General features: G+C 37.3%; 2 protein-coding genes and 1 long non-coding RNA gene across 11 annotated transcripts; 1 reads left to right on the top strand and 2 right to left on the bottom strand.

Annotated features, from left to right (window-relative positions):
- Positions 1-29073: 29073 nt before the first annotated feature.
- On the bottom strand, positions 29074-31564 carry LOC120087942. Of its 7 annotated transcripts, none has more exons than XR_005484730.1 (4): positions 30921-31378; positions 30568-30608; positions 30436-30463; positions 29074-30181 (listed from the first exon to the last, which is right to left on the bottom strand). It is a non-coding gene; the product is annotated as an uncharacterized LOC120087942 (long non-coding RNA). The 7 variants fall into 7 exon arrangements; XR_005484731.1 differs by having other exon boundaries at positions 30568-30605; XR_005484729.1 differs by adding an exon at positions 31440-31564 and having other exon boundaries at positions 29074-30608; positions 30921-31324.
- Positions 31565-33867: 2303 nt separating this feature from the next.
- On the top strand, positions 33868-34730 carry LOC120089303. The gene is made up of 3 exons (XM_039046739.1): positions 33868-34083; positions 34175-34244; positions 34361-34730. The coding sequence occupies exons 1-3, from the start codon at positions 33933-33935 to the stop codon at positions 34503-34505; spliced, it is 366 nt and encodes a 121-aa protein (XP_038902667.1). The 5' UTR covers positions 33868-33932; the 3' UTR covers positions 34506-34730.
- Positions 34731-35106: 376 nt separating this feature from the next.
- On the bottom strand, positions 35107-38610 carry LOC120089302 (SNF1-related protein kinase regulatory subunit beta-2-like). Of its 3 annotated transcripts, none has more exons than XM_039046736.1 (5): positions 38368-38610; positions 37939-38097; positions 37294-37463; positions 37048-37210; positions 35107-35892 (listed from the first exon to the last, which is right to left on the bottom strand). In XM_039046736.1, exons 2-5 carry the CDS (start codon positions 38065-38067, stop codon positions 35566-35568), a joined length of 789 nt encoding a protein of 262 aa, XP_038902664.1. In that variant the 5' UTR covers positions 38068-38097; positions 38368-38610; the 3' UTR covers positions 35107-35565. The 3 variants fall into 3 exon arrangements, with proteins under 3 accessions (XP_038902664.1, XP_038902663.1, XP_038902665.1); XM_039046735.1 differs by having other exon boundaries at positions 38299-38607; XM_039046737.1 differs by lacking the exon at positions 38368-38610 and having other exon boundaries at positions 37294-37431; positions 37939-38077.
- Between the last annotated feature and the right edge of the window lie 29362 nt (positions 38611-67972).

The following is a 67972-nucleotide window of genomic DNA, read 5'->3' as shown; positions in this document are numbered from 1 at the left end:
TTCAAGAAGTTATATCATCTCTTGATGCACCTTATTGGAAAGAAGCTATCAATAGTGAGTTAGAATCCATTTTACATAACAATATATGAGTATTGGTTGATTTACCTCCTGGAAGTAAACCAATTGAGAGTAAATAAATTTTTAAGAGAAAGCTAAAGGCTGATGACACTATTGATAAGTACAAAGCCCGCTTAGTAGCTAAAGGCTTTAGCCAAAAAGAAAGGGTAGATCTTTTTTATTTTATACCTATCCTCTAGTGACAAGGATTGCATCTATAAGGATGTTAATTGTAGGAGCAACTTTACAAAATTTGGAAATACACCAAATGGATGTAAAAATTTTATTTTTAAATGGAGATTTAGATGAAGAAATTTTTATGAAACAATCTGAAGGGTTTGTTGTTAAAGGGCTTGAGGACAAAGTTTGTAAACTTGTCAAGTCTCTTTATGGGTTAAAACAAGCGCCTAAACAATAGCATGAAAAGTTTGGTCACACTATATTATTGAATAGATTTAAGATAAATGAGCGTGATAAATGTGTCTATGTTAAAATCGCAGATGAAGAGTATGCCATTGTTTGTTTTTTATATGGATGATATGTCAATTATGGACACAAATAGAAGTGTCATTGATTCCACTAAAAGGATGTTGAAATCCAACTTTGATATGAAAGACCTTGATCTTGTTGATGTTATCCTTGGAATTCAAATAATAAGAAATCCAAATGGATACATACTTTATCAATCTCACTATATAGAAAAAGTGCTAAGAAAATTTGATCATTTTGAGACTAAGCTAGTTATTACTTCATTTGGTCCAAATTGTAAGATGGAGAAAAACAATGATGAAGTTGTGTCTCTTCTAGAATATTCTAGAGTTATTGGTAACTTAATGTATATAATGAATTGTACAAGACTTAATATTACCTATTTAGTTGGAAGGTTAGCAAGATACACCAACAGTCCTAAGCATGATCATTGGAATGCGTTAGTTAGAGTTCTAAGGTACTTGCAGTACAATCTAGACTATGGATTGCATTATAAGAGGCATCCACATGTACTGAAAGGATTTAGTGATGCTAATTAGATTTCTGATAACATGGAGATTGAATCAACCAGTTGGTATATTTTTACCTTAGGTAGAGCAGTTGTATCATGGAAATCTTCAAAACAGGCGTGTATAGCACGTTCTACTTGAAGGATCTCGATTTTAAAGAAATTCTTGAGCGGAAACGGATCGTCCAAATTTCAATTTGATTGAAAACCAAATTTATAGCAAACATACAAGATATGCATTCTTAAATAAATTACAGCATGCTTTTTAAAAGAAAAAGAGTTCAAAAGATAATACCTTTTAAGAACGTTTATTCGCATAAACCCCTCGAACTATCACGAACCTCAAACTTAGCAACCTTGAAGACTTTCTTCAAGAACTTCACGAACCAAAACGAGACACAACCACTAGCAACCTTCGGTATACTTAGGGTGAGAGTCCAGGAGTTGTGGGCTCTAACTATTTTGGTAAGGAGTGAATTTGAGTTTGGAGGAGGAAGGAGATTGAGGAAGGTCACATAACGATTCTGTTCCCACTATCGTATAGTAAAATGCCTCAATCGTGTAGTCAATGTACCGTGTAGAAGAAAAGAAAAACTATTTTTCATTTATTCCAAATTGCCACAAAAACTAATTAACCACCCACTAAGGTGGTTGAAGAGAAATTAGGAAAAATAGTTATCATATGTTATATTAAACTATATGTTATATCACATATAACACATAATCTATAGTTTTAATATTGTATCATATACAATATAAACCATAGTTCCTTTTCTCTAATTTATGGAATTTAATATAAATCATATTTATATTAAATTTAACAACTATTTGAATCTCATTCAAATATTTTTTTTCTCTAATTAAACATTAATGTATCAAATACATTATTAACAATTATATCATATATAATTGAATCAATTTAATTATATCATATATAATTAAATTCCCTCTTATTAATTTGAACAATTCAAAGTAACCCAAAAACTGATTCTCAACTAAATCCTTTTGAGCTACCAAGGGGACCTTATGGACCTGTAGCTTGAAACTCCAACAGTACATGAATAATTAATTAAACTCTTTAATTACATTATCTACCATCTGTTAACTGTCAGACACTCCACTAAAGACCAACAATTGCACTCTTTGCACTACAGATATATTTCTGTGTCCATTGGATATAACCAATCAATAGTACAATGACCCTTCATAAATTGCTTGTAAGTACAGCTAGGCGATATTACTGTTTTGCCCCTGTAGTTACATCTAACTCCTTAAGTACCACTGATCCATCTAATGAACAATAGATCATAGTCCTACTATGAATAAACCCCTCTTGGGCCAGAAGAGAGTGTGGCACCACATTGTTTTAAGACCCGGAATCAGCCATTAAGAGAGTAGTTTATCTACTTATCCTAGCTTCGGGAAATGAGTGAATTTCATCTTGTGTAGTTGTGTTCCCAGCTCCCCAATCAGACGAATCCCAAAAATGGTAGACTTGTTGAGTCGGCAATTTGACCACTCTCACTCATACAAATCAAAGGACCGCCCTCATAGGTAGGAGTTCACAACTCACTTAAGATTAAGGTCATGTTACCTATGGTCATCCTGGTGAAATGAAAGTCTCTATTATTAACGGTGTTATATAATGAGACTAAATATTTCGTGGTCTGGTCTTATATAAACCCCTTTGTATAGAATATCCTCACTTGCATGTCTAATGCATGAATGATCAGGATCAGATCCATTGTAACAATTTACAACATTTGTAATACCTACAACGTGGGCCATACTCGTAGTGTTAGTAGGATAAGGTACCCAACCTTATCCATATACTACAAACCATTTAGGTTATCACTTAAACATGATCCACCTGTATGTCTCCATATACATGTTTAAGTTACAATGATAACCTTGGATGTTAGATTATTGGTTTGTGGTTAATGCAACTAAAATATCACATATTTCATGGACAAAGTGAATAAAAATATCATATATTATTAATCACATAAGAGTTTGTGCGTATAAGGTTTACAAACTATAGGACCCTACGAGATTTAGGGCATCAACCCCAATAATCTCCCATTTATCCTAAAGCTATTGGGGTGTACAAGATAATAAAAATACATGTACACAAAACAATCAACTAGGGCATAACATGCCCAGTACAAGATCTCCCACTTGCCCTAGTCCAGCCGTGGTCTGTCCTATAGACCCATACTCTGTAGGTGACCCTCAAACACTGTAGCTGTGAGGGACTTCATAAACGGACCAACAACGTTGTGCTCCAAAGCTATCTTCGTGACAATCACGTCTCCTCAAGGCACAATCTCTTGAGATGATACTTCCGCTCTATGTGTTTGTCGCACTTATAACTCCTATACTCTCGGGAATTAGCCATAACACCATTATTATCACAATAAAGTGTGATGGGCTTTGACATGTCTGGAACAACTTCCAGATAAGTCAGAAATTTCCTGAGCCAAACGGCCTCCTTAGCAACTTTACAAGCCGCTACATACTCAACCTCTATGATGGAGTCCGCAATGCACCCTTGGTTGGTGCTTCGCCATACTATTACCCTTTGTTAAGAATGAACACTAATCCTGAAGTGGATTTACAAGAATCCCTATCAGTTTGAAAATCAGAGTCTGTGTATCATGTAAGGATCAAATCCTTAGAACCATACACAAGCATGTAGTCCCACATTCTCCCTATATACCTGAGGATGTTCTTAATGGTTGTCCAGTGATCTAATCCTAGATTAGATTGATATCTACTGACTATCCCCACTGCATAGCAGATGTTAGGTCTAGTACATAACATTGCATATATCAAACTGCCCACGGCATATGCATAGGAGACCCATATCATATCTCCAACCTCTTGAGGTGTCTTAGGACATTGTTTCTTAGACAAAGTAACTCTGTGCCTAAAAGGCAATAGTCCCCTTTTGGAGTTCAGCATTGAATACTTGACAAGCATCTTGTCAATATACGACGCTTGAGACATCCCTAGCATTTTGTTCTTTTGATCTCGAAAGATCTGAATACTAAGAACAAACTGAGCCTCTCCCAAACCTTTCGTTTGGAATTGGGTCGCTAGCCAGTTCTTAACTGTAGTCAGTAAGGCTACATCATTCCCAATGAGTAGGATATCATCTGCATACAACATTAGGAAAAACTACTGAACTGTTGATGATCTTCTTGTAGACACAAGGCTCATCAATATTCTGATCAAAGCCATAAGATTTGATCGCAGTATCAAACCTTATATTCCAAGATCGAGATGCCTGTTTGGACATATATGGACCGATTAAGCTTGCAAACCTTTTGCTCTTGACCTTGGACTATGAATGGTCTCCTCAAGATTGCTATTTAGAAAAGCAGTATTGACATCCATTTACCTTATCTCATAGTTATAATATGATGCAATGGATAGAAGGATGCGGATAGACTTCAGCATGGCAACAAGCGAGAAAGTCTCTTTATAGTTAACTCCCTCTACCTAGGTATAACCCTTTGCCACCAGTCTAGCCTTGAAGGTTTACACCTTCTCATTAGCACCCCATTTCCTCTTGTAGATCCATTTACAACCTATAGGTTTAACCCCATCAGGTTGATTTGATCTACTAGATGAACTTACTTCAACAACTCTTGTTGAGGTATCAGGCTCTTCAACAACTCTTGTTGAAGATTCAGTAGTTTCTTTAGAAAGCTCATTCAACACGATTTTACTTCTTGGTCTGTGCTCCCTTATGTGTTCCTCCTCAAGAAAAGTAGCATTTGTCGATACAAATACTTTGTTTTCTTTAGGATCATAGAAATAACTGATAACGGGCAGAAATGCAAGTTATTACATTGCTAAGTTATTAAAAAATGCAGGTTTGCCTTAATAAAATTTATAAGTTTGCATCCAAAAAGCATTAAGTTTGTAATATTGTAGTCGCATGCGTTCATCACATAAAAACAGTTAACTTTTGTATTTTTGTGCAGAATATGCGTTGACGCAAAGCGTAAAATGTGATCATAAGAAAGCAACGGTCGAGCGCAGTGTTACCATAAGGCTTTGTGGTGATTTGTGCTCGCAAATATTTGCTCAAGAAGGATTGCCGCATAGAGTCGCCGCAACTTGGTGGGCGCATCTGAGTGAAAAGCATAATAAATCACGATGGGACGAAAAGTTGATGATGGTCGAGTCCGAATTAAGTTGACAAGCCGCTAACGAACTACTGTAGCAAGTACACTCAACTTTTCGGTGACAAATATTTGGCGCATCAGACAAAGAATTAATGCCATCCCATCAATGCAATCATAAGAGAGAAGATGCATTTCACCCCGAAGCTCTATAAATACCGAAGGCAACCTTCAGTAAAGGAGTTCAGATAGTTAGAGAATTTTTCCTTAGATAGAATAGCCTTGTTTATAGTTTTCATTTTTTACTTAGAAGGCGGAGCGAGAGAAGGGAAGAGACGCCGGAAGATTTCTCTGGTCAGCTCGAGAGAGAAACCTGAGGCGTGTAAAGCAGAGAGAGGGCCGACTCTCGCAAGAGCGAGACTATCTTTTGAACATAATAGAAAAGACAGTGTAAAAGTCTTGGGAAGCAAGAGAATACTACTAGGCTCTTTATTCTCATCTTGCATTGTTATTTTGTATTTCAACTCTATATCTATAAAATGGAACTTGCTTATCTACATCTGTTCACTCTCTTAAAAGTACACATGAGCAGTTAAATTTATCGAATGGGTTGAGAAGAACTAAGCTAACATGACTTAGGATCTTCATTGCATGCGATTATCTTGTTTTATGTTATGCCCAACATCCTTTTAGAACTACTCGAGAGAGAGTCTAAAGAAAGAACCTATGACTTGAGAGAGCTAGGATAGAATCTAGACTCGAGAGAGCGAGATTAGATCTTTATAAGCGAGAGATAGAGACTTAGAGATAAGCTCTATTTGCCAACATGCATCACATGCACCCTAGAGATATGTTATGATATTATGTGGTTGCCTTATTTGTGTGTGTGTGTCATGTTGTCATCGCATAAATAAAAATAGAGACTTATGTGTAGGTCCTATAGACTCATCACATATATCGCATGCGTTCTAGTACTAGAAGCTGTAGCATTTGCGTTGAGAGATGATTTGCTATTGTATGTATGTTGCATGATCGCATAACATGAACGCATCTTAGGAAGTCCGTTCCCCACATATTCATCGCATCTTCCGTATTATCAACTCTTTTCGTAACTCCACCGCGTACATTTATTTTATACCGCAAATAACAACCCAAAACAACTATTTAATTTATTGATTACCGCAAAGTCTTCTTGAAAATTATCACCGCATACCATTTTCCTTAGTCCCTGAGTTCAACCTTGGACTTGCCAGGAAACCCAGTAGGATTTACACTTGGATTCTGTTGAGAAAACTTGTTGCTCAACGCATTTCCATCACTGCATTTCATTCCATTACTTCATCACATAGAATAATGCACCAATAACCAACTCTCATTCCCTTGGAGTAGCCTACAAATAAGCATAACCTTGAACGTGGTTCCAATTTCTTAGGGTTGGCCTCAAGCACATGTGTTGGGTAGCCCCAGATTCTGAAATGATGTAAACTAGCTTTACAACCATTCTATAACTTCAAAGGTGTTTTGGTAACACTTTTAGAGGGATCGCAGTTCAGGATATAAGCTGTAGTCTCACTGCATAACCCCAAAATGAGTCAGGTAAGGAAGTGTAACTCATCATAGACCGAACCATGTCTAACAGGGTTCGATTTCTCCTTTCTGATACACCATTCGTCTGAGGTGTTCTAAGTGCTGAGAGTTGGTATACTATTCCATGTTCTATCAAATAGTTTTGGAAAGTTGAATCCAAAAACTCTCCACCTTGATCAGATCGAAATGTTTTAATCGTTATATTTAATACATTTTCAACTTCAGCCTTGAAATTCTTTGAACTTTTCAAAAGACTCAGACTTCTGTTGCAATAAATAAACGTACACATATCTAGAATAATCATCAGTAAAAGTGATGAAATATTCATAACCTCCCTTAGCTCTTACATTTATCGGACCACAAGGGTCTAAATACACTAGCTTTAGAGGTTCTTTGGCCCTATGACCTTTTCCTGTAAAAGGCCTTTTAGTCATTTTGACTTTAAGGCATGACTCACACACATGTCTTTCACCAACCTCTTAATCCTATTGAGATTACTGTGTCCTAATCTTAGGTGCCAAAGATGGGAATTTTCCTTAGGAGAAATTCTAAGTCATTTATTTAGAGTTACGATAATTTTAAACATCTCTATGTTATGGAGGGCATTTGTTGCTAATGGCCTTAGCACATACAAGTTATTTTCCAGTTGAGTAGAACATATATCAACACCATTCTTAGTAATAAGCACTTTATTATAAGAAAAATGAAGTTGATAATTACATTCTAAAAGACACTTTACAGACACTAAGTTCTTTTTTAAATAAAAAAAAACCAAATACATCATTCAAAATGAGAAATTTGTTTGTAAAGTTAACTGGAGACCTCCCACTGCCACACTTGAGACAACGTCTCAGTTTCAACTCACATCGTCATCTCACCAGCATCAAGTTGCCACCAAGAACTAATTCCCTGAAATGAAAAAACAAATATGTTAGTGGCCCCAGAGTCAATAATTCAGGTAGAATCATCATTCTCCACTAAACAAGTCTCCAAACAAGCAAATCATATTTTCCTTGTTTGGTCTTCTTATTCTCTACCAAATATCTGGGCAGTTCCTTTTCTAGTGCTCATCTTGGTTGCAATGGAAACATTTTTCCTTCTCAACTCTCACTGGTTGTCTACCCCTTGAAGCAGCAGATTGTGAGATAGCATCTGCCTTCCCTATACCACCCTTCTTCTTTTTCCACTTTCTAATGCCGGAGGAAAAAGGTGCAAACTTAATTCCAAAGAATGAACCTTTGTGGAAATTTTTAGCTGGTGAAACAATATTTGCTTCATCCTTCTTTTCCTTGCTTTTCAACAAGGATTGAAATTGTTAGGATTAGTATCCTAATTCTCCCGGAGTTTTGTTGTTTGTAATGAATAAAATAACTGTTATTTCATTCTGGCATTTACTCATATCCAATAAACAAAGCTCCATGGTTATCTTATGTAAACTTAAGCATGTATATGTGATATACAAGTGGATCGTGCCTTAAGTGATAACCTAAATAGGTATGTAGTATAAGGATTAAGGTATTACCTGATCCTAGTGACACTACGGATACGACCCGCTTTGTAGAGGTTTGCAAGTGTTGTAAACTACTACAGATGGTAGATCCCGACCATTCATGTGGAGACATGCGAGCAGGGGTGTCCTATATAAAGAGTTTGTATAAGACTGGACCATGAGATGACTAGAATCTGTATATAACGCCATTGATACCAGAGACTTACATTTCACCTAAACGACCATAGGTGACACGACCTCAATCTTGAGTATTTTGGGAACTTCTGCCTTTGAGGGCGGTCCTTTGACTAGTATGGGTGAGAGTGGCCAGATTGCAACCTCAACATGCCTACCTTTTCGGGGACTTGTCTGCTCTGGGAGCTGGGAACTCACTTACACAAGATGGAATTCACTCATTTCCCGAAGCAAGGTTAAGTAGAGAGATTGCTCCCATAAAGGCTAATTTTGGGGCTTGAACATAGTGGCCACAACTTCTCTTTGGAAGAGAGGACTCAGTCATAGTAGAACTATGACTTATGTTCATTAAAGGGATCAGTGGTACTTAAGGAGTTAGATGTAACTACAGGGGCATAACGGTTATTGGCCAAGTTGTACTTACGAGCGATCTGTGAAGAGTTGTCGTACTGCTGATTGGTTAAGATGGACACATAATATATCTATGGTAATGAGAGTTCAATTGTCAGTCTTTAGTGAAGTGCCTGGTAGTTAACGGATGATGGATCCCGTGACTAAAAAGTTTAGTCGGTTATTCACGTACCGTTGGAGCTTCGAGCTACAAGTCCATAAGGTCTTCTTGGTAACTCAATGGATTTAGTGAGGATCAGTTCTTGGTGTTGATTTGAAATGTTCAAATTGACAAGAGGTAATTCGATTATATGTGATATGATTGGTATGATGTATGAGATACATCTAGTAGAGGATTAATGTAAATGAGATTTATATTAAGTTCCATGGAATAGAAAAAGAGCTATGGTTTATATGTTTCATGAGATGAAATATTAAAACTATAGGTTATAAATATAACATGATAAGTTAATTATCATTTATATTTATAATAACATTAATTATTGGATAATTAACTCTTTTTCTCTATTAACCAATTGAGTGGGAGGTTATTGGTTGTTTCATTGTAACCGTGAGATAAAAAGAAAAATGTTTCTTAATTTTAATAATGTTGAATTTTGTGATTTTGAGATTTACTCTCTCGGAAATATTCTCACGAAAGTTGTCAAGTAAATTGGATTTACGAAGCGACAACTTAGATAAGGTAAACGATCGTGGAGGGTTTGTAGGCGACAAACACGAAGCTAAGCGATGAGCTAAACGATCGCATAGCTTTTACTAGATGATCGCTTAGCTTTTCCTAAACGATTGGGCATTGACCTATACGGTAGGTTCTGCCATCTCCCTCTTGCTCAATTGTTTACACGATTTTTGTTTCCTCCATCTTCTACCTCAAACTAAGTCCACACAGAGCCCACCTTCTGGATTCTCACACTGAGAATACCAAGGTAGCCTTCTTGGTTGTGTCATACTGAACTCGACATTGTCGAGGCTCTGTGGAGGCCGTTCGTGTTGTTAGGGTGTTTATGACCTAAGCGATCGCTGAGTTCGAGTGTGCGGTGTTCGTGCAATGTAGTAGTCGTGTTGGACAAGTGTTAGTGTGTTGCTGTATAGCTGTGAGCGAGCGTTCATGATCAAGGAGCTTTATGATGAATCTACAAACGTGTGTAGCTTTTGTCTTTGAGCTTTTGCATTATCATGTTGTAATTTCTTTAATTAATGCATAACCGTATGTTTCTATTTATGACTGTAATTGTAAAGTTCATAACGATTGTAATTTGGAATGATCTTTCCGCTGCTCATGGAAATCTTCGTGTTCGATTTTCTTCAATTGGTATCAGAGCCAGTTTGTTCTAATATTCCAAATTACAAGTCTGTTTTGAACTTCTTTTTACAGTTTTTGTGGGTTTTCTGCATTTGTATTTAATTGTTAAGTGCATTTGTGGATGGAGTTGATGAATGTTTTCGGGTTAATTGCCTTTAGTTAAAGTTTTCTTCGATTATAAAGTGTTAATTTATAAGGGCCCCTGTATTTTTTGGGCGTATTAACTTGCTATCGAGTCTGTAATTCAAAGAGTTTGAGCTTATCGAGTCATTCGTGATGAAGTTTGAAGCATGTGTTGAGTTTTATGTCCTAAAACTCGTAGTTTTGTAAACATTAGAACTTATTCTGAAATTTCAATAAAGTTGTTGAATATATATTTTTTAGAAATCCAATAAACCTAAGTCCCTTGATTATTATATGAGTACTTGAACTTTATATGGAGATATACAAGTGGATAAGGTTTGCGTAAATAGTCAAAATGATCTATAGTATATGAATAAGATTGGGTACCTTATTCTGGTAACACTATTGGATGCGGCCTACTCTGTAGTTGTTACAAATAGTTGTAAAGTGCTACATATGAAGTGATCCTAATTCGTGCATGTTGAGACATGAGGAGTGGGTGTGTCTTGTGCAAATGAGTTTTGTGCAAGATCGGACCACGAAACCTGTCATTTTTATTTTATAACGTTGTTTATTGTTTAAGACTGACTATTTCAAAGCGATGACCTAGGTAACTTAACCTTATTCCTGAGCTAAATATGAACTCCTGTTTATTTGGGATTATCCTTTGATCAGCAAACGGTGAGAGTAGACCAATTTCTTCTGGTCAATAAGCTTACCATTTTGGGGATAAGACCGGATGAATAACTGGGAACATAGGGTGCAAGAGAGAATTCACTCCTACCCGATTAGGGTTAGTAGATAGGTTGTTCCCTTCAAGTGTTGATTCTAGGTCTTGAACAAGAGGCCTCACCCTCTCATTGGCCTAAGAGGGATTCGATTTGTTGATTGGATCACAAATAAATTGTTTATTAGGGGATCAGTGGAACTTAAGGAATAAGAGGTAATTTCGAGAGTAAAATAGAGATTTGACTCAACCGTTATTACGAGCAACCTGCGAAGGGTTAACTTACTAATCATGGTTATATCGAGTGGACATAATATATCTACAGTGAGGAGAGTTCAGCTATGGGCTTTAGTGGAATCATTCAATAGTTAACGAATAGGGGTTAGATCGGTCTAATGAGTTTAGCCGATTAATCTCAGATCGTTGGAGCCCATGATTTATAGATCCGCGAGGTCCTCCTACTAACTCGTAAATGGATAAGCTCTAGAATAGCGTGATAAGTTAATTTGAAGTATTCAAATTCTGTCTCTTATACACATCTAGATGTGTATAAGAGACAGCACTTTAACTCTTCATTAACTCCAAGCATGAGGTGCATCTCATGCAACAAACTTCTTTGCATGAATGTCTGCAATATATAGAAGATTTTGGAAGAGAGCAACCGAACAAAATTTTGAGAAAAATTGGAGAGAAGTGTGTTCTTCTCCATGGTTGCTGCTGTGAGCTTCTCCAAATTCCCTTAATTCCAGCTTATTTTGAGTCCCACTACTCAATCTTGAGCTCCAAGAGGATAGTAGGGAAGATCTTGGGTTGGTATACAACAGGAGATTTGCAGCTGAATCGAAGCTTAGAGGAAGTTCTTTAAAGATATGTCATGAAACCCATTTTTTCCTGTTGAAGCATGTTTTTGTTTCTACCAAAATTAATGAATTAGAGTGCTTATGAATCCTGGTTTCTTCCGCTACACATTGGTACCTTCCAAAAACATGGAGATCTGGTTCTCAACGAGGAGGAATGATAAGCGCCCGCAATGCTTGTCGAATGCAAAACTAGAGGTCCTTCTAGGATCCTTGCAAATACTCACAAAGAAAGCTACTTAGATCGAACTTAGAATCTATGATGGTCACTCTTAGATCCTAAGACAACTCACTCTAGAATTAGCTTGATCAAGACTAATCCAATGAATTGATTTAAATATCAAATCTAAAATCAAGATTTGAAAGAAAAAGACAACACCAAAGGGTTGAATAAGCACAAGTTTTTTACTATCAATAATCTGAGTTTTGAAGAACATTACAAGCCATTTTATAGGCCAAATGGTTGTGGATGCAAGAAACTCAAAAGTCATTTAAATACAATTAATTGCAAATTATATAAAATAACACTTAGAAACTTGAAACTTAATTGCATACTAAATCACATTTCCCCATGTAGTGCACACTTGACAACATTTTCTTCACAAAAATCTGCACACGTTATATTGACCACCATGTCATCTTCCAAATTATAGGACTTTTCCCGTGCCATCTTCATGCCATTCTATTCTTGACTCATTGAACTAACATTATATAAAATTTTGGTCTCAAAATTATTTATCGGTTCTTGTGAATTTGCTAGTTTTTGAAGATGTAGTGTGAATGCCTCTCTAATCTTCTTTGCCTTGCTTCTTGTAATTGGTCCTTTAGGTACATGCAATGGTTCAATGGTTGAATCATATCATCCCTCCTTTCTTTAAAAGGATTTGTCCTCAAATCAAGGTCTTCATTCCCTACATCAAAAGGAGTCAAATCAGCCACATTGAAAGTAGAACTTACGTTGTACTCACCTCGAGGATCCAATTTGTAGGCATTATCATTGATCCGCTCTATCGCTTGAAATGGACCATCTCCTCTTGGTTGAATTTTAGACATCCTTTGATCTGGAAACCTTTCCCTTAGTAGATGTACCCGAACCCAATCACCGGGTTTAAAAATCATTTTCTTTCTCCTTTGGTTCTTGCTTTTGACAAGCTTTTGATTCTTCTTTTCAATCTTTCTTTGACTTCTTTATGCAAATTTTTGATGTATTCTGCTCTTGAAACAATTGCATCACTAGTAAACATATTAGATGGCAAGGGTGACAAATCTAACAGAGTTAATGGATTAAAGCCATACACAACCTCAAAAGGTGAACAATGAGTGGTGCTATGTATTACTCTATTGTAAGAAAACTCTACAAAAGGTAGGGTATCCTCCCAAGACTTGAGATTTTTAGACATTAATGACCTAAGCAAAGTTCCCAATGTTCTATTAACCACCTCAGTTTGCCTAAATGATAAGCGCCTGTGATGGTTGTTGGATGCAAAGCTAGAGCTTATTTTGAGTCACATTACTCAATCTTGAGCTCCAAGAGGATAGTAGGGAAGATCTTGGGGTGGTCTACAATAAGATCCTGTGGAGATTTGCAGGTGAATCGAAGCTTAAAGGAAGTTCTTCAAAGATATGTCATGAAACCCATTTTTTCCTGTTGAAGCATGTTTTCTTTTCTACCAAAATTAATGAATTAGAGTGCTTATGGATCCTGGTTTCTTCCGCTGCACATTGGTACCTTCCAACAACATGGAGATGTGGTTCTCAACGAGGAAGAAGACCAAGCATTGGTCGTATCATGTAGCCTAAGTAAACGATCGTTGGGATTTATCTAAGTGATCGTGTAGATTTTTCTATACGATCGTGTAGTATTTACTAAACGATCGTTTAGCTAATGCCAAGCGATGGGGTAAATCGTTTACTCTATCATAGTGTTGATTGCTCGATCATGTAGGTGCTGGAGGTAGACGATCTTTGGGGAGCATGTGATGCTCATCGTTTAGTAAAAGGCGTGCGCTACACGATCGTGTAGTTAGCAAGCCTCATCGCTTAGTTACTACCTACACGATCGCATGGTATACGATACAGAGATGCTAGCTAAGCGATCGTTTAGGACATGGTACTTTGCCGCATCGTAGTCGTTTAGACGATCGTGTAAGGCATGTGTTGTGCGGAGCATGCTAAGCGATTGCGTACCTCGGGCTTCACCACTTAGTAAAAGGTACACGATCGTGTAGTATTTGCTAAACGATCGTTTAGCTCTAGGAGCGTTGTTAAGCAATAGAGTAAAGTTTTTGTTTTATCGTGTAGACGATCGTGGGGAGTTTGGTACACAATGGTTGGAGACGTGTTGCTTCACACGAGCGGTTCAAGACCCGGTTCGCCTGTTTGAATCGGAGACTCCTTATTTTTGTAATAGTTAGCTTTATTTTTGTGTTTCTTAAGGCAATTCTACCCGGTTCATCAACATTTATTTATTATACATGTGATGTATGGTGCTTATATGGCAAAGTGTTTGACATATAGTTTAAAACCCACCTTAGGTTGTGCATTAATGCATTATGTATTATAAATGTTATAATCTAGCATGAAGAAATTATTTGAAAGCATGCACATGCATCATGAAATATAAGAGTTATGTTTTGCATGCAGTGAGCATTATCATGCATCATCCTTTTATTATAAGTGTTATAGTCTAAGGGTGAATGGAAGCATGTTTTGCTTGTTTCATTGTTGTTTTGTATAAGTATTATATATAAGAAGTAGCAATGAATGAACAATTCATTGAGCATGACACTTAGGTTGTTTATAATCGTTATGAATGTCTTGCATGTGTTAACTTAGCATTGTGGTTTTGTGTTTCTGTTTATAAGAACTAAAATCAATAAGCAAGAGTTGCATGCGGACTTAGGGTGAACTCAAGTTTTTTAAAAGGGTTTTAAAATTGGATTGAGATAGACTTAAGTTGAAGTGGTTCTGAAGAGTTTAGTAACCTAGATTAATATTTTAAAATCGGTTTAATAGGATTCAATTGGTTGGCATAAAAGATTAAATTTGTTTTAAATCTATCTATAAGGGACCTTTTGTCTAAGGCACGTTCTGGCTAGGCTGAGGTTCTTAAGTTGACGGAAACATAACACCCCTACCTGGGAACCTACCCGTAAAGGTGAATTAAATAGTTTTTCAACAAGCATGCGAGAATTTGGTCAGAGACTCCGTTAAAGAGTTTAATGGATGATGATCAAAAGTTGTTTAACTATCCAAGGTAAAAGTTACTTTTGGGCAAACCTAAAAGGAACTTAGTTAAAATCCTTAGCCATGTTTTTTCAAAGTAAACTAAACCCTAGGTTATAAAATACTAAGTGGGAGGAAGACATGTATCTGATATGTCTACGATTCCACTCACGTTTCTCCCTGTATGTTCACACCGTGAGATTCATGCTTGGCCTCGTGGTGTCCTGGGAGCATCCCCCTTCAGATGGTATTTGTATGAGTCAATATCAAGGTAGACGGAAAGAGTGTTTATAGTAAGTAGGTGAAGGGTTTATGTCAACACGTCCTATGGTCTCTGCCATTGGTCCACACCGTGAGATCATTTTGTACTCCCTCGTGGCGCCTTGGCGCGTCCCCTTTCGGATGGGTTTTGTACAGTTGGTCAAGATCAAGGTAAACTCCAAAAATGGATAGGATCGCTTTAGGTTTTGCCCCAATTGGATTTTTTCCCTTCAGATTGGCTTTTTGGAGCGGATCTCTCGGGCCTAAAATGACGGGTCACACTTACGGAAGATTGTTAAGTAAGTTAATGATTTCTTGGCCAAATCCATGATGGCTAGTCATTATAGTAGCAAAAGTTGTTCTAGTATTAATGACTGGTTGAGAACTTCTCAATTTAGAGGAGGGATAATTGACCTTCTTTCAGCGGCTTTTGTCCTAAACCTTTGAAGCATCATTGCGAAACTAGATGTCACATGGGATTCATATTAATTTTTCTAAACTCTTATTGGATGTTGTTTGTTTTACAACAGGTATTTGCTTAAAACCTAATGTAAGTCAATGTGTTTTTCTTTTCAGCAACTCGTTAGTATTTCCGTTTAGTGATTTTAGTATGACCGACTACATATAGTGGAAAGAATCGTGTGAAACGTATTTCGTGGTAAATGACCTCGTATTTATCGTGGTTGAGAAGTGTCCTCAAGTCCCGACCCTTGATGCACCGGGAAGTGTTTGCAATGCATATGAGATGTGAATAAAGGCTAATTCGTTGGCTCGACTTCACATATTGGCTAACATATCTAATGTTTTGGCCAAAAGGGTTAAGCACATGATCATTGCATGCGAGATCATGGACTCGTTGCAAGATTTGTTTGAACGCCAGTTCTTGTTTTTCGAGCATAAATGGATGGATGACAAAACCAGTAGTGTCAGTTGTTCTGACACTAATCCTACTACTCTCCAAAAGAGGAAACAAGACAGTAAATTTGATTTATTGGTCTTGGAGATGTGTTTGGTAGAGAATGGCGATTCTGCCTGGATCCTTGATTCGGGTGCTACCAATCATGTCAGTTTCTTTTACCAAGGATTCAGTTCCCGGCAAACATTGCCACAAGGAGAGATGACTCTACGAGTCAGCATTAGTGAGGTTATTTCAGCTGTTGCTGTAGGTAGACTGAAGTTATTTGTTGACAAGAAGTGTTATCTGTTACTAAATAATATTTTTGTAGTTCCTCATATTAAGAAGAACTTAATCTCAGTTTCTTGTCTCATTGAACAAGGGTATATTGTTTCTTTTTCTAAGAATAAAGTGTTTATTTTCAAGAATGGAACGGAGATTGGTTATGGTTCAATGGAAAGTAACTTATATGTACTAAGACCGTTAGTCATAAAAGCCTTGTTTAACACTAAAATGTTCAGTATGACAACAACAACTAAAAGACCAAAGGTTTCTCCTAAGAAAAATGCCTATTTTTGGCATCTAAGATTAGGTCATATCAACCTTAATATGATTGAGAAGTTGGTGAAAAGTGGACTTCTAAAGAGTTTAGAAGAAAACTCCTTGCCAGTATGTGAATCATGCCTCGAAGAGAAGATAACCAAACGACCTTTTTACTGGAAAAGGTTACAGAGCCAAGGAAATCTTGGAGCTTATACATTCAGACCTCTGTGGTCTGATAAATGTTAGAGCTCGGAGTGGGAATGAAATTTCATCTCTTTCATAGATGATTATTCAAGGTTCGGGTATCTCTACCTAATGCAACGTAAGTCTGAAGCCCTTGATAAGTTCAAGGAGTATAAGGCTGAAGTTGAAAACTTGTTAGGTAAGAAGATAAAAACACTACGATCTGATAGTGGTGGAGAGTATATGGACCTCCAATTCCAGAACTATATGATAGAACATAGAATTGCGTCCCAACTCTCGACTCTTGGTATACCTCAGCAGAATGGTGTATCAGAAAGAAGAAACAGAACCTTGTTGGACATGGTTCGGTCTATGATGAGTTATGCTCATCTTCCAGACTCATTTTGGGGTTTTGTAGTGGAGACTGCACGTTATATCCTAAATAACAATTCTGAAACACTTTTTGAGTTATGGAGAGACCGTAAAGGTAGTTTACGCCACTTCAGGATTTGGAGCTGTCCGACACATGTGGTAGTGACTAACCCAAAGAAGTTGGAACCACGTTCGAAGGTTTGCCTCTTTGTATGCTACCCCAAGGAAACGAGAGGTGGATATTTATATGATCTGAGTGAGAACAAAGTATTTGTTTCTACAAATGCTATCTTCTTGGAAGAAGACCACATGAGGGATCATAAGCCACGAAGTAAGCTTGTTTTGCGTAGATTTCTAGTGAGACTGAGACTGCTGAGGGTTTAACAAGAGTTGTTGAATAGGCCAACAGATCAACAATAGTTGTTGAGGTCGGAACATCTAGTCAACCATCTTAAGAGTTGTGACTGCCTCGATGTAGTGAGAGGGTTATAAATCCACCCGATCGTTACATGGGTTTGACTGAAGCTCAAAACGTCATTAGGAATGATGTGGTCGAGGATCCATTTTCTTTTAAGAAAGTAATGAAGGATGTTGACAAAGATGAATGGGTTAAAGCCATGAATCAAGAAATGGAGTCTATGTACTTCAATAACGTCTGGGAGCTTGTTGATTCACCTGATGGGGTAAGACTTATTGGCTGTAAGTGGATCTATAAGCAAAAGAGAGGTGTAGATGGAAAGATGCAAACCTTTAAGGCTAGACTCGTGGAAAAGGGTTATACCCAGGTTGAGGGAGTTGACTATGAGGAAACTTTCTCATCTGTTGTCATGCTCAAGACTATCAAGATTCTCTTGTCCATAGCCACATTTTATGATTATGAAATATGGAAAATGGATGTCAAGATTGCCTTTCTTAATGGTAATATTGAGAAGACCATTTATATGACTCAACTAGAGGGGTTTATAGTTCTAGATCAAGAGCAAAAAGTTTGTCAGCTTAATAGGTCCATTTATAGGCTGAAACAAGCATCTAGATCATGGACACATCAGATTTGACACTGCGGTCAAGTCGTCTGGCTTTGATGAGCCTTGTGTATACAAGAAGATCATCAAAAGCTCAGTAGCTTTCCTGGTACTGTATGTGGATGATACTCATTGAGAATGATGTAGGGTATCTGACTGACATTAAGAAATGGCTAGCTGCCTAATTCCAAATGAAAGATTTGGGTGAGGCACAGTATGTTCTTGGGATCTAGATCATTCGGGGTCGTAAGAACAAACGGTTAGCCCTGTCTCATGCCTCGTACATTGATCAAATGTTGACCAGGTACAGAATGCAGGATTCCAAGAGGGGTTTGTTACCTTTCAGGTATGGAATCATTTTGTCTAAGGATCAATGTCCCAAGACTCCTCAAAAGGTTGAAGAGATTCCTTATGCTTCAGCTGTAGGAAGCTTGATGTATGCAATGTTGTGTACTAGACCCGAAATTTACTATGCAGTAGGGATTGTCAGTCGGTATCAATCCAATCCAAGATTTGATCACTGGACGGTGGTCAAGATAATCCTAAATTATCTTCGGAGAACGAGGGACTACATACTCGTGTATGGAGATAAGCATCTGATCCTCACATGATACACAAACTCTGACTTTAAGATCGATCAAGATTCTCACAAATCGACATCGAGGTCAGTCTTCACTCTGAATGAAGGGGCTTTAGTTGGTGAAGCATCAAGCAAGGATGCATCACATACTCTCCACTATGGAAGCTGAATACGTAGCCGCTTGTGAAGCAGATAAGAAGACTATTTGGCTGAGGAAATTTCTTTTAGATATGGAAGTTGAAGTTGTTCCAAATATGGATTTGTCTATCACTCTATATTGTGATAACAGTGGGGCTGTGGCAAATTCAAAGGAGCCTCGGAGTCATCGTCGGGGTATGCACATAGAGCATAAATACCACTTGATCAGGGAGATTATGCATCGCGGTGATGTGATAGTCACGAAGATCGCATCGGAGCACAACGTTGTTGATCCCTTTACAAAGGCACTCACAGCTAAAGTGTTCGAGGGTCACCTGGAGAATTTGGGTCTGTGGGACATGCGACATCTTATCTAGGGCAAGTAGGAGATGATACTGGGGTATGCCCTAGTTTATTATATATTTTACATGTTTTATATTGTATTGTACATTAGTCTCCCGAGGCATTAGGTGAAGTGGGATTGTTGGGATTAGTGTTCTAACTCTCCCGGAGTCTCGTTGTTTGTAATGATACACATTGTTTGATGAATAAAATAACTATTATTTCATTCTGGCATTTACTCATATCTAATAAACAAAGCTCCATGGTTATCTTATGTAAACTTAAGCATGTATATGTGATATACAAGTGGATCATGCCTTAAGTGATAACCTAAATAGGTTTGTAGTATAAGGATTAAGGTAGGATACCTGATCCTTGTGACACTACGGATACGGCCCACTTTGTAGAGGTTTTCAAGTGTTGTAAACTACTATAGATGGTAGATCCTGACCATTCATGTGGAGACGTGCGAGCGGGGGTGTCTTATACAAAGAGTTTGTATAAGACCTGTCTCTTATACACATCTAGATGTGTATAAGAGACAGATACTAGAGACTTACATCTCGCCTAAACAACCATAGGTGACACACATCAATCTTGAGTGTTTTGGGAACTCCTACTTTTGAAGGCGGTCCTTTGTTTAGTATGGGTGAGAGTGGCCAAATTGCCAACTCAATTGGGGACTTGTCTAATCTTGAAGCTGGGAACTCAGTTACACAAGATGGAATTCACTCCTTTCCCAAAGCAGAGATAAGTAGAGAGATTGCTCCCTTAAGAGCTGATTCTAGGGCTTGAACATAGTGGCACAACTTATCTTTGGAAGAGAGGACTCAGTCATAATAGGACTATGGTTTATGTTCATTAGAGGGATCGTGGTATTTAGGGAGTTAGATGTAACTACATGGGCATAATGGTTATTGGCCGAGCTGTACTTACGAGCGATCTGTGAAGGGTTATCGCACTGTTGATAGGTTAAGATGGACACATAATATATATGTGGTAAGGAGAGTTCAACTGTTGATCTTTAGTGGAGTATTTGGCAGTTAACGAATGGTGGATCCTGAGACTAAGGAGTTTAGTCGGTTATTCACGTTGAGCTTCGAGCTACAGGTCCATAAAGTCTCCTTGGTAGCTCAATGGATTCAGTTGAGGATTAATTCTTGGTTTTGATTTGAAAATTTTAAATTGACAAGAGGTAATTCGATTATATATGATATGATCGGTATGATGTATGGAATACATCTAGTGGAGGATTAATGTCAATGAGATTTACATTAAGTGCCATGGAATAGAAAAAGAGCTATGGTTATATGTTTCATGAGATGAAATATTAAAACTATAGGTTATAAATATAATATGATAAGTTAGTTATCATTTATATTTATAATAATATTAATTATTGGATAATTAACTCTTTTTCTCTAATAACCAATTGAGTGGGAGGTTATTGGTGGTTTCATGGTAACCGTGAGATAAAAAGAAAAATGTTTTCCTAATTTTAGTATTGTTGAACTTTTTGAATTTGAGATTTCCTCTCTCGAAAATATTCTCACAGAAGTTGTCAAGTAGATTGGATTTACTAAGCGATAGCTTGGATAAGGTAAATGATCGTGGAGTGCTTGTAGGCGACAGACACGCAGCTAAGCGAAAAGTTAAACGATTGAATAGCTTTTGCTAGACGATCGCTTAGCTTTTCCTAAATGATTAGGCATTGACCTATACGATAGGTTCTGCCATCTCGCAGTTACTCAGTCATTTACATGATTTTTATTTCCTTCGTCTTCTTCCTCAACCCAAGTTCACACAGAGCCCACCCTCTGGATTCTCACATCGATAATACCAAGGTAGCCTTCTTGGTGGTGTCATACTCAACTCGACAATGTCGAGATTCTGTGGAGGCCATTCGTGTTGTTGGGGTGTTTGTGACCTAGGCAATCGCTGAGTTTGAGTGCTCGGTGTTCGTGCAGTGTAGCGATCGTGTTGGACGAGTGTTCGTGTGTTTCTGTGTAGTTGTGGGCGAGCGTTCGTGATGAAGGAGCTTTATGATGAGTCTACAAAAGTGTGTAGCTTTTGTCTTTGAGCTTTTGCATTATCATATTGTAATTTCTATAATTAATGCATAACCGTATGTTTCTGTTTATGATTGTAATTATAAAGTTCATATACGATTGTAATTTGAAATGATCTTTCCGCTGCTCATGGAAATCCTCGTGTTCAATTTCCTTCAGGAATGTCTGCAGCTCGTTGAGCAGAGTAGTAAGGTTGTAGTCAATCTTGTCCAGAATAGTATTGCTACGGGAATGAAGAAAGCTATCTAGTAAAAATTCCAGAATCATGCTAACCTAGTTGGCCTCATCGATGCTCGAACCGTTCATCTCAGCCACGTTGAAGTGGATCATCATGTTGAGAACATGATCCCCAACAGATGACCCATCTTGCATATGTGAGTTGAAGATGTACTTGAGAGCATCATGCCTGAGTTATATAGACGGTTGTCCAAACATTCCCGCAGGGACTACATGATCCTACATTCAGTGACTATGGGCTCATGATTCTTGGCCAAGACTTCGTTAATGCTGACCAAGATGTATGCTCGAGTCTTCTCGTTCACCCTTGTCCATCGCTCATACGCTTCTCAAACGTTTTGAGGAGCAGTAGGAGCTGGAATGGGAGGACACTCCTCCATTCAGAGAACATCAATGATTAAAATCGTGTTATCTAACTAGCGTAGTGTTCGCCAGTTAGTTTGTCGGTGGCAAGTAAGCTTAAAGTTGCAGTAGCAATAATAAAATTGCTGAAACAGAACAAACTTAATTAAGTCTACTTACATCAAATCACTTTTAAAAAACCAATCATGTTTTAGCAAAATAGTCTAATGTACCTTAAGTTACATCTATTTTGCAATGATGCTTCAGTGAGATAGGAAGAAAGTCATGGTAGGGTGATCAAGTGTCCCTTCATTGAAATGAGATGTTCTCAACCATTAGACAGAAATAACTCCTTGTAACTGAACTTAATAGTCACCATTGTTCGGTCCAGAATTTATTAACATCCTTAACAATTCTGTATAAGTATAACCTCTCATTTTAGGTCATAGAGTCTCGTCCTAATGAGTCAACCTTAGGGAAAAGCCGATTAGGACAAGACTAAAGGAACTTTATCCATCTCTGGAGATCAAATAAAGAGTTATGCAAAACTGCCATCCTTTAGGGGTACACCCATAATGCCACGAGGCGATGCACAAAACTTTATCCAACCTAATGAGAGAGATCGATGGATATGTTGTCACATGTCCCACTCTCACTTACTATGAACACTCTCTCCATTCACCTTGGTATTGACCTACCCAAATGCCACCCGTAAGGGGACACCCATGGTGCCTCGAGGCTGAGGATAGATCTTACGGTGTGAACTTTTAGGGAGAAACGTGTAGAGGTTAAAGTGAAGTATCATATACTTCATTTTCCGCCCACTGAGTGTTCTACCTAGGGTTCATTAACTTAGAAAATTCGGCTATTGATTTTATCTAAGTGATTTGTTTAATTTGTTAAAAAACAACACTTTCTTTTGATGATTAAACAACTTTGATTCAAGTCTTATTAAATTCTTTAACAGACTTTCATCAAATTTGCATGCATGTAACAAATCTATCTAATTCACCTTTCCAAGTAGTTTCCTAGGTAGGGGTGTGACATTTTCATCGACTTAAGTATCCTAGCCTAGCCAAAACCAGCCTTAGACAAAAGGTCCCTTATAGATACATTTGTTACATATTTAATCTTTTATTAGAAATCAATTTAATTCTATTAAACCGATTTAAAAGATTAAACTTAGATTTCTAATCTTATTAGAAACGGGATCTTAGGCCTATCTCAATCAAGTTATAAAATACTTTTAAAAAATGATTAAAGTCTAAGGTTTGCATGCAACTCTTTATTATTGATTTTAATTCTAATTTTATTTATTATAACACTTATAAGAAATGAAACAATTAAAACCAACTAACATTGAAAGTTAGATATACATAATTTATTTATAACAATTATAAATTAACCTAAGGTAGTGTCATGCTTCATGCAATGTTCATTCATTACTAATATATAACTTTTATATAAACAATTAATGAATTAAACCATACATACATTCCTTACAAACATTTAACCTTATATTATAATATTTATAATATAAATGATGCATAGATATGCTATAATGCATGCATACATATAGTATAGCTCTTATATTTTATGATGCATGAGCATGCTTATGTAGTTTAAACATGCATACTAATATATTATAACACTTATAATATAAAATGATGCATGAAAATAAATTCATAACTTATGGTGGGTTTTAAAACTATATGACATACATTATGGCATATAAAATAAACATACATCACATGTATATTTAACTAAAGTTGATAGACCGGGATAAATAACCTCAAAATCGAAAATTAAATGGAAAAACTATTACAAAAGTTGAGTCCATCTGTTCGTAACAAGTGAACCGGGTCTTGAACCGCTCGTCTCGAACCGCTCCACTAGGAACCCTTGTAGCTTGATCATCTAGCAAACTTTTGTTCGTCGAGTAATGAGGCATCGAGTATAAACGATTGTGTAAAAGCGATCGCATAGATTTTGACTATGCAATAAGCATGAAATTCCACGTGATCGTTCAACGTGCATCGAATATCCCATACCATGCGATCATGTAGCTAATTACTATGCGATGAGCATGATATTCTACACGATCGTGTAAAAGCGATCGCATAGATTTGACTATGCAATGAGCATGAAATTCCACGTTGATCGTTCAACGTGCATCGAATATCCCATACCATGCGATCATGTAGCTAATTACTATGCGATGAGCATGATATTCTACACGATCGTGTAATGAGCGTCGAGTATCATATACTATGCGATCAGGTAGCTAATTACTATGTAATGAACATGATAGTCTACATGATCGTTTAGCACGCAAGCCTTGCATCGAGTATCATATACCACACGATTGTCTATCCATCGAGCGTCTACGCGATCATGCAGCCAATGCAACACAATTGTGTAGCCAACTCTACACAATCGTGTAGCACTAGCTATGCAATCATTTAGCAAATGCTACACGATCGTGAAGAATACTCTACATGAACGCATAATAAAATCTAAACAACCGTTTAGCTTTAGCTACACTATGCGGCCACCGTTTTGTCTTCTCCATCGAAATGCACTGCAATCTTTCTTCTGAAGCTTCACGAACGACTCAAAACTAAAATGAATACAAACTCGATTCAAAGTTTAATGCCCAAAAAAGCAGGGGCCCTTACAAATTAACTTTGTAGTTTAAATAGAAAGCCATAAACAGAGATTACTACCCCGAAACATCCATCAATAACCATCCATATGCAATCTGAAGGAAATCGGATTCGAGATTTCTATGAGCAGCGGATCAAGACTATTCCAAATCACAATCATGAATGAAAAAAACATTTAGAGTCAACTTCAAACAAGCGGCTGTACAAATAATACAGAAATTACAACATGAAAAACTCAAATGAACAAAGAGAGAAACTCTACGAACATTTGAAGATGCGTCTCCACGCTCCTTTGCGCACGATCGCTCGAACAACAGCAACGTCAAACGCTCGATCTACACGACTGCAACACAACACGAACACTTCGCGCTCGTTCTCAACGATCGCCTCGACTGCGAATCCTTAGCAACATGAACGACCTCCACAGCACTACGAACGACCTCCACAGAACCTCGACGGTCTCGAGTTAAGTCTGACACCACCAACAAGGCTACCTTAGTATTCTCGGTGTGAAAATCCAGAGGGTGGGCTATGTTCGGACTTGGAATGAGGCAGACAAAGGAGGCAACACCGATCGTGTGCACGACTGGACAAGTGGGAGATGGCGGAGATCTATCGTATAGGTCGATGCCCAATCGTCTTGCAAAAGCTATGCGTTCGTTTAGCTCAGTCTGTCGCCTACAGACACTACATAATTGTTTAGTTTGGGCAAGCGATCGTCTAGCAAAACTATGCGATTGTTTGGTAAATACTGTACGATCGTTTAGCTCGTCACTGCACGACTGTTTAGCTTGCCTAACCGTCGTTTAGTAAATCCGTATTTACTTGATGACTGTGAGTTTCTTTTGCGCGAGAGAGAAAACTAAAATTTTTTTTATGAAAACTTTTCAGCGTTTGTAAATCATCTCTTTTCAAAATAGGAAAATCACTTTCCTTTTTAAACTCACGATTACCAATCCAATAACCATCCCCTCATTTGGTTATTAAAGAAAAAGAATTAATTATCCAATAATTGATATTATTATAAATATGAATAACCAACTTATCATACTATATTTATAACCTATAGTTTTAATATTTCATCTCATGAAACATATAAACAATAGTTCTTTTTCTATTCCATGGTACTTAATGTAAATCTTATTTACATCAATCCTTCACTAGATGTATCTCATACATCATATCGATTATATCATATATAATCAAAATACCTCTTGTCAATTTGAACATTTCAAATCAACATCAAGAACTGATCCTCAACTGAATCCATTGAGCTACCAAGGAGATCTCATGTACCTGTAGCTCAAAGCTCTAACGGTATGTGAATAATTGACTAAACTCTTTAATCACAGGATCCACCATCCGTTAACTGCCAGGCACTCTACTAAAGACCGACAGTTGTACTCTCATTACCACAGATATATTATGTGTCCATCTTAACCAATCAGCAGTGCGACAACCCTTTATAGATCGCTCGTAAGTACAGTTGGGCCAATAACTGTTATGCCCCTGTAGTTACATCTATCTCCTTAAGTACCACTGATCCCTTTAATGAATATAAGTCATAGTCCTACTATGACTGAGTCTTCTCTTCCAAAGAGAAGTTGTGGCCACTATGTTCAAGCCCCGGAATCAACTCTTAAGGAAACAATCTCTCTACTTATCCCTGCTTTGGGAAAGGAGTGAATTCCATCTTGTGGATTGAGTTTCCAGCTCCCAAATCAGACAAGTCCCGAAAAAGGTAGGTATGTTGAGTTGGCAATTTGGCCACTCTCACCTATACAAATCAAAGGACCGTTCTTAAAGGCAGGAGTTCCCAAAACACTCAGGATTGAAGTAGTGTCACCTATGGTCGTTTAGGTGAGATATAAGTCTCTAGTATCAACGACGTTATATACAGAGTCTAGTCATCTCGTGGTCCTAGTCTTATACAAACTCTTTGTATAGGACACCCCTGCTCACACGTCTCCACATGAATTGTTAGGATCTACTATCTGTAGTAGTTTACAACACTTGCAAACCTCTACAAAGCGGGTCGTATCAGTAGTGTCACCAGGATCAGGTATCCCACCTTAATCCTTATACTACAGACCTATTTAGGTTATCACTTAAGGCATGATTCACTTGTATATCACATATACATGCTGAAGTTCACATAAGATAAGCAAGGAGCTTTGTTTGTTGGATATGAGTAAATGTCAAAATTAAATAACACTTATTTTATTCATTGAATAATGTATATCTTTACAAAACAACGAGACCCTGGGAGAATTAGGACACCAATCCCAACACATTCAACATTTAAACGCAATGCAAAACTTAAAACCCACCTCTACTGTAAACGATTTCAATACAGAAATGGAATTTGGAATTAGAATGCAAACCTGACTCTGACAACAAATGAAGATCTCTATTTTAAAGAGATCCTAGAGCAGAAGTGGATCATCCAATTTCCATTTTGATTGAAAACCAAATTTACAGCAAACATACAAGATACGCATTTTTAAATAAATTACAAGATGCTTTTTAAAAGAAAAAAAGTTCAAGAGATTATATCTTTGAAGTACATTTCTTTGCGTAAACCCCTCAAACTCTACAACCTTGAAGACTTTCTTCAAGAACTTCACAAACCAAATCGAGACACAACCACCAGGAACCTTCAGTATACTCAGGGTGAGAGTTCAGGAGTTGTAAGCTCTGACTATTTTAGTAAGGAGCGAATTTGAGTTGGGAGGAGGAAGAAGATTGAGGAAGGTCACAGAACAATTCTATTCTCACTATCGTATAGCAAAATGCCTCAATCGTGTAGTCAATGTACCATGTAGAAGAAAAGAAAAACAATTTTTTATTTATTCCAAATTGCCACAAAAACTAATTAATCACCCACTAAGGTGGTTGGAGAGAAATTAGGAAAAATAATAAAATAAATATAAATAAATATGATAACTAACTTATTATATGTTATTTATTTTAAACTATATGTTATATCAAATATAACACAATCTATAATTTTATTATTGTATCATCATATACAATATAAACCATAGTTTCTTTTAGTTATTTTATGGCATTTAATATAAATTATATTTATATTAAATTTAACAACTATTTGAATCTCATTCAAATATTTATTTCCTCTAATTAAACATTAATGTATCAAATACATTATTAATAATTATATCATATATAATTGAATCAATACAATTATATCATATTAACAATTTAATTGTATCAAATACATTATTACAACATATCCCTGCTTCGGGAAAGGAGTGAAATCCATCTTGTGTAGCTATGTTCCCAGCTCCCTAATCAGACAAATCCCAAAAATGGTAGGCTTGTTGAGTCGACGATCTAACCACTCTCACCCATACAAATCAAAGGACCGATCTCATAGGCAGGAGTTCACAAATCACTCAGGATTAAGGTCATGTTACCTATGGTCATTCTGATGAAATGAAAGTCTCTATTATGAACAGTGTTATATAATGAGACTAAACATTTTATGGTCCGGTCTTATACAAACTTCTTTATATAGAATATCCCCACTCGCATGTCTAATATATGAATGATCAGGATCAGATCATTTATAGCACTTTACAACATTTGTAACACCTACAAAATAGGTTATACTCGTAGTGTTATCAAGATAAGGTGCCCAACATTATCTATATACTACAGACAATTTAGTTTATCACTTAAACATGATCCATATGTATGTCTCCACATACATGTTTAAGTTACAACGATAACCTTAAATGTTAGTTTATTGGTTTATGATTAATGCAACTAAAATATCACATATTTCATAGACAAAGTGAATAAAAAAACCATATATTATTAATCACATAAGAGTTTGTGCATATAAAGTTTACAAACTATAGAACCCTACGAGATCTAGCGCATCAACCTCGACACTACTATGCACTACTACAAAGTTGGGCTTTAATTTCAGTTTAAAATTGACATATAAGGATACAATATCGATTGAAAACTGATATCGAAGATTATGTTATAAAAGATCTTCAATGTCGTTTGTCTTTATGTTGGTTTTAAACCAACATTATAAATGATTAAGATTTCAATGCCAGTTATCTTTAATGTCAGTTTTCAACTGACATTGAATTCTATTTTCAATATTGGTTTTACCATTGAACATTATCTTCAATGTCAGTTTTTCGCCTACTTTTTTTCAGTAATTATCCGATATTGAATCATTTTATCATTGAAAAATAAATAATATTTATCTTTTACCATAAAATCTTAACTATCACAAATTCATATGATAATTTAACTCCAAAACTAAGATAAAATATATATTTTTTATCCAAATCAACTCTATTTGTTTCGACCGCAAATCCCTACGTATCAACCATGAAGTATACATATATATTCTACATCGAACAAGTAGAGTATATATGCTAAGTTGCACACAAGAATAGAATTAAAAATAAAATTACAAAATAGTTAAAATGACTAAAAATAAGTTGAAGATAAATGAAGAATGTCCATCGATGTCTTCCCAAGTTTCTCTTATGTCAATTTTTGGAACCTCGAGACTATTCTCCCATCTACAAAGTAGATAAAACAAGAATTTGAACAAATAAGTAAAAAAACAGAACATAATTTTACCCTCAATAAGGTGCAATAGAAAAATTAGTGAGATAACAAGTAAATAAAAAAATTTCTTTCCAGTATAAAACTTACCGAAAATGATTTGAGTCCTAACTGAAAAATGATCGAATGAGTCCAAAACTAATCCGAAGTTACAAATAGAAGCTTCAATAGGGAAGTCTAATTTGATATAGAAATAACAAGATCTTATGAACCCAAAACAAGTAATATTACCAAAACTAATATAAAATACTAACAAAAAGCGACTTTGTCAGAAAAAATGCAGAATCCTAAACTAAAAATAAATAAATAAACTTATAAACAACTAAGCACAAACAATTCAACTTATCAAAAAAGCTTATAACAGGGTAGTATGCCTATATTCATTAGTTTCCTAATTAATCTGAATACCTTAATTTTCGCAAAGAACTCCCTTGAAACTACTCCAAATTCACTAATTAAGCTTCTGCTAGGTCTTGTACATTTAATTAATAGAAGTGATGACATAATTCTAAGATGGGGTTTAAGAAAGGGTGAGAGACACATTGAATCAGATGTTAACAAATGTTAACTATCATATGCTAACCTGACCAGTAAGTTGCATTCCACGTGAAAACGAAATATCTATGTCTGGCAATATCTGTCATATAGAACCGACAAAATAATAAGCTTTCAAAGTATTTGTTAATGAGTCATGTCAGACCTTATTTGAACTCAATCTCAATGCTTGGTTTCCCTTCTTCACCTCCTCAAGTTTTTGTAGTCTCTCCTGCTCTGAAGTCAAAGCAGCTTTTGAGGCTCGAACCATGCTACCTGCCATGAGATTGGACCAAAAAGTTCCATATTGTCACGTTGCTTCTCACAGGAGAAGATTCTGCATGTAGAATAATTTTAAAAAGTTCCATATAGCTAATATGACCCTCAGCTCCAGGCAGTGGCATTGGTCCAACTGGCAATCAAACCATGAACATGGCTTCTAAACAACTCTACTTTTGTTACATCTAATCATCAATGCTTAAATTTCCATAAATTTTGAACATACATAAAAGAAAGAGGGGAAAACATACACAATTCAAAATCTTGGGAGCATCAGGTCTTGCAGACGAGAAGAAAACAAAAAGTAAAATTAAATCAGAACAATGACAGGCATAACCACAGTAAGGTCAAAACGAAAAATGTTATAACAGATATGAAAGTACCAATCTCAAGATCATGCCAAGGATGAGCAGCTATCGACCTTCTAGACAGAGAAGAAAGAATCTGTAAGACCTCCAATATTACACACTTAAAAGAGGAAGGGTTAAAAAGGGAAATCACGGGGAGCAGAAAAAGGGATGGAGGAAGGAAGTGAAATATAGTCACCATTTTTAAACTTGTGAAACAATTTGTTCCACAAAATTAGCAAGTTGGGAAATAATTGGTAGGGATGCACTAGATGGAACATCTCTAAAATGAAGTAACACAACCATATGAATAATAACATTTACGCATAATTAAATAGGCTACATAAACAAATTCTTCTAATTTTGCTTTGAGCATAGCTGAAAAATACCTATTTTTAGGAATTCATCATGATGCAGAGGATCGGCCTCATCATCTGGTTCCATCCTCATCTTAGGGCACTGCTATTTGATATCTTATTCCTAGATTTTGAAGCCATTCTTTAACCTTTAATATAATGTTCCAATGAAGACTACATCAAAACTACAAATGTTCGTATTAACAACTGACTAAATAAAAAATCATGGAAATCAAACGGCCTAGCTCAAGCTTGAGAGTGACGGAACGCATGGCGGAAGAACGAACAGCTCGAGCCCAAAAGTGATGGAATGCACGGTAGATCCAAACGAACGGCAGATCTAAACACACGATGAAATTAGAATGCTCGGCGGTCTTGATGAAGCACGTGGCGGGCCTGGCGGAGCTAACGGACACACAATGGTAAGAGCGGCGGACCTGATGGAGTGATGAACATACGACGCAAAAGAAATTGTTATTGATCCAATATATACAATAAAATATGGGTTTAAATAAATAAAAATTTTGAAGGTGTAAATTCTGCAATTGTGACCTCTATGGATTTTCTTATAATTTGGATATGCTATTTTGGGATCAGCAGTAGTATATTGTTCCATGGAGCTAAGGTTCAAAGGAGTGCATTGGGTGAGAGCTAAGTTGTGCGAGAAAGGAGAGAGAAGAAAGATTGAGATTAGAGATGTTCACAGGCCGGGGCAAGGCGTTAACCGCGTGGAATTCGCGGGGATCAGATTCCCCGCAGCGATTTTTCTCTGTTACTTTTTTTTTTTCCCGTAAAAAGTCAATTAATTTAAGTAAATTTTAATTATATAATTAAGTTTACCACTAAATTATTTATTATTGATAGTTTTGAATGACAATTTGAATTTAAAGATAAATTACTCAAATTTTGGCCCAAAAAACTAATTAGTTTTTTTTAGTAAAAAAAATAAATATAAATCAAATTATTCACGTATAAAATCTAAATTTAAACATTCAATTTAAACATATTCATTATCTTTCCCAATAAATAATCAAATTTGAAATTTAAATGTAATATTTATATAATAATAATAACATAACATTAGATAATTATACTAAATAAATATGTAAAAGCTAATCGGGATGGGGACGGGGAACGAGGCAAGGCCGACGGCGGTGTCGGGGACGGGGAATTTAGCTCACGGAGAATTTTTTTTCCTCACTCCCTCCCCCATTCCCTGTCTAATCGGGGAATCCCCGCGGGGCCCCGTCCTTGTGGGGAAATTGGACATCTCTAATTGAGATATGAAATAAGAGGATTTCACTAAAAGGAAGAAGAAATTGGGTTTAGCTACAATGCCAATTTTAAACTGACATTGTAGTTTCATCTATAATGTCGGTTTAAGACTAACGTTAAAGATCTGTTTTTTCCCCATTTTGCAACCGACATTGTACATCCTTATCTATTTTTTTAACTGATATAAAAGGCCAAATTTCTTCTAGTATATGGAACCAGAGTTTATAGCTTTGATAAGCAAGAAGAAGTTGAATGGCTTCAAAGTTTTCTTGAAGATATTCCATTGTGGCCAAAGCCTGTAGGTGCAATATGTATTTATTATGAAATTTAGCGGCTTCTATGAAAGTCAAGAATAATGTCTATAATGGCAAGTCATGACATATTAGACGCAACCATAATTCGATAAGGTAATTTCTCTCTAATGGAATAATTTTGATTGATTATGTGAAGCTGAAAGAGAATATTACAAATTCTTTGACGAAAGAATTGTCAAGAGAGCAAGTCACATATACATCAAGGAAAATGAGGCTAAAGCCTATAAAATGAGTTATCTGGTGGCAACCTAACCTAGTTGATTGAAGATTCGAAGATCTAGGTGAACTAGCTAGATAATTCATAGTTCACACACTAAGAAACTTATAGTTTCTTCCCATTTCTATAATGTTCTAGAGTGTGTGGTCTAATGATGTCAAGGTTATATTGATATCTTGTCTTACAAGATGAGTTATGACAAGATGCTCTTAATCAATATTACCTATATGAGAGTAGAAGTGGGCTTGTTTCTATGAGAACATTTCAAATGGCTTATGTTCTCTACAGCTCTCATGAATTCAGGATTTTGTCCAAGACCAAAATAGACACAAACGTATAGAACTCAAAAATACAAGATGAGTTGTGTGTGATATCTATTGTTTGCTTGCAACCCGTACAGAGCGATTAATTGTCTTCAGGACAGTGCTTATCAGAAGCGTGCCTCGACTATGTGTTTAGGGAAAAAAACTAAAATTAGAATTTATGGGATTATGAAATTACCAGAAAATTCCTTTTTTAATTTAATATAATTTACTTTTTAAATTTGTTCTTAATAAGAAGGAAATTCCTACTACTATATTTCATATTCAATGTTATTTAATTTATTAGGCTTGATTTCCACCAATAATAATTTTTTTCTTTCTATAAAGAAATTTTTTTTTCATTTTGTGGATCACTATTTTTTTATTTGCTATTATACCATAAATATCTCACTACCATTTTTTTATATCTGTTAAGAAAAAACACAGATGTTATTTTATAATTATTTTTTAAGTGAGGATTTGTCACTTGAGGAGCAAAATATTTAAAACTAAAGGTAAAGTTGAAGTCACTAACAAAATGGTATGAAGGAGGTTAGAAATTTAGAAAAAGATGTTTTTAGAAAGAGATCAGTTTTGTTTATTTAAAACTTTTCAGGTTAGAAATAACAAATTTTCAGATCTATTTTGCAATAATAATAATGAAAAAAAAAAAAAAAGAGAGTAAAAAGTCTTATTGAGTAATGTCAACCACCATAAAGTACATATGGGTTCATAGAACCACAATCTAGTGATTGAAATGTCACCACAAATGTAAAGGAAAGATGAAGATGGGGCCCTTTGGGCTTGGCTGTCATATCAGGTATTGGCTAAGATGAGCAAATATCAGTGCCACAACATTCATATCCAAATCTCCAGTGTGATATAATATGCCATCCCCAACAAACACAACATTCACTACCTCACAACTGCTTCAACAATGGCTGTCAAAGTCCCTCTTTCTTCTTCCCTTACCATCAAATTTCCTCTCCAACAAAGCCCATCTTCCTTCTTCTCTCCTCTTCCATGCCCCTTCTCGTTGCCAAAGCCGAGGCCAATGCCTTCTCGCTTCAAGCTTCTTGCAAATTTAGGTTAAAAGGGGTTTCACTTTTTCTTGGATCTGCAACTCACTCTTGCTAATATATTGATGGGTTTTGAAATGGTGGTGATGCTTTTTTTCAGGTGGTGGAGATGCAGAAATCAAGAAGGGGGCGAAGAAAAAGTTTATAACTAAAGAAGAAGAGCCAGAGCAGTAAAAAATTCTTTCCCTTTTCTGTTCTCCTTTTTCTGGTATCAGAATGTTATCAGTTTGAGTGGAAATACAAGATATCAACTACAAAGCTGGAAATCTGATTGAATTTGGTGCAGGTATTGGCAGACAGCAGGAGAGAGGGAAGGGGAGAATCCTATGAAGACTCCTCTTCCTTATATCATCATCTTCGGCATGTCGACTCCATTCGTGATCTTAGCCATAGCTTTTGCTAATGGCTGGGTTAAGGTACCTGTGAGATGAATCTGAACAAACTCATTGTGCAACTGCAAATGCCAAGGGAATAACACCATGACAGTAACCTGAGATCTTCTACAGTCCACAAAACCCACTGTTTATGCCTGGCTTTGAGTTGTAATGTTATTCCAGAAGCTAATACAGAGAATAGTAACTCGGTTCATTTTCACTGTTTTAAATGTTTGGATTCTTTTCCCCTCCATTTCAATACAATAATTTGTTGTTGGTATCTTTCAGTAATATGTTGGAATCACAAACAGATGAAAATACAATAATAATAATAATAATAATAATAAGCCAGGAAAATGCATAAAAAACTGACAACTGCTGCAACTTAAGCATAGCTTAGCGGTTAAGACATCTATTTATGTTCTTGAGGTTGGAGGTACGAACCCTACCTCGCCCCTGCTGTCTTGTGGTTCTGCAGCAATTTGAGATATTAATTCCATGAAGACACAACAAAGTTCAATGAGGAAATGACGAGAGAAGTAAATAAGAAACTCAATAAATTTTCAGGAGGAAATGAACAGTTCAGAAAGAGAAGAAAAAACATGGAAAATAATAGAATTTCATTGCAACAGAGAGAATGAAGATGATATCTAGAAGATGCAGAAACACCTGGGAACAATTTAATGGGTTCAACATTTCCATTCCAATGGTTTAAGACATACTGCACAAGTAAAAGGGAAAAGGAATATAGAGTTTACAAACATCCTAGTAGCTGAAACCTCTTTAGGTCTAGCAGCAGATCTCTCGCAGCATCGAAACAAATACGTTTGAGGGCATGGCCACTATCAACTTCCATGACTTCTTCCAAGGAACCAATACATGTAAATAGCTTTGAATTACACAAAAAAAAAAAAAAAAGGTGGGGAATAGAGAATTGGATCCACAATGAACAGATATTAAAAATGGAAATGAATTCTCTTTCAAGCTCTCTTCAATCTATTAGTATAACAATCTTCACATAAATAATCATTGCTCAATTAATCCCAGCTAAGCGGTTGAAATACAGAAGGGTAGGCCACAAATTTAGAAGGGGGAAAAACAGTTGACCAAAGTCTTATCAATTTCTTTTCAGCAAGGGCTTGAAAAGTAACATTGTGACATACTTTTCACAAAACTTGAATGTTGAACCAAGTGCCATGAATTCACCTCCAACATTATTTTGGTATAAATGATTTAATTCAGTGTGTCGAGGCTGCACACCGGACTGATGACTACTTGTGCAGCAAGATGGTTCGTTCAAAACGGTCTCTCGCAGTTGTGGTGGTAGATCCGGTGGAGGCCTACTGAAATCTTCATCGTTGAAGCATTGGTTATCATAACTTGATGGTGGGGATGGAGGAAATTCAAACTCAGAAAGACTTTCGGGCAATTCTGAGACAGGTGTCTGTAATACAATTTCAATATAAATTCAAATTAGTACCGGGCAGACAAAAAGCTCCTTTATTAAGATTGAGTTATCCATCATTAACAAAGAGTGGCAATAAAGAAAAGCCAAAACTAATGAAAGAAGCATCAAGGTCGGTTCGTTCAGCAGAACTTGACAGGAGAACTAGAAACCTAGATTTGTTTCTCATTTTCAATCTTTCATACTCGAGCATCCGAAAATCAAATCAATCATTTTCTTCCCTTGTCCCATGGGCATAATAATTGGTAACTTATTAGAAAACCGGGGCTTTCAGTGCTCATATATCACATATACACCACTCAACCTTTGTTTCCCCTTTTCAAGCCCCTCAATCCTAAAATACATTATTCATAAGTGGTTTTGACATCTCATTCCATCACGTCTGAATGTCCTTTTATCAACCAAAAACCTTAACCAAACAGTCCATGAAGTGGTTTTGGTAAGAAATAAAATAAGTTGCAAACTTAACTGTTCCATCCCATTCTCTTTTCCTATCAGTAGAATGCTCTTATATATATATATATATTCCCCAGAATCCACATTTCTCATTTTGGTAGATGCTCTGATCTTTCAAACAGAGCAATCAGATTGCTCTTTGAATTGGGAACAACTCAAAAACTCAGTCAAAAGTTGGTTATTTTAGGGGAAAGGTCAGGCCAAAACAAATATCTTTTCAAGGACATGGTCAGGGAATGATGCAGAGACCACTGATCCTATCTGAAAATTAAAAAGGTATTATTTTGGACAATCTTTACAGTGAGATATTTCCTTTATCATCTTCCTAAGAAATCTAGGAATGAATCATTGAGCCAATGCCATGCATCCAAGTCAACAAAAATGGTCGACTAGAAACTATAACTATATTTTCTAATTTGTAAAGCTCGTGTAATCCTAATCACCGTATTACTGTTAACAGAAGAAAATGAACAAATGCAGCCCAATATGACCCTTTGTATTTAAATAGAATTTGGTTGAAACCAAACATGAAACTACCCTTTTTTTCTTTTGAAAAGAAAGAAGAAAAAAGGACCATGGAGTCGGTCCATATAATCTCAAATACCATATATATAAGCTATAATATAGATATATGGGGCGTCCATTAACTAAACAGATGACATCTAAGTAGTGAATTACCATCAAGTCCAGAATATTGTAGGAATTTCCTGAATCATCACAAACCCACGGCAAATCAGGAGCACATGTCAACCATCCATCAACCATGAAGCGGTAATGGTAGATCCCCGAGGGAAGTGTCTTTATAGTAATAAATTCTTTTCCCATGCTCTGCAAGATCTCCCTAACAGGAGATGAAATATTCTCAATTAGACCCCAAAGAAAAAAAAATGTTCAGATTCAAACATCTTAACTTCAAAATAGTACCTAGTCTCCCAGTTATCCCATGACCCAATAATAGCCACTTGCTTTCCTCCATGGTTCCATGAGATCTTCACAGATGTCCTTGGTATGTTAGACACTTCCTCATTATTCATTGTATTATGACCTTTAAGTTCAAAACGCCTGCCCAACCTCATAAAAGTAATTAACATGGCCTAATATCAGAGAAATAAACAAACCAAGATATTACATAATGTCATCGAATAAAACCCAAATATTGTTACAACTCAAGAGAGAAAAAGAAAACACTAGAGGGGAAATCCAAATCATTTTGTCCTCAGAAACTAAAAGGAACTATTGTACTAAATCCTTGAATTCAGTGGAGCTTTCAAAAGTACCAAACAAGAGAAGAAAGTATTTCTGCCACAAACACTTTTGCACTAGCTATCATGTTAAAACACCAGAATTCACATTAAGTGGTAGGAAAAAAACCAGTGAAGAACACAAAAGAAACAAACATCTAACCCTTCAGAATCCTAAACTCAGAACTAGCATAGTCCAGACAAGCAAACCAGATATCGCAGTTTAATACATGCATATACATATATTCTTTTTTCTTTGGTTTTGTTTACAGGGGAAAAACAAACAAAACCCAATTTCCAGATTCTTTAGAAACAAATCAAGGAATACCTCTGCTGGGGAGATGAAAGCCGTTGGATGAAATTCAAGAAAACGCACAGCAAACTCAAGTATGGGTTCTGAAAACCTATCAGCAGGATACCAAAAAAATTGCTTTCCAACACTTCTTCGTGTTCTCATAATTCAATTCAGCAAAAGGGTATTCCCCATCTGAAAAAACAAAGCAAACCCCAGTTGAAATTTCAATCGTCGGAACCAAAAATCAGTCGATACAATTAAAAGGGGGGGAAAATCAGGAAGTGAAAAGAAGAGACAAAACCTACGTCATCACAGTAAAGGCAAGATTTCAAGAACAAAAAAAATAAAAAGAAGCAAACCCAAGTTGAAGAAACATGTAGTTAGGTTAGATACCCAATAATGAGGATGAATTGCAGAAAAAGAAGCACCCAAATCGAGAATTGAGTGAAGAAATGAACCCACCATGTCTTCAACTCTACATATTACACAATTTTAATTTGATAAAAGAAGAAATAAGACTCAAATCGGAACTGCAATCTCTCCACCACACTCTTTCTTCTCCCCCAAACAACCCTTCCAATTTTCCCTTTTTCTTTTTGTTTTTTTTTCCTTTTTTTCTACTCTACTAAATACTAATTAAACCTAAGAAGAGAAGAGAAGGGGGTAAGTTTTTAATCTCCAATGAATTTGGAAGATACCTGGGGGGTGGACTTTATTTATAATGATGCTCATTTTAATCATAATTATAAACAAAAAATAAAAAATTGTTGTTTTTTTTTTCTTTCTCAAAAGAACATAAATTTAATTTAAAAAAAAAGAAAAGAAAAAAAAAAAAGAAACAAACTCTCTTCTTTTCTCATATACAGTTGGTGGTGATTGTGAACTCTTCTTGGTCGTTCATGCCATTCCTGCAACCAATCAGATCTCTCCACGTCATCCACTTACCTTTTTTACTCTTTTACCCTTGTTGACAATTGCAACAACTTTTGTCGTTTAGTACCCTTAACTTCGAAATCTTCGTTCAAAATTCAAATACTGCCAAATTCCAGAATATAAACTTCAATTTTCTTTTTCTTTTTTTTCTCCCTCTCTTAGAATGTTAAAATTTATATTTATAGTTTTTTTTCTCTAAAAAAGTAATTTAGTATGGCATGTTTTAAAATTTATTAGAAATGCACATAAATTTCAAAATTTATAAAAATTATTGAAGTTTTAAAAAGACACATACTTTTTTAAAATTAAATTTCAAATAAAGTTGTCTCCTTAAAATATGAACTCCATTATAATGTTAATAAAAGATGGAGTTGATTTTTATTTTAAAGTCGGGTACAAGACGGTTGAGAGACACACAGAGATCAATCTGAATTGTCTTATATAATTTATCTTTTAAAGAGACGAACTTGTCTAAAAATTTTAATTTAACAAATGTTCACCTTTTTCATAAACGAACTTCTTTAAACCAGATTGCAATTGAGAGGAAATGATCTAGGATCAATTCATCGCTTGAAGTAGATTATGACCACTCGTGGTTGTTAATATCCTTACTAGAAAATATTCTTTGTTAGTTGATATCAGGATCCTCATTTAGGGTATTTGTTGGGAACTCTATGAACATTGCTCATTTTCTTCATATTCCTATCGATGATAATAAATTTGTTCATACTTTAGTATTTACCTCCTCTTATGATTGTTTTTTAATCTAGAAAATATATTTTCAAATAGTATTCTCTCCCTCTTTCGTGTTGATGAAGTGGGAGCGTTGGGTTGAGTGTTGAGCGGTATTGGTTATTTTTATCACTTCCATCTAAAAAACTTCTTTGAAACTACAATACTCCCTTAATATGTTTTGAAAGATATATATATTTATAATTGAAAAAAAACACCGTCAAAATCTTGGTACCAAATGTACAAAAGGAATCCAAGATCATTATTGTAAAATCTTTTAAACTATTGACCTCATTATTGTGATTAAAATTTTTGTTCTTCATATCAATAATACAGTTTTATTTATAGACTTGCATGTGAAGGTTTTGAGTATTGATTTGATTTATTATGTCCTCAAATTATTATCTAAAATATGTAAATTAGGATATTGAAGTTTTTTTTTCTTTTCTTGGTAATGGTCTAACTTTTTAGATTTAGACTATCTGATGTTATTATTTATGTCAGTGACATTTAAAAGTTTCTATATCAAAATAATTACTATTCATAATATATAATTAATAAAATAATTACAAATAACTTGTAAATTAAACATCATCATCACTATGCCTTGAAATATGTAGGGAGGAGAGTATTAAAAATTGAGAGGTCCATATATATTAATATGGTTCAAAATGACATAACATCAGTCACATCTAGTGTAGCTTATAAGCCTTTTGATTTGTGTCTTTATATATAGGGTCCTTGAATTTAAAAAAATGTAACCTATGTTTTTATATTCTTAATTTTGTATCCAACAAATCTCTTACATATTTAAAATATAAATATATATATATATTATATTTTTTTAGAATAAATTAAATTTTATACTAAACATAAAATTGAAGTTTGTGTTTGATAAGTCATATCGGCTATTGTTAACAAATTTTTTTTAAAAAAGAAAAATTTAAGATTCAATTAGACATAATTTAAAAATCGTTAATCTTTAACGATATTGAATATTACTATGACCTACTTATAAATACTAAATTGAAAATTTGTTGAACATTTTTAAATGACTTACTAGACATCAAATTGAAAGTTTTGAGACGTATTAGACACAATCTTGAAAAATTAGAAACTTCACCCATAAATACATATTATTTTTGAAATTTTAAAATGTAATTAAAAGAAGGGCAACAACCAATTTATACCCTTAAAATTTAGGTTGATATCAATTAAAACACTGAACTAATAACTATATCAATTTAAACCTTGGATTTTCGTAAAAGTAATTATTGCATCCCCATTCATATTTTCTTCTCCAAAAGATATTGTACAAGAATATAATTGTTTCAATTACACTTCTAAATTGTCATAAGTGAATCGATTTATACCCTTTATTAGGATTACCTTGAAAATTGTACATGCTTTTAGTTCTTACACGTATGTAGACTTCTTCAAATGCCATAGTAACAAAATGGACAATTAGAATTGATACATTAAGTCTTGTTTGGTAATCATTTGATTTTTTTATTTTTTTTGTTGAAAATTAAGACTATAGACATTACTTATACCTCTAAATTTCTTTTGTTGTTATTTACTTTTTACCTATGGTTTAAAAAACCAAGCCAAAGATTGAAAAGTAAAAAAAGTAACATTTAAAAACTTGTTTTTGTTTTTGAAATTTGGCTAAGAATTCAATCATTGTGCTTAAGGAAACTGCAAATCATTATAAGAAATGGTGAGAAAATAGGCTTAGTTTTCAAAAATAAAAAACAAAAACAAATTATCAAATGGGGCCTTAACGATTTTCAAAGGAAAGTTTAATAAAGGGTTTTAATTGATTTGCTTATGACAATTTTGGAGCTTAATTGATAAAATTATAAATCCCATCCGATATTTATTTAAACAAAATACGAATGAGGGTGCAAATTGATATACTGTCACACCCCCTCCCAGACTACTCTCTAGGAAAGAACATGATTGCAACAGTTATCAACCCTTTTGCTGACACTTACTGCCTAATAACTCTAGCGAAAAATAATTTGATACCAACATGCAATCTCATACACAGCGGATGCCTCTATGGCTAAAAACATTAAGTTTAAACACACAACATTTACAAAGATTACATTGCTCGTGTAATAAGTCCCGATACCAAAAACCTTAGTCCTTATATGAACAACTTAAAACATGTGTACAATATTTACAGTAACCACCTAGTAGACGAGTCACAATAACTTTTGTCCTTGAGTGGCAGAGTAGATGCATAGCTACCTCTTGAGGATTTGACCACTACCTGGGGAAAAGAAATTTTTTTTTAAAATGAGGTGAGCTTGCTAGCCCAGTGAGTGACTTAAGAAAGAAAACTGATTCTCATGCAAAAAGTCTCAATAAAGAAGTTAAACTGAAATATTAATTTCTATAAACATTTTTCAAGCATAAAGCATATAAAGTTGTTTTCATCATAAAACATTAAACCACTCCTTAGTTGAGAATAACCCTGTTGTGGTTAAATTCCAACGTTAAATGCTTAGTCAAGAGAGAACCCTTTTGCTCAATCTTTGACTTTAACTACCTATGTGCATGTGGCTATAAATAAGTACAATCATACCTTAGGTACTTTTGCTCAGATACCTTCTCAAAATGTCCCTTAGTATCGAGCTGCTCGGATGCCTTCTTGAATGTCCCTCGGTGTCGAGTTTCAAGTAAAACTAGTCATACAATGACTTTCTCTTTAAAGCATGTAAAACATAACGCATAGGTGTTGTACCTGGAACTAACTCAATAGTAAACTCAACTTCCCTGTCAGGTGGTAAGCCTGATAACTCTTCAGGGAACACTTCTAAGAATTCTTGTACCACAGGTACATCCTTAGGTCTCAGCTTCCTATTTTGTGAAACCGCCACATAGGCTAAATAAGCCTCACATCCCTTACTCAGTAGCTTCCTAGCCTTCACTGCTGATATTAAACTTCCTAGAAGTATTCTTTTACTTCCTACCAGGGTTATCTCTTTTTCACCTGGTTTCCTAAATACTATCTTCTTCTTAAAACAATCCACAGTGGCGTGGTGTTTACTTAGGAAATCCATCCCTAAGATAACATTAAACTCTAGCAACTTTAGTGGAATCAAGTCAATCCATAAACTCTGATTCTCAAGAATTACTTCACAATTCCTATAATACTCATTCACAACTAGAGTATCTCCTACAGGCGTGAGATAAAAAAAATCCTCATTCATATGCTCAAGCACTCTATCTATATGCAATGAAAACATGCTAGATATGAATGAGTGCGTAGCACCGGGATCAAATAACACATAAGTGGACTGATTACATAAAGTTATCGTACCAATTATGACATATGGAGCCTCTTCTGCTTTCTAGTATGTCACAACATATACTCTACCCTGCTGCTGCTGCTGTTGTTGTTGCTGTTGGGGTCATCCAGCTACCCCTTTCTGCTTAGCTGCACCGGATCCCTCACCTATGGCTCAAGTCACTCTAGGTTGGTCTACAACCTGGGTAACTTCTCTTTGTTCATCCTATGCTCCATGACCTAGCTGGGGACAATCTTTCTTGAAGTGCCTCACTTGTCTGTACTGGAAACAAACATTCCTGTTGTCATAACATACTCCTGTATGGCACTTACCACAGTTTGCACACAGTGGTTTCCTTCCTATACTAGCTACTGACTTGCTAGCACGATTTGTTACTGTTTTACCACTCATTTCAGCTGCAGATCTTGACCTTATTCGACTCGAACCCTGCTAGCTTGCGCCTCCATAACTCTTCATACTTGACTGTCTAGAGAACGGGGGTCTAAAACTCTTACCTCTCTTCTCTCCTAGAGTTCTGAACTACTCTGCACCTGTCTGGAGTATGTCTACCCTCGCTACACTCCGTTCAACTCTAATAGCAGTCTCAACTAACTAAGTGAAATTCATCCAATTAGCAGTTGAGGTAACGAGAGTACGTATCTTTCTTCTTAGGCCATTCTTAAATCTTCTGCATCTCTCTTTCTCTTCCACAATGATCGGAAGGGCATACTGAGATAACTCTGTAAACCTCTGCTCGTACTTAGCAACCATCATCGATCCCTGAGTCAGCCTAAGAAACTTCTCCTTCTTTGCTTCTTTAAAATCACTAGGGTAGTATTTGTCCTCAAATACTTTTCTAAACTCAGGCTAAGTCATAGCTTCTAAATTGCTTCTCTTAGCCTCTATCACTTTTTACCATTTCTCAGCCCCTTTCTGTAGCAAGAACACCGCTAACCCGACCTTATAGTCCTCAGGGCATCTCATAACACTAAAAAATTTCTCAATAAAATCCAACCAAACCTCAGCATCTACTGGATCTGTGGCTGCATCGAACGTCGTGGCACTTAAAGCTTTCAGCCTTTCAACGTCGAATTTCTTCTCTGGATCGGTCTGAATCGATCCTACACTCGCTGCTAATCTCTGGGCGATTCTATCAAATACTTGATTCTCCATCTGGGGATCTGCATCTACTTGTGGTATACTCGACTCATTTGTAGAAGTTGTCTCTTGCCCTACTAGGTCTCTAACTCTCTTCCCCTTCGGATCTGGGTCCTGTCTAATTTCAGGGCCTCTACTGGTAGGGTCAACATTCCTCTCCTCTGCCTGTCTGCTCAGCCTGCCACTTTTCCTTGACATCTTTGCCAATTAACAAGTACACATGTTAGGGACTTACTTATGGGACTTAATCTAATGCATGAACTCTCTCTTTCACCTAAAACCTCATGCTTTGATACCAATTGGTATCAACTAACTCTTTAACCTTCCCAGAAACTTATGCTTTGATACCAAACTGTCACACCCCCTCCCAGACTACTCTCTGAGCCTAGGAAAGGACATGACTGCAACAATTATCAACCCTTTTGTTGACACTTACTGCCTAATAACTTTAGTGAAAAATAATTTGATATCAACATGCAATCTCATACACAATGGATGCCTCTATGGCTAAAAACATTAAGTTTAAACACACAAAATTTATAGAGATTACATTACTAGTTTCATAAGTTTCGATACCCAAAACCTTAGTCCCTATATGAACAACTTAAAACATGTGTACAATATTTACAGTAACCACCTAGCATACAAGTTACAATAACTTTTATCCTTGAGTGGCAGAGCAAATGCAGAGCTACCTCCTGAGGATTTGACCGCTACCTGGGGGAAAGAAAAACATTTGAAAATGGGGTGAGCTTGCTAGCCAGTGAGTGACTTGAGAAAGAAAACTGATTTTCATGCAAAAAGTCTTAATAAAGAGGTTAAGCTGAAATATAAATCTCTACAGTAACCTTGTACTGCAACATAAACATTTTCCAAGCATAAAGCATATAAAGTTATTTTCATGAAAATATTAAACTATTCCTTAGTTGAGAATAACCCTCTTGTGGTTAAATCTCAATGTCAACTTCTTAGTCAAGAGAAAACCCTTTTGCTCAATCTCTGACTTTAACTACGTACATGCATGTGGTTATAACTAAGTACCGTCATACCTTAGGTACTTTTTCTCAGATACCTTCTCAAAATGTCCCTCAGTATCGAGCTGCTCGGATACCTTTTCGAATGTTCCTCGTTATCGAGTTTCAAGTAAAACTATTCATACGATGACTTTCTCTTTAAAGCATGTAAAGCATAACGCATAGAAAATATGTCTTTAAAGATACTAACGCATACTTGGTGTAATGAACACACATAATTAGTTTTTCAATAAACTTTCATACATGACATGCTTATAAAACATAACTCATGGTTTGCTTGGAAATTACTTTGTAAAACTAGCTAGCATAAGAATAATCTTTCTTTAAAACATGGTTTCTTTAAATTTTTTTTAAATATTTAGTCACTCAAAAATTTTAGAACTATTCCTCAAGGGTCGATATGCTTCTATCAATGGTGTCAATCCCATGGACACAAAAGCATATATTAGCTACTAGCATAAGTATCCCTTTTGAGACTAACCCTTAAGTAAGCTTTGCATTTAGCCTTCCTCTTTTGAAGACTTTCACTCAATGCACCTTGCTGTATGTCTTAACACTTAGGAATTTTTTTGAGATTTGGCTCATGCAACGCTTTCAACTGTTCTTCACAAACGCAACACCACTTATGCAACCAACACTTTTCTCTCTAAGTGTTCTTACAGCTGCACATGACCGTCCTCAAGGTTGCTTATACGTCCAAGACTCTACTACAAGCTATCCTCAGCCTACACAATAGGTCCAACACATGGAAAAGCTCAACCCTTGGTCTGTCCAAGCGTTTCCTTCGAGCTGTCAGCTTACTCAACTCAAACAGCTGTCTGCTTGTTCATGAAATTCCAGATTTAACTTTCGAAATTAATAACTCGAATTATAGAGCTCATCTTAAGAAATTTTCTTATACAAACTTGTTAATAATTTTCTCAGAAAGCTTACCTCAAAATTTCAGCTTCAGACGCCTCGTGGTCTGTCCTAGAGACTCAATTCTTTAACAATGGCCTGGATTCACCTGAGAATAGAACCACTGGTTATTTTTCTCCTTCTCTGACCTTATCTCGATGAGAACTTCTTCCAAAAGTGTCATCTCTGAAAGTAGACTCTCAAAGCTTTCCAACAACACTAAGAACTCTAAATTTTCACGGAGGAAATGATCGAAATGATCATTTGAAGTTTGGCCTGCCCTTTTTATACTGCTTTCCACCGCTTCTCATTAAAGCATATCATGACACCTTCAGTTTTCATGGAGTTAAATCCGGTGCTAAGGACATCTGGTGTTTTTAATCGGTGATTAATACCGATTAACACAAGTCCAATCATTTAGCTCACTGCCCCATCGTGTAGCTCATCATTTAGTGACCTTACGCTGATGCTTGTCACCCAACGATCTCGCTCTCGCCCAACGCATAGCACATAGCCTATCACACAACTCTTGCTCATCGTGTAGATCTCGCTAATGGCCATCGTGTAGCATTGACGCCCATCATCTAGTGCAACATGGCTATCGTCTAGTGCCCACACCCATTGCGTAGCGCCATCGCCCAGCGTCATCGTTGAGCGTTGATGCCGATCGTGTAGTGCCAACGCCTCATCGCTTAATGCTATCGTCCATCACATAGCGCTATCGTTTAGCGCGACTATTTGCATCGTCTAGCATCAAACCTTGCCACACGATCGCCTACCACATCGCTGAGCACTACTCGATTGCTACACGATCGCCTACCGCGTCGCTTAGCTCCGCGCATTTACTACACGATCGTCAAGCGCCCACTCATTGCTACACTTGGCTGCTGCATGCATGCTAACCTCTCAAGACTTTGGCTACCGCATGCCTTCCCACGCTTAACTTTTCTCTTCGCCATACCTTAGCTTCCTTCAATGCCCAAATAACCTCTCAAATGAGCATGGCCAACACATGGCACAACACTTAGCCAATTTCCTAGCCTCCAATGCATGGGTTACACTTAGCCAATTTTTCTCAAGCTTTACCCAAGAGTCAAGCTTTCAAATTCAAACTTTTCTTCTAACTTTTCACCTTTTTCTCTACCATTACCATTAATTCTCACATCAACCTACTTATCACACTGGTCTCAGTGGGGAACATACACAAGTAGAGAAATTAGGGCTTAGGGTTCACATATACTTACGAAATTTCGGAGTTTAAATTGATCAACTATTACTTCAGAGTTTAAAATTGTCACAACCTCAATGTTTAGAGGTGTAACTTGATATTTTTCGATACTATAAAATTTAGAGGTTAAGCTTATAATTAAATTTTTATATAAATATAATTTCAAATTAATATATTATTTTGAAAACTAAAAAATAATTAAAATAATAATATGTGGTACCAGTTTATCTGGAAAACAAAAATTTAAAAGAAGTATGACTTTGTTTGGAATTATTGTAACTTTTAAAATAATTGTTGGAAATTATACTTTTAGGAGGGGGGGGGGAAATAGTTGTCATACAGGGTAGACTAATGTTTGGTAAATTTCAAATTTAATCATAAAAAAGCAGACTAGTTAGATTGATCGTAGTTTAGCTATAATGATCAAGTTATACCTATTGTTTTAGTTATTTATAGGTTGATATTTATTATATGAATTTTTCTTTTAAAAGATTATTTAATAAATGAATTTTTATAAGTTAATTATTTATAATTTTTATAGTTTGGGTTACAATTTTTTTTTTTTTTATTTCTTTAAATTATATGATAAAAGGATAGAATTTAAATCCAATTATTATTCCAATTTAAATAAAAAAGAATGTAAGAACAAAGTAAAATTAGTGTTATCTATTTCGCTCTCATTAGACTTATAACAATATTATGTGCACACTTTTAATTCTTGAACTTGAAAATAATTATTTTAATGATTCACATAAGAAATATTGATGTTATTCGCAATTTCTTCATTTAAATTATCATTTTGAACATTCCAATCTTTCTTAAAATTTGGTAAAATGATACAAAATTCTAGTGATTTAACTATACCGATAAAATTAAACCTTTTAATTTTAATTTTTTTTATATTAACATTTAACATCAGTTTTATTATAAGTTGATTGTTAAGTGTAATACCTCATGTCCAAGATTTTGGAATCCAGACTCGGCACCTGATAACTCCAACAATTCTTTGCGACTTGGCAATGTTACTGCTGAATGAGAAATTTTGGACCAATCACAAGTTGCCATTGGCAATGTTACTAAATTAATGATGAAATTCGAAATCACTAAATTTGGGCTCAATTAGAAGTTGACATTTGTCTTGAATTGAAGTTGAAGACAAATTTCAATGACGCCACTTGGTTTTATCATGACCGTTGAATCAGATAAGATTAATTTGGCCTAATTTGATATTATTATCTGGGTCAATGTCCAACTAAGTCCAAAAATAGGTTGAATTTGACCCCCAAATGTCAAATAAGACCTAAATCCAATTAATTGGGTCTAAAGGCCAAACCCATGGACCAACCAAGCCCAAGTCCAACTAATTGGGCCCAAAGGCCAGACCCTGGATCAACCAAGCCCAAGCCACCTGTGAACTCTATAAAGAGAAAAGTTCTCCTCATTTGGAGGGGTCAACATTTTCTACATTTAGAGAGCCGAGAGAGAATTCATCAAAAAGTAAAGACTCCCAAGACTCCTGAAGCTACACTCCTAGAAGATAGAAGACCCTTGAAGACACAAAGACTCTTACAAGACTTCTACTTCAAGAACGTTCGGTGCTTTCCTTATTGAAGTCAAGCACATCCACCCAACCGAGAGAGAATCAGAGCATCAAGTATTAGAGATCGAACCACATTGCATCAAATCAACTTCAACATCAACACCAACTTAAGTTCAATTCTACAAAACAAGTTCCTCCAGAAATCTCGTGTGAACAAATTGGTACGTCTGGTGGGACATCTCTACCTCTCATCTTTCTCTCAGCATTTAAACAAGGCAAATGACACCTAAGAAGATGGCATCCAAGGCTTCCTCCACAAATGGCTCGTACATGGGACCTATCACCTATAGTTGCTCAAGAGAAGTCATGTAGGAGCAAGAGCAGATCTCCCTCATCGCCCACAACATCTTGAGGCAAATGATGGAATCCCCACAAAGCAGGGTGGTCATCAAGGAAAACCCCTTGTTTGACAACTTTACTTCCGCCTCCAGCAAGCTGAATAGAGATTCACTGCCAGATGTGATTTCTGTCATGATGGCAGACGTGATGGTGGAAGCAGCCATGGCAGAGATGAAAAGAAAGAGTAACTTTCTGATGAAAGCCATCGAGGAGTGATACCATAAGATCGTTTCCCTAAGAGAATAAATGCAGTCTTGAATCAAGCCAAGCACCCATGGTCAAAGCAACTGACAAGGGGAAAATCATGCTGCAAGAAAACCAACTGCAATAGTTAGCCTCGGTAGCCTCTTATTGGTCCAACAACTGCAAGACATGATCATGACCTCTATAAGAGCTCAATATGGAGGGTTGGCTCAAAATTCCTTCATGTATTCCAAGCCATACACCCAGAGGATCGACAACCTGAGAATGCCTGCAGGGTATCAACCCACAAAATTCTAGCAATTCGACGGAAAGGGCAACCCAAAGCAATATATTAATCGATGGAGAGCTCTGAGTCTGGACTGCAAAGATCGACTCACCGAATTATCCACTGTAGAAATGTGCATGCAGGGTATGCACTGGGAACTCCTCTATATCCTGCAGGGAATAAAGCCCCCGTACCTTTGAAGAATTGGTGACTCGCGCCTACGACATAGAGCTAAGTATCGTTAATAGGGGAACGAGGGACCTCCTGAGCCATGAACTGAAGAAAGACAAGAAGAAGGCGAAGGGCACCGAGAAAATTGTGAAAGGTGCCACAAAGGAATCAATGGTCGTTAATACAGCCTCGTTGAAGTTCCCCCCGTACCTTTGAAGAATTGGTGACTCGCGCCCAAGACGTCACCTAAACCTGAGGGGCAACATGAAAAAGTCTACCCGTTCCCTGACTCCAACGTTGCAGATATGCTTGAGCAAATACTAGAGAACCACCTTATCCAGCTACCGGAATGTAAACGACCAGAGCATGCCGGTAAAGTGGACGATCCCAACTACTACAAGTATCATAAGGTCATTAGCCACCCAATCAAAAATGTTTTTACTGAAGGAATTGATCCTCAAATTGGCCCATGAAAGGAAAATTGAGCTGGATCTAGATGAGGTCGTCCAAACGAATCATGTTGCAGTGATGGTAACTCCAAGCGTGTCGCCACCAATCATATAATATGAAGAAAGGGAGAGCTCGGTCCAGTTTGGGACCTTCAAACTTGTGGTAGTGTGGTTTCAGCAGGAGGTCCAAGCCACAAATCCTCAAAACAGAGGAGAACGCGCCGACGATGACGAAAAGAAGGTTGGATCCTTATGGCGCGCCGTAAGAAGGAAAGAATGAACTTTACCCAAAAAGAGTTACACTCTCATAGAAGCTATAGGAGAGTGAGCAAGACACAAAAAAGGAAGGGTAGAAAGAAGGCCTGGAGGCCGAAGGTTGTGACAAGAGAGATGAGGATGTTCCTCATCCCAGACGACAAGTGACGTTAGCAGATTTCCTCCCGAAGAACTTCTGCAATTGGGGTTTAGAGGAGATTTCAGGGGTTGCTGCATGTCATGCTATCAGTACCATGGAAGAAGAATATACCATTCCAGGCCCATTAAAATCGACAGGAGAACTAAAGGCTTTGTCAGAATTCAACATAGATGACTTGCTCTCGCTCCCGTGAGAAGCTAAGACGACCCTCATTGAGGCACTATTAGAATCCAATGCATCTGGTGCATCGACCTCCACAACACGTGCTTATGCCTCGTGTTACACATTCATAGGCTTCTCAGACGAAGATCTACTACTAGGATCCAAATTGCATAATAGGCCATTGTATGTCTCTAGATACATTCGAGAACAGAAAGTGGGTCGAATCCTCATCGACAATGGATTCGCCATCAATATAATGCCTAAGACGACTATGAAACAGTTGGGCATACTCATGGAAGAGCTATCAAGAAGCGAATTAGTAATTCAAGGTTTTAATCAAGGTAATCAAAGAGCGATAGGCATGATACGCTTGGAGCTCTTCATTGGCGATCTGAAGGCTGACGTGCTGTTTCATGTGATAGACTCAAAGACCACTTACAAGCTACTATTGGGATGCCCTTGGATTCATGGGAATGGTGTGATTACATCGACACTATATCAGTATTTCAAGTTTTACCAAGATGAGATTAAGAAGGTTGAAGCATATTTTAATCTGTTTTCTGAGGCCAAGTCTCACTTCGCAGATGCAAAATTTTACCTAAAGAGCAAGAATTTCAGTGAGACTATACCAGCAGAGAACTTGCTAGCAAAGAAAGCAAGTGGATCTCGGTCGAGGTCGCCAATAGACACAAAGAAAGAGACGGGTAGCAAGGTACAAGCCTCTAGCCCAAAAGAGAGTAGGACATTCCTCAACGTTAGAGAAACACCCGTGGTAAGGGGCGAAAAAGCCTCAAAACCTCCGATTCTGCGCTATGTTCTTTTGTCGAGACGAAAAAAGGGTAAGTCACCCTTTATAGAATGCTCAAAAGGTTTGTAGGTCAACGCTATAGAAATTATAAAGGAGAGTTTCGTCACACCCCTCATGCCGATAATGAAGCAAGAAGTCCACAAGCCGGAGGTGAAAGCGACGAGGTTAAAGCTGCCCGAGAGGCGAACTGAAGATGGATTCGATCCCAAGGCTTACAAGCTATTGGCGAAGGCAGGCTATGACTTCACAACTCACACTAAGTTCAAAAGTTTGAAGATTTATGAGCAACCCTGACTCCCGCTGACCCAAAAGAAGCTTTTGCAAGAGGGACATGCTATACCCACGTCGAGGCCGGGACTCGGATATGAGCTGTCAGAGCCAGTCCACATAATCAGAAAGGGGAAGGGGAAAGTGGCCAACAACAATCATATCACTGCAGAAGAAGTCGATGATACAAGAGAAAAGAAGGGCAAAGATAAAAGAGCCTTAGCCTTCGAACGTATTAGACCGTCTACCGCACACGCCTTGGTCTTCGAGAGGTTAAGAATGGCAGAAGCAGAAAGAAGAAGTCCACATACTATTCGCAGAGCTATTCAACGCTAAGTCTGTCGAAGGTTGACTCTGTCGAATGAAGGAAATGAGGAAATCATCTGTCAATCGCCAGTGGTGGTGCGACTGTCAGCCTTTGAGAGACTAGGTGCAATTCCAAATGAGAGCGAAGGGAAACCCCACACTCCCATTCTTGATCGCCTGTAGCATGAGAGAGTTGAAGATCTCTGATGTGTGCTTACTGCGATGAAATAATGGTATATATTGCTATGGTGGTATATGTGTTGTGCATGCAAGTTTTCCTAGAAAAATCCAAGTATAAATTCTACTAGATTGCCTGGTAAGCCCAGGGTCGAACAAAGGGACTATGGAGACAGTATGCGATGGTGATTTTAGATTTCTTTGCAGTGACAAATAAAATAATGCGTTTGTTGGTATGTTCGTTTAAGGTATAGATTCTATGTGGCGAAATTGGGAAAAGAGTTAATAACACGAAAGTTTCAATGAGTATGCGGGGGAACGGGTTGAGAAGGGATTTAACTAACACTTCCTAAGATTGTGTTCACGTTATGCGATCATGCTACACACATACAACGGCAATCATCTCTCAATGCAAATGATATAGCTCTTAGTTTTAGGACGCATGCGATGTATGCGATGATGTCTATAGGACTTATGTCTAAGCCTCTATTTTTGTCTATGCGATGATGTATGACACACATATACACAAGGCGACCGCATACTACCATAACCTATTTCTAGGTTGCATGCGATGCATGTTAGCAAACAAAACTTATCTCTAAGTCTCTATCTCTTGCTTATACAGTTCTAATCTTGCTTTTTCAAGTCTAGATTCTAACCTAGCTCTCTCAAGCCTAGGTTTTTTCTATAGACTCTCTCTCGAGTAGCTCTAAAGAGGTGATGGACGCATACATAAGACAAGATGATCGCATAAAATGAAGATCTTAGGTCATGCTAGCTAAGTGCTTCTCAACTCATTTGGATGTTTAGTTACTTATGCATAATGTAAAGAGAGTGAATAGATGTAGAGATGCAAGTTCCATTTTATAAGTGAAATCAAAATACAGAATGACAATGGAAATAAAGATAGGGAGCCTATAGTAATTTCTTGCTTCCCATGGCTTTTACACTGTTTTTCTCTACTCTGCGCAAAAGAATATTCTTGCTTTCGCAAGAGTTGCCCCTCTCTCCATTCTCAACGTTTCCCGACTCTCTCTCGAGTTGAACAGGAATGATCTTCCGGCATCTTCTCTCTTCACTCGCTTTCGCCTTCTAAGTGTAAGAAAACTATGAACAACGACTAACTATCTTTTGTAAGGTGAACTCTCTATATGGCTCAGCTGTAAATGGAACCGAACCAAACTCCTTTAACGAATGTGGTCTTTAGTATTTATAGAGCTTCAGGGTGAAGAGCTTTTTCTCTCAAATGATTGCACTGATAGGATGTCATTAATTCTCTGTCTGATGAGCCGATTAATTGTCACCGAAAAGTTAAGTTTACTTGCTACAGTGTGTCGTTAACGGCTTGTCATCAACTCTCTGTCCCATCGTGATTTATTAAGCTTTCACCTTGATGTGCCATCTCTATGCGGCCACCTTCTTGAGCAGATTTTTGCGAACGTAAACGATCGCATACCCTTGCGGTCACAATCTTTTAATGCGGTCGGACGCTGAATTCCTTGGATCACAATTCTGCCTTGCGCCAATGCATTTTCCAGCACAAAATATGTAAATTAGCTGCTTTAATGCGATGGACGCATGCGATTGCAATGTTCTCAACTTAATGCTTTTGGACACGATTTTACATATTTTCACCGTCGCAGTCCTTCATTGTTTTATATCTTTGTATTTTAATAACGTGCATTTTTGCCCATTATCAATCTCCTCGACCAATATGTCCCTAGTAAGACAAAGGGAAAGGGAAAATCCTGCGCTGACGCCCCCGAAATGACTATGAGAAAGAGGGGGCTGATATCCCGAGCATCCATCTGGCGACGAATCGACCTTAAAAACACTGAAGGGTCATTGGACCAGAAGCCATCAGGAAAGGCAAGAAGTGATAGAAAAATCTGTAGTATCGTCCCCTCACGCATGAAGAGAAAGACCTTCATTACTCTAAACACAAGTGAGGGCTCGCTCAAAGTAAAGAGGCGCGACGTCGTTTTCACCAATCCTCATAATGGAAATTTAGAGCAGGAGGAAGGCGAAATTTCATGCCACCACATCACCATCACAGAAGAATCTGAAGAAGGTATGACCGAAGAGGAAGTGGAGGACACTTCGCAAGGTCTAGAGAACGGTGGTCAATCCACGGTGGACGAACTAAAAGAGGTGAATTTGGGCATAGTAGAAGAATCGCGTCCGAATTTCATCAGTGTGTCCCTCTCGGAAGGGGAAGAGGACGAATACATGAGTTTGCTCACCGAATACAGGGATATTTTCGCCTGGTCATACAAAGAGATACCGGGACTAGATCCAAAAGTAGCAGTCCACCATCTTGCGATCAAACAGGGGTGTCGACCTGTTAAGTAGGCTTAGCGATGCTTTCAGCCAGAACTTATCCCCCATATTGAGGTTGAGGTCAATAAGCTGATTGAAGTCGGGTTCATTCGCGAAGTTAAATATCCAACATAGATAGCCAACATTGTCTCGGTTAGAAAAAAGAATGGACAACTTTATGTCTGCGTAGACTTTCGCGACCTAAACAACACATGCCCGAAAGACGATTTTCCATTGCCTATCACAGAGATCATGGTCGATGCGACGATAGGACATGAGGTCTTATCCTTCATGGAAGGATCTTCCAGGTATAACCAGATACGAATGGCCCTTGCAGACAAGAAAATGACGGCATTTCGAACCCTAAAAGGGATATATTGCTACAAGGTAATGCCCTTCGGGTTGAAGAACATTGGTGCTACTTATCAACGTGCCATGCAGAAGGTGTTTGATGATATGTTGCATAAACACGCGGAGTGCTATGTGGATGACCTTGTGGTCAATACTAGGCGACGACAGAACCATTTGAAAGATCTAAGAACCGTGTTCGATCACCTACGAAAGTACAGTTAAAGATGAACCCCCTTAAATGTGCATTTGACGTAACTTCAAGAAAGTTTCTGGGGTTCGTTGTGAGACATCGAGGGATAGAGATAGACCAATCCAAGATCGATGCCATCCAGAAGATTCCAAGGCCAAGGAATCTACATGAGTTGAGAAGTTTGCAAGGACGTATGGCCTACATCCGGAGGTTTATTTCTAACCTGGCAGGGCGGTGCCAAACCTTTCAAAGACTGATGAGAAAGGGAGAGAAGTTCAAATGGGAGAGGCCCGCCAGAATGCTTTTGATATCATAAAGAGGTACCTGATCAACCATCCTGTCTTAGGGGCCCTTGTAGCGGGGAAATCGTTGATACTATACATTGCAGTACAATAGAGATCATTAGGGGCATTGTTGGCACAAGAAGAAGAAAAGGGAAAAGAATGCACTCTCTATTATCTAAGTAGAACCCTAAACTGAGCCGAGATCAATTATTCCCTAATCAAGATGACGTGAATTGCGCTCTTCTTCACCATAGATAAGTTGAGGCAGTACATGTAAGCCTTCACAGTCCACTTAATTGTGAAAGCCAATCCCATCAAGTACGTCCTATCCAGGCCGATCATCTCGGGACGTTTAGCCAAGTGGGCAATCATGCCTCAACAGTACGACATTATTTATATACCACAAAGGGCAGTTAAAGGGCAGACATTGGCCGACTTCCTCGTAGATCACCCAATTCCATTGGATTGGAAGTTAAGTGAAGACTTGCCTGATGACGAAGTTCTCTTTCACAGAAACCTCAAGGTTGTGGGTCATGTTCTTTGACGGTGCGACACGAAAAAGTGGTGTGGGGGCAGGTCTCATTTCGCCAGAAAAGCACATGCTGCCTTATAGCTTCGCACTTGCCGAGTTATGCTCGAACAACATCGTTGAATACCAAGCTTTGATAATTGGTCTCCAAATGGCCTTAGAGATTGGGTAGCTTGTATATAGATCTTCGGTGACTCAAAGTTGATAATCAATCAACTCTTATGCCAGTACGAGTTTGAAGCATGACGACTCGAACCCCTACTTCACTTATGCTCACTAGCTGATGGAAAAGATTGAAAGTGTGACATTAAGAGCATGTCCCGAGGACGGAGAACAAGAAAGTAGATGCCTTGGCAAACCTAGCCACTGCTTTAACGATCCTGGATAATGTGCCCCTTAATATATCGCTCTAGCGGAAGATGGTTGTAAACCTTTAGTCGTGACTGCATGTAGAGAAACGAATGCGATATCAGTCTACCTAACCGACAAGGAAGACTGGCGGCAGCCCATCATAGATTACCTTGAGCATGGAAGGCTCTCGGATGACCCCCGTTGTAAAATCGAGGTTCGAAGAAGGGCTACACATTTCATTTACTACAAAGGGGTCCTATAGCATAGATCCCTTGAAGGACTTTTCCTTCGATGCCTCAATAAAGACGAGTCAGCAAAGGCTTTGGAGGAAGCGCACTCAGGCGTATACGGCGCGCATTAAGCTGAACCAAAGCTACAATTCCAGGTGAAAAGAATGGTTTACTATTGGCCGAGGATGATCCAGGACTTGATGGATTATGCAAAGAAGTGCGAAGTCTGTCAATATCACGCGAATTTCATTCATCAGCTATTCGAGCATCTATATCTGACCATACCTTGTGCCCTTTCGAAGCATGGGGGCTTGATCTGGTCAACCCTATAACACCTAAGTCGTCAGTAGGGCACTCCTATATCCTCGCAGCCACTGACTACTTTTGAAGATGGGCTGAGGTTGTCGCTCTAAGGGAAGCTAAGAAAGAAAACGTGGTGGATTTTATCCGCACTCATATCATTTATCCGTACGATATTCCCCATCGGAATGGGAGACAATTCTCCAACAGTTTGATGGACAGATTATGTGAAAAATTCAAATTCAAGCAGTACAAGTCATCCATATATAACGCCACCGCAAATGGGTTGGCTGAGGCATTTAACAAGATATTGTGCAACCTGTTGAATAAAATTGTTTCCAAGTCAAAGAGAGATTGGTAGGAGAAGATCGGTAAAGCATTGTGGGCTTATTGCACCACCCATCGTACCCCTACAGAAGTCACCCCGTACTCTCTCGTTTATGGGGTAGAAGTTGTCCTTCCTTTGTAAAGAGAAATTCCATCGCTAAGAATGGCAGTGTAAGAAGGGCTGACTACAGAGGACAACGCCAAACTGCGGCTCCAAGAGTTGGAAGCACTAGATTAAAAACGATTAGAAGCTTAACAAGCGTTGGAATGTTACCAGGCGCAAATGTCTAAAGCCTTCGATAAACATGTAAAGCCTCAGTCCTTTCAAGTCAGTGATCTAGTGCTCGCCGTAAGGAGACAAATTATCACGACAAGACATACAGGGAATAAGTTTACACCTAAATGGGATGGGCCCTACGTTGTTAAAGAAGTCTACACAAACGAAGCGTACAAGGTAGTTGATCAAGATGGGCTAAGAATTGTCCCAATCAATAGCAAGTTTCTCAAGAAGTTTTACGCTTAACAAATGTAAAAAAAAAAAAAAAAAAAAACCTTTGTACGAACTACGTTACGACTTGATCCTTGTCATTATAAAGGGTACGTAAGCAACTTAAAGAAATTTAAGTTCAGTCGCGTTAAAAAAACATTCTTTTTGAACTACATTATGACTTGATCCCTATCATTATGAAGGGTATGTAGGCAACTTGAAAGAAACTTCAAGTTCAGTCCAGTTAAAAAAAAATCTTGAACTACGTCATGATTTGATCTCTTTCTTTAAAGGTACGAAGGAAACTTAAAGAAATTTAAGTTTAGTCCATCAAAAAAGGTACCACAACCACCTAAGTATGATACTACAAGATTGATGTTGATCATCCTAGTTAAAGAATGACACTCTAGATTGAAGATGTTCATCCCTATTAAGGGCAACACAATGGATTGAAGATGTTCATCCCTCAAAAGGAGCCAACACAGTAAATAAATGGCACAAACTTGGAATGCGCTTCGCTTCCTCTTTAAAATCAAACTTAGATGCTCCTTCATCTTCAAGTTCAAAGGCTTCGTCGATGCTCTTCAATCTTCAAGTTCAGAGGCTTCATCGATGCTTCTCCATCTTCAAGTTTAGAGGCTTCACCGATGTTTCATCTTCATGCTCAAGTCTAGAGGCTTTGTAATGCCATCTTCACACTCAAAGTCGCAAAGTCGAGCTCAATGTGAAGATTCATCGATGCTTTGTCAAACTCAAGTGTAGAGGATCTGTCTCTTATACACATCTAGATGTGTATAAGAGACAGTGGCTCCACTCCATCTTCAAGTTTAAGGTCGGTGTGCATGGCTCCGCTTCATCTTCAAGTTCAAGGTCGGTATGCATGGCTCGACTCCATCCTGTCTCTTATACACATCTAGATGTGTATAAGAGACAGGCCTGGCCCCACTTCCATCTTCAAGTTCAAGGTCGGTATGCATGGCTCCACTTCGTCTTCAAGTTCAAGGTTGGTGTGCATGACCCCGTTCCATCTTCAAGCTCAAAGGTCGGTGTGCATGGCTTCACTTGATCTTCAAATTCATGGTCAGTGTGCATGGCTCAGATCGATCTTCAATGAATTAGTCTACAAAATCATGATGACAAAATCATGACGCATCTTTGCTTCAACTCCAAAGTCTGGCGTGGTTCACTTCATCTCCAACTGATTATGCGGCTTCACTTCATTTTTGAAGTCGTGGCGTGGCTTCGCTTCATCTTCAAACTGATGGCGTTGCTTTGCTTCATATCCAAAATGTTGGCGCAATTTCACTTTATCTCTAAAGTTTGGCGTGGTTCGCTTCATCTCCAAAGTTGTGGCGTGGCTTCGCTTCATCTCCAAACTAATGGCGCAACTTTTCTTCATCTCCAAAGTGTTCAAAATGTTGGCGCAACTTTGCTTCATCTCCAAAGTCATGTCGTGGCTTCGTTTCATCTCCAAACTAATGGCGCAATTTCACTTCATCTCCAAACTGATGATGCAGCTTCACTCCATCTCCAAAGTCGTGGTGCGGTTTCGTTTCCACTCCAAAATATTGGTACAACTTCACCCCTTCTCCAAAATGTTGGTGTAGCTTCGCTTCCTCTTAAAAAATGTGGGTGTGGTTCCACCTCATATATGCGAGATCAAGTTATTTTCTTAGCTCTACCTCATATGTGAGGACAACTTTGGTCCATCTGGCTCCACCTCATACGCGAGGACAACTCTGGTCCGTCCGTCTCTGCCTTATATGCAAGATCGACTCTAGCCAACTTGACTTTGCTCAAAAGTTTGATGGCATATTCTTCCCATCTTCAAAGTTTGATGGTATATCCAACTCTCTTCAATACTCGATGGCATATTTTCCTTATCTTCAAATTTTGATCAAGGAGTAACATAATAAGGTAAATCTTTCCAGGATCCTCCCTAGAGTGATCGAATGGGAGAGTTATAAGCCTTTGCGAGGCCCCTCCTATGACGATCAGGATGCAAGAGCAGGCGAGCCAAGGTAGACCTTTCTGGGATCCTTTCTAGGGTGATCGAATGGGAGAGTTATAAGCCTTTGCGGGGCTCCTCCCACGACGATCAGGATGTACAAACGGTGCTACAAGGTAGACCTTTTTGGGATCCACCCTAGGGTGATCGAATGGGAGAGTTGTAAGCCTTTGTAAGGCCCTTCCCATGACGATCAGGATACACGAACGATGCCACAAGGCAAACCTTATCGGGATTCCCCCTAGGATGATCGAATGGGAGAGTTGTAAGCCTTTGCGGAGCCCCTCCCACGATGATCAGGATGTGCGAACGATGCTACAAGGTAGACCTTTTCGGGATCCTCCTTAGGGTGATTGAATGGGAGAGTTGTAAGCCTTGGCGGGGCCCCTCCCATGACGATTAGGATACATGAACGGCACTGTAAGGTAGTCGGTGATCAAATGAAAGGGTTATAAGCCTTTGCGGGTCCCCCATGACGATCAGGATGTGCGAATGGTGCTACAAGGTAGACCTTATTGATTCCCCCTTGGGTGATCGAATGGAAGAGTTGTAAGCCTTTATGGGGCCCCTCCCACGACGATCAGGATATGCAAACAGTGCTACAAGGTAGACCTATCCAGGATTCTCCCGTAGGCTGAATCGAATGGGAGATTTGTAAGCCTTGGCAGGGCCCTCCAGACGACCAGGATACACGAACGGCGCTGCAAGGTAGTCGGTTGATCGAATGAGGGGGTTATAAGCCTTTGCGGTTCCCCCATGATGATCAGGATGCATGAATGGTGCTACAAGGCAGACCTTATTGGGATTCCCCCTAGGTGATCGAATGGAGAGTTTGTAAGCCTTTTGTAGGGGCCTTCCACGACGATTAAGATATGTGAACAGTGCTACAAGGTAGACCGTACCGGATTCTCCCTAGGATGATCGAATGAGAGAGTTGTAAGCCCTGGTGGGGCCCCTATCCATGACGATCAGATGCACGAACGGCACTGCAAGGTAGTCGGTGATCGAATGAGAGGGTTATAAACTTTATGGGTCCTCCATGACGATCAGGAAAAACAAACACGGGCACGAACAGGGATATAATAGATAGACCATGCCGAGGTCGTTTCTTATGTGCACCAAAGACGGTCCGTGTGTATGAAACCCAGATTTCCATTTTTTTTCCTACATAAGCAGGTGATTAAGGAATTAACTAAGTGAAAGTTAAATCCTAGGTTGAAGTAAAGAAATTTATAAGTGTTGAATAGATTTTCCTTGAGTAGTTTTAAGTTAGGCATTAAATGGTGAAATTTGGCTAATGTAAGGTAAAAAGGACCCTGCATTAAGTGTTAGGAGAAATTAATGCATAAGATGAGAAGGCAACCATGCGTTTATAAGGTTGGACGCATGATTGGCTTAACTATTGGCAAGAGGCATTGCCAAGAGTTGCTCATGCTATTGGGTATGTATGACGAAAGTAGAGAAAGCGAGAGGTAAACACAAGCACTGGGCAGACAATCGTGTAACAACTAAGCAGTGCTACACGAGAGGTAGACGATCGTTTAGTAAGTGAGCGGTGCTACACGATGAGGTAGACGATTGTGTAGGTGGGTGCTGGATGATCGTATAGCAAAGCGGGGAGCTATACGATGAGGTAAACGATCGTGTAGGTGGGCATTGGACGATCGTGTAGCAAATGAGGGAGCTACACGATGAGGTAGGTGATTGTATAGGCAGGCGTTGGGCGATGACGCTAAGCGATTAGAAGATGCATTGAACGATAAGGCGTCAACGCTAAACGATAGAGGTAAACGATGCTCGCAGTAGCTAAACGATAGGCTATGCACGAGAATGTTTAGAGCGAGATCATTTAGAGCGAGATCAGCGAGATTGTTGAGAGCGAGATTGTTTGCTAAACGATTGAGCTACACGATGGGCTATTGAAGCTAGGCAATAGAAGCAGGAACTAAACGACGAGGCGGTGTTGAGGACTATGTTACGTAAGATTGATGAGCTCATCAGGACAAATGTCATTATGGACAGAAGTCTGAAATAGAGATAGTAGGAGCTGAAAGAATAAATATTCATGCAAGGTGAGTTCTGTGCATGAAGAAGACACATCAAATAGGAGGTGGATGAAGCTGGGTGTTGGCAAATTGAGAGAAAAACGCCTGGATGTGATCAAATGAGGAGGTGTCGGATAAAGAAGAAAGGTGAGATGCCTATAAAGGAGCAGAACGCTTCACTTTAGCCTACAAAACCATTTAAGTCCATAAAGATCACTAAGAAAGGAGTAACTAAGAGGCATTCATGTGTTGAATGAAGGAAAAGAAGTGCTGATCGGACGAAAGTCAGAACATAGGTGCTGAAGGAAGCTAAGTGTAAGGAAGAGTGTTAGAGGATGGTTTTGAAAGAGACCATGCGTTGGGAGTGAGATCATGCGTCGGTCATGAAGTTCCAAGAGGAGAAGATGTTGTCGGACAGTGTAGTCTGAAAATAGCATCAACTTGGGACAAGGATATCTCCCAGAATACTCGTGCATTTGAATTGATTCTAAAGCCACCTAAAAGCTAAAAGAGTCTAGTTTGGATGTTTTGAAGATTCCGGTCAAACCACGAGGAGTGCTGAGCTACGATTTTAAGGTAAGCCTGCTGAGACATTTTAGAGTATATTTGTAGAAGGAAGTAACTCAATAGTAAGCCTAGAACTATGAGTAATCTAAGCTTTAAATTGAATATGGAATTTAGGGTTCAAAAGAGAAGCCTGGGTAGATCAAGGAACTTCTAAGAGAAAGATTTCTATCCTTACCAAGGTGAGTGGTAATTTCCTTTAAGTCTTAAAGCATATCTTTTAAAGTAAATTGTATATGCTTATGTTATGAATGAGTATCTAGCATGAGAATGAGATTATGTGATCGGGATGCACTAGAAGAAATTCGGGCTTTAATGTTGGTTTTTAACCAACATTAAAGGGCTTCAATGTCCGTTGGCAACCGACATTAAAGATAGTGTTATCAAAGCCCTTTAATGTCGGTTGCCTTTAATGTCGGTTTTAAACCGACATTAAAGGGCTTCAATAACAGCAATAACATAGCCTTCAATGTTGGTTGTAACCGACATTAAAGACCTTTAATATCGGTTGCAACTGACATTGAAGGTATTTAATGTCGGTTGCAACCGACATTAAAGGTCTTTAGTGATTAAAACTTGTTGGTTGCAATCGACATTAAAGCCTGTTTTTTTTTTTTTAATTCTTAACCGACATTGAAGCCTGAATTTGTCCGTTTTATCAATTATTGTTCGTTTTTTAAATTTCCCTTGCCAAATCTATTTTTTGGGTAAAAAAGTATAACATGACATATCATCATTGAGCGCTATGGCTATGACATATTATTCATGTATGGATTGTAAATCTATTACATTTAATCCGCAAATTCTGCTATAGAATTATAATTTAAAAGGCGCATAATAATTCAGGCCTTGAAAACACAAATTACAAGTAATACAAAGATTATGATTTTACAAACATTATGAGTTTACTGTGTACCACCAGCTACTTCTCCTTGATCTGGTTTCTCAACATTTTGAGCTTCCTTGCCTCTTTCTTCTGCATCCTTGCTTTCAAGTTTTATGTTACTTGCATTACCCCTTCCTTCGGATGTATTCCCTTTGTCCCCTTTGTCACTCTTTTCCTTTTTATCTATGTCGGTCTGCCTTGTTGACACAAAGTGTTACTCTTTTTCAAGCTTATCAATGTTTTTAGTATCTTTTGTTGATTCCATTTTTTTGACTACGAAAATAAATAGCAAGGGGATGTTAACATTTTAGTAGTAAATATAATAAAGTCAATATTGTCTTTTAAGTAGATAAGCAACAGAAAAGTAGGGGATGTTAACATTTTAGTAGTAAATAATAAAGTCAATAGTGTCTTTTAAGTAGATAAGCAAAAGCAAAGTACCTTCCTTCCCTTCCTTTGCTTCCTTGGATATCTGAGATTTCAACTTTTTATATCAGTGCAAATATAAACGAGAAATCTTGGGTATAAGAACTTAACATTAGTCCAAGGACACCATGTTAACCAAGGATTGGAAGGACAAGGAAATGAGTCTGTAAATGACTAAACAAAACTGTGGTCCCACAAGAAACTTTAATTTAAAGTATAGGAAGCCATCCCCATGACCAATATTTTCTTAAAAGCAATGCAACATGAACTTACGCACATAATGCAAAGAAATAACTTATATTTGAAAAGGCACACAATACCAAATCTTTGAATAACAGGACTTGAAAGGAATTAATGAATGTTCAATGACAGAGAAGGTAAGTTGTATATACAGATTCCAGTCATTCATATATAAGAAATTCATAATATTAATTCATGCTTGGCAATCTCTTCATCCTATCAAAAGTTCGTCTCAATAATGACACAATAGCTGAAATATCATCCTCGTCTTTTAGAAAGTTCCAGTCCAAGTTGTATTACACATGGCACATTTAAAAACTTGTTTTTCATTAACAGGTAATAGCTAACAACCATAAGCTCTTCAAATAAAAAGCAGAAGAATAATAATATGCCTCAATGTTCATGAAAGCTTCTACTTAGAACAAAACAATAGAAACACAAACCTCCTTTTTTGGTGCAATATGGCGCTCTCGATCAGGATTAGCCCTTTTGTGTGCAAGCCATTGTTCCTTCCACACATTTAGTGAAGGGAGACAATCAGACAATCAGATGGAACCAAGTTTCACAATCACAACAACCATCGAATCATACGTTTTTGAAAAGATATATGGTAAATAAACCCAATACATCTAGAAGCTATGACAGGTTAACTACTTATCCAGTTTTAATGAAGGCTATATTTAAACTCATTCAATCTTGTGTAGCACATTAAACTCTTTAAGGTTCAAGATCAACCTGAATGTAATGGACATACTGTAACCATATACCTTTCATGCTTTGTAACAGAAAAGTAATTATATTATCAGCAATTCTGAAATAGGTGCATAAGGTTAGAACCTGATAACAATCTCTCCTTGTTCAGAAACTAGAGTTGCCAGCTGGTTGAAGATATTGCTCAATTCATGAATGGTGGATTCAACATTTTGAAGAGCTTCAGCTCTGTTCTGCATGTAAGTATCTTGTAATGGAACCATCTATTGCTGTTGGTATTGCTGCTGCAACAACGGTTGACCATCCCCATTCACCTGCTTCCTATAAATTTACAAGCAACATAATTTTCATTTCACCACATGATAATAATTTAATTAACTTTGTCAGGGTCACATAAAAGTAGATACCAGCATGACCAAAGAAAAGGATAAAAGCTCTTTTGAAAATTTCGGCTCCAATCTACACTTGACCATTGCAATTGATATAAACAAATTTGAGAATCCATCGTATGAATTAACGTGATATTCTAGTTGATATGCTAATTAAATCTAAATCTACCTGTAATCATCATAATTAAAAAAAAAGTTAACATTTAATATTAAGAAGTTATAAAAGAAAAATTTTGGGGTACACCAAGAGGGATACCATCTGTTCGTCATTTTCCAGGACATTCTTTATAGCATCCACCTTCTTAGACAGCCTTAAAAGACAACAACCTCCACCAACGACAACACCTTCTTCAATAGCAGCCTACAACAAACATAAGGTTATACCTGATATTTGGAACTCATATCCTCAAGGAAAACAGACCAACTATACACCTTTGATGCATTCAAAGCATCCTCAATCCTTAACTGTCTATCCTTCAACTCAACTTCAGTTTGTGCTCCTACCTATAATTAAGTATATGGACAAAGTGAACGAGTCTGGTCATGGTGTAAGTTGCTATTTCCCGATGATGATATAGTAAATATTTTTTCTTAAAATATCATCACCTGAAGTATTGCAATTCGCCCAGATAACCTTGTAATTCTCTTATTCAATATCTTCTTCGGAAATTTTTCCTCAGTATTCTGCAGAATAGACGATAGTATGTCTCTTGGAGTATTCGACTAAACGTCATATGCACAACCAAACATTCTCAACAACATGCCTAAACCATATCTCATGTCAAAACACACAAAGTAACAACATGCCTCCAACATAATCATATGCACAACCAAACATTCTCAACAAGTCAACAAAGTCATATGCACCATATCACTTAATAACTCATTCACACGTAAGCTATTACACTACTACATGACATCACAACATGCTATTATTTAGCCAAAACACATGATTCAAGATGATCAATATGTAGCCATAAATAATATATAAATTACAATAGAAGCCCAAAACATGGTAGTACACAACAAATAGACTCCAGAAGTAGAATTCCACTTACACAACGCGTATAAAAAAACTTCTAAACTATTTGAAAGACTCCCAAAGTAATTTTAAATCTCAATTCGGACACTTTGAATCAAGTCTAAACAAAACAGTCTCATGTTCTTGTTGACAAGTATTCGAAGAGTTTTGAAACTATTCTGAATCCAAAAGAACCCAAATCCTTGCTAGTTGGTGTCCAAATTTGCTTAATCCTTGTCCAATAGAAGGAAAACTTTGTTGTAAGCTACTGTGAGAGTCCTAAATAATGTTGAAAAAGAATTTATCACCGTTTCTCTCATTCACAAATATCATTTCTCTCATTCACAAAACATTTTAAATTTTCATCATGTTCTTGTTTAGTGATAATAATTGTTGATTTATATCTCTTACCTAAATTGTATTAATATTATATCGATATCCCAACATCAACCAAAACAATATTGAACAGTGGTTTCTCCTGTAGCAACAGTATACTTCAAAACTCTCCCAGTGTTCTCAGTAGAAAAAACTACCTGCAAGAAGTTCCTGCACAAGAAATATAGGTATAAGAACTCTTAGAAGGTTTCTACTCTTTGGCCTTAGAAATCAGACTTAAGAAACAAGCAGCAAGAAAACTAAAAAAAATCACAAAGGCCAAAAGAGTCCTTTGAATGGTCTCGAATTAGTCTAATTAATCTAGATTTTAAACCAAATTACTGAATGTCATAACAACTTGATATTTTGGTTTATAAGAATAGAATACAATGTTGTCTTGAACAAGAAGAACACCATAAGTTTTACAAATGAACATAAAGGAGATCTACCATTCCTCTGCTCTTTGTTGATCAACAAGTTTTACTTTTGATTTTGACATAACCCTCATCTATAAAGTGGTGAGCAACTAGAAAACCACCATAATATTATTAGGAAGCATTATGGTCTTTTGATAATTAGCAAGAGAAAATCACAATAGCTTACCTTCAGTGGTGGTGCTGCTATCTGTGAAGTACACATACCCTTATTCATCAAGGTCTAGATCATTGTTGAACTTTAATGGCACTCTTCTGCTTCAGTTGAAAGAGATGTTGCCAGACCTCCTTCCGGTCCGACTTTCATCAGCCCAAAGTATGCATCTGCAATATATAAATCGCCTGTCTTCTTGTTAAACTTGAAGACCTAAAGGGGCCACATATATGTTCATTCTTATATAACTTAAAATTGATGGCTTAGGATCACATATCTCCGACTTGAAACCATATGGAAACAATTAGAATGTATCGGCAAGCGGCGGCAGAACGGCAAGCGGCGTGGTGATGAAAGTCGAGCAAGAACGACGATGGGAGGAGGAGGTGGCTAAATGGAGAAATAGGGTTTAGAAAAAGAAATGAAAAAAAATTGGGGAGGGTGGGGGGGAGCGGAAATGAAAAAAAATGGGGGGGAATAGGGTTTTTGTTTTGTTTTGTTTTTTTTTTTTAAAAAAAAAAAGGGTTTTGAACCGACATTAAAGGTATACCTACAATGTCGGTTATGTCGGTTTAAAACCGACATTAAAGATCTGCTTTTTTTAAAAAAAAAAATCGAAATTATACATCCGGTTTCACTTTTTCCAATCGACATTAAAGCCCAAAATTCATGTAGTGATGATCAGGGGGTCAATAGACCTAGTTCCTGAGCTCGAATGCAAAACCTCATGGGATGGTCAGGGGACCGAGAGCTCTAGTTCTTGATCCTGTGGGAGGATCCTCATATGGGATGGTTAGAGGGCCGACGGGCCTAGCTTCTGAGCCCATGAGCGGGGATCTATGTGCACATAGGAGACATTAGGAACAAAAGGGAACTCAGCAGAGTAAGTATTCATGATTAGTATTAGTTAACTATCTACCGTGTGTGTAGGTAGAGAATAGACTCATTCTAAATAGTTATCAGTTTAGCTATCTATCGTGCGTGTAGATAGAGTTGAGAATA

Source organism: Benincasa hispida, chromosome 10, assembly GCF_009727055.1.
Source record: "Benincasa hispida cultivar B227 chromosome 10, ASM972705v1, whole genome shotgun sequence".
Taxonomy (NCBI): domain Eukaryota; kingdom Viridiplantae; phylum Streptophyta; class Magnoliopsida; order Cucurbitales; family Cucurbitaceae; genus Benincasa; species Benincasa hispida.
This window is presented reverse-complemented; position numbering and strand designations above follow the sequence as displayed.

What these genes read in the sequence shown, in the direction of transcription:
- LOC120089302 (XM_039046736.1), bottom strand. Translation starts at nt 38,067, where the DNA reads ATGAGAACACGAAGAAGTGTTGGAAAGCAATTTTTTTGGTATCCTGCT. An exon ending in CTTTCATCTCCCCAGCAGAG is followed by an intron (nt 37,464 to 37,938) that starts GTATTCCTTGAT and finishes CTCTGATATTAG; the next exon opens with GCCATGTTAATTACTTTTAT. An exon ending in ACAATATTCTGGACTTGATG is followed by an intron (nt 35,893 to 37,047) that starts GTAATTCACTAC and finishes ATTGTATTACAG; the next exon opens with ACACCTGTCTCAGAATTGCC.
- LOC120089303 (XM_039046739.1), top strand. Translation starts at nt 33,933, where the DNA reads ATGGCTGTCAAAGTCCCTCTTTCTTCTTCCCTTACCATCAAATTTCCT. An exon ending in CAAGCTTCTTGCAAATTTAG is followed by an intron (nt 34,084 to 34,174) that starts GTTAAAAGGGGT and finishes GCTTTTTTTCAG; the next exon opens with GTGGTGGAGATGCAGAAATC. An exon ending in AAAGAAGAAGAGCCAGAGCA is followed by an intron (nt 34,245 to 34,360) that starts GTAAAAAATTCT and finishes AATTTGGTGCAG; the next exon opens with GTATTGGCAGACAGCAGGAG.